Raw genomic sequence first — 72,089 nt, 5'->3', positions numbered from 1 at the left:
TTTTTGTGTATGAATTCTTTTTTTGTTGTTGGTTTATAACAATTTGTAATGAAGGTAAATAGCGAGAATTCTACTTCTGCTGTGCTGACTGATTTGATAGTGAAGCCTTACCATCAAGGACGCCAACAGTGATTTATATTGGCAAATGTTAAAGTATTTCTAAATGAGTAAAACTTTACATAGGTGTACCTATGGGAGTCACTCTTCTACATGGTGGAGTGCACAGTGGCGGCTGGTCATAATATGGGTGACAGGGCTAAAAACAATAACACCTACCATTAGTTCCCACATTGCAGCATCACGTCTGAGCAACTGAACAATGAAATTAACTGTCTGGGAAGCTACTGGTCGCACTTCAATGTTCAAATGTTTATGTGGACCCTCCCTCACAGAAAAGTCACTTATATTTCACATGGAACGTGTGCAAAAGCCATGTGTTTACAAGTAATCACAAATCTTTTCACAAGTGAACACAATTTTACAAGTAATCCTGGGTTTTTTCTCATGTAAACATGTTTTCATGTGTCCACATATTATGTTAATACACTTTTGTTCAGGTGATAACACTTTTTAACATATGAAATGTATAAATATCATGTTTTTAAGGGATTAACTCACAGCTATTGCAAACTAACATAACTCTCACAATGTATTTCACAGCAGTGCTGCTCTTCTCCACCACAACATGAACAGAACATAACAATAGCATAGCTTAAACTTAAAGATGATCAGGCTTTTACTGTTGCTGCACCAAAGCTTTGGAAAAAAAAACAAAGACAGGCCTCCTCAGTGGCCTTTTTAAAATCCAAGTTTAGAACGCATGGTGAATGGCTTGTGCTGATTGAGAGCTAGGTGTGGTAGTGTAAATGTGTTTTTATGTATAAATGAGACAGGTTCAAGTGGAGAACCGATGGTGGGACAAATTTTGTCCATTATTTGTAAAGAATTAGGTTTTTAATGTGCTATATAAATAAAACTTGTGTATGTACTTACTTACATATTACTTACTTACTGATGGTATGGTATAATGTTTATATATCATGGTATTGTGTTTGGGATAATGTTTCACAAATAACAAAAAGCTTAAAGGGGAATTCCACCAATATTTCTTTTTATTCCACCAAAATCAATCATAACAAAGAGTGTACCATCACAAAGAGTGGTTTGATGTGAAATGCTCTGTGCTACAGAAACCCAGTCAGAATTGATCACAGTGGAGGTGATAGGAACCAGACATCTGAAGAGGTTTTTTTTTTTTTTACATTTTTAAAAAATTAATTCACAGGGAAGTGATACATGCAGGATGCTGTAAAACAGAACCCAAGAAACCTTTTCCCATTATGAGCATAACATATAAAAACTGTGAAAAGACATGAAGGTTTTGGACAGTGAATAAAATGGCCATATTTGCCATATTATTATAGGACATAGGACATATTATAGGATATAGGACACAGGAATCACTTTGGTTCCTATCAACAGCACTATAAGGAAGTCTGAGTCAGTAACTTCCTCTACAATGAACCATTTCACACTGTCTCACTCTAAATCACTTTGTTTAGATTGTAAATTATGCAGACATTCTAGTATTTCTCCTATTAAACCAAACTTATTTTTCGTGGTTTAACAATAGTTTATTATTCTGGGATGTCCCTTCACTTTCAGCAAGAGTCCTATTTCTTACATTTTATTTGTTATTTATATAAAGTAAATCTATATTTTTTGTGTGAAATTGTAAAAACAGAATTGAACAATATATAGATCAATTTTTGGTGCATACTTGTAGTCATGCATGCTGCATGACTCCTATAAGGGCACTAATAGAAACTAGCATTACTGCATTGATAAAAATCAGATAAATACTGGCAAATTAAAACTTTCCTGCATTAAGCACTGCCATGAGACACTCACAATTTGACTGCACCTGACTTACAGTGTAAACAATATTAAAAAGCTTATATTCAGTGGTGTTGGGCATGTCTCAGCAAGTCAGTTTTTTAGAACTCTACCTATCCAGTTCATCTGAATTGCTTGTCAGAAGAAAAAGTGAAGCCCTACTTTCAAGAATGCCAACAGTGCTTTAATCATACTTACAAATGTCAAAGTATTTATATATTAGTCATAAATTAATGTGCTACTAGTGCTGACAGCAGACTGGGTGTAGCAGGCTTAAAAAATAGTAGCCCAAATGTCTCCTCCTCTTTGTACATACCTGCTTGCAGGTGCTGAGTGATGGGGGTCCTGCAGCTCAGAACTCCAGCCCAAGCTTCTCAGAGTCGCCCTGCCTTTGGGGAGTGGTCCGCACTTGCAAAATCAGAAACAGACTGTGTGAAACTACAGCCTGTAATAGATACAAATCAGCCCCATTCTTATACAATTCATATTTTTCCTATTATATTTTGGCGGCTCACTATTATTTTTTTTTCTTCTGTCCAAAGCAATCAACTTGTAGTCGTTTGTTCACAGCAAATAAAATGAAGTGAATGCCAAAAATCTAATCTTATAAAGCCTATAGGCTTAGCCCTAGTAGCCTATTTTTACCAGCCGCCCATGGGAGTGCCCTGACCATTCTTAGGAAATTTAGGCTTGTGCTAATAAACAATAGGAACATTTTTTAAAGGCCTTTACAAAGGCTACTCTCCAAAAGTGTTTTGCTTGTTTGTTTATTTTTTTTACTCCCTCAGAGTTCCTAAATCAGACAAAGACAGGGAAAGAGAAGAGCTAAAGAGCTTGGAACATTCTTTTTCATACCACCATGTGTGCCATCTATAGTGTATGACAATGCCAAGCAAAGGAAAGTTACGAAATACAAATAAGGCTATTAGCAGGGACGACATTTGCAGTTGCTCTCTAGACAAATAGGCACTGCCCAGAAACACAAACGTAATATTGTAGCACTAACATACTTACACTTTGTCACATTAGTCACACGTGTGACAGCCCCCTGGGCCGTCTGGTCTGAGAGTGTTGCAGGTGAAGGCCTTCCAGATTTCCACTGTAGATAGCTGGAGCCCTTTTTCTTTGTCTCTCTCTTCCGCAGGTAGACATCACATATCACCTTAGGGCAAATGCTGTCAGGTACCTAGTGGTTGGCTCACTTCAGTAGTGCTACCTTTGTGGTTTGCAAACCTTTTTTAAAATGCTTAATGGGAAAACAAAGTTTTTGCTGGAACTTCCACTCATTTCTCTCCCTAAATCAGGGGTGTCAAACTCAACCAGTAAAAGGGCCATATTAAAAAATCTCATCAAATCTGTGGGCCAGTTTTTATTTCATTTTTAATTAATGTTGTGCTATAACCTGAACTGACCACTGTTTATTTAAAATATGCAAACACTTCAACAGTAAAATACAGACTTGTGGTAGACATTGAAATATCACATGGACACTTGAAATACTCAAAATTTAAATGTCTCCAGGAGCTTAGCCTTGTAAACCTACCTATTTGCTTGAAATAGACACCTGGCATCCTTGCTTTGCTGCAAGTTCATTAAGATTTGGGCTCAATTTCCAAGCTGCTGAGCTGACGTTAAGTGTTTATATTGGTTAAACTGCAGCTGAAATGCATTTTGGTGATATGACTGGTGTGGAATTGTGCAGAATTGTGTAGAATTGAGGTGTAATTGCTGTCCCATAGACTGTTGTTGGGGTAGGAGAGTTGGAGCACATTATGTTGCAGTGCATGCTGGGGACTGTAGTGCAGCGCATTGTGAAACGGGCTAATATTAACAGAAAATTAAAATACTTTTGCAAGCCGGATAGGATTGTGTGGCAGGCTTGATCTGACCCACGGGCCTTGTGTTTGACTCATGGGCCCTAAATTATTTGATATAAACTGGCTGAAAACCGGTCCATAACACACAACCATAACTACTCAAAATACATGCCAACACATTTCAAACAAGTCTCTGCATGAGCACTCCAACATCTGGTGGCAATACAGTACTTTACACCATAGCGATTAAACAAATAAATGCTGTAAAAATTCTTGCTGTTTATCTGAAGTGACCCTTTGCTATGGATACATAACACGATCTCTCAGCAGCCTATTGGCGCTTAAAGAATAGGAAGATAGATGCTAAATCTTATAGACTTTGTCAAAATATCAAGCCTCATCAAACAGCGATCAATGTAGTGGAGATGAAAGCAAATTAGCAGCACTGTTCCTTTACTATAGGATAGGTGAACATATGATTATGTATTTTAAGCATAACTGTGTGCATTCCCATTAGAAATTTTTAAATAATGTACTTCCAGTGTTAACTAAGGTAGCTAGCTGATTAGGCTAACCCAGGCTGTCACCATATTCCATTTCATTCTGAAGCTCACTGGCTTTTTGTGCTTACATTGTTGGTTTAATCCATCTCTCTCATTTTCCTAGAGCAGGGGTTGCCATTTTGTCAAGTTTCAACAAAAATCAAACGACCTTGGGAGCCACAACGTTTCATATAAGTAACGTTTTACCATTTTGGCTGTAAATATGTCTCAGTATGTGCTAATGTCCTAGTATAGGCTAAAAAAGAAAATATAAATGAAAATGCAGACTTACTTTGCACTGCTTTAATCTTTAGCTCAGCTTGTCTAGCATCTCCAACAGGAAACTTTTCTGTAGAATCGTTTCTTGTAAAATGTCTCTCAACGTTTGACTTTTTACGAAGCTTAGGTCAGTTTCTTTAACAGCTTCTTGTTCAAATTTTCCCATTGCACCTTAAATGGTGCCTGAGACGCCAGAATGTGGCTAACAATGTAGTCAACTGTTGCACCATTTAAGGTGGAACATAAAATTTTGAACAAGAAGCTGGCGAGCGGGAAGCTGACTTCAGCTTCGTGACTTTTTATTGTTTGACAGTTTCTTGTTGCAGATTAAACATATCAGGATGCCAGCTAGAGTGCCTATAAATGCAAATAATTTGTCTCTAATTCCATTCGCCTCAAAATGACTGATAAATCTTCCTCTTTGCCTTTTCGTTGGCTACTAACTAGGCAAGATCGTTGTGTATGTTGCTAGCTATGTGACCAGCAGTCTATGCGCCAACCTTCAGGGTTAAATGTTAAAGCAGTTATACATATAACTCCAGTGTTTAAGACCATTTATTGTTAAGAAGCTTTATTTTACTGCAAAAAAAGATTATTTTATTTTTACCGCCACAATAAAAGAGCTGCATGTTGCCAAGCCCTGTCCTAGAGGAACAGAAGGGGCAGACACTGGATGGATGTATTCAACAGTAGGCTGTCCATCCACAAACAGCTGCAATGGGCATTGCCTGTTAGAATGCATCTGTTTTTCAACTTATGGCTTCCTTTGTGTTAATTATTTAGCTTATTGGTTTCTGCTACATATGACACTAAATCCAGTTTGTTAACAAAGGAAGACCTGATAGCCTTGTTAGTTAGCTAGCTAATGTATGCTGGCCTTACACCAAACGACTTTTCAAGCGATTTCACTGTCTCGCGTCATCTCGATCGTTTAGTGTGAGGTGGTCAAGATGGCGGTCTTAAGTCTTTTTCTCGTCTTGACGCTGCGACAAAATCAACCGTGTTTAATATTGTCGTAAGTTTTAAGTCTTCGCCCATGCAAATAGTGACGTGCCGGGTGCGCGCGTGAGTGCTTGCGGGCGAGCGCGCGCGAGAGAGAGCGTGAACATGTACGTGTGACTGCCTGGAATCTCTGTAAAAATGGCAAATCTGCTCCACTTTAATACAATAATCAAATTAACTTAAAATGTAAACTGACTGCTTTATTATTTCAGGTTCACTGAGCTTAACAGTGATTTAAGAAAATGTGCAGACGACTTTAAAGATGGCATTATACAGTGGTTTCTTATTTTGTTTGTTTGTTTTTTATGGTTTAGTTCATGACACCCAATCAACAATGCTGAATGTTTTGTTGATGTGTAAATAAAAATTAACTGCACATTTTACAGGTTAATTAAAAAGATTCAGGGCGATGATCTGTCAGAGTATACAGTTCTACAGTGAACTGCTCTGAGCCCCAGGCGCATGATGGGGAATTATCTCAAAAATCTACTTGCAGTCTTATAAATAGTGACACTGCAAGATTCCTAGTCTTTGCAAAATCATAGTCTGTGACTAAAAAACAGGATGCTATCTGTAGATATGAGAGGGTGTCTGACTTTAGTCATTCAAAAGTCTTCTAGTGTATGGTTAGCATTAGCTACACACCACCTGTGCACTGACCTTTTTTTCTCAGGTTAAATAGTAATGCAGTGTCCCACACTGTTTAATCCACATTCTACACTTCTTCTCCTGCCTTCCTTTTAGAAAATGAGTAAAACTCCACTCCTTCTCCAAACTTTTGAGATATGGGGTATTTGATTCCAAAGTTCCCCCCACACACAAAGCTTCAGCATAGTTCTGAGTGACTGAGCACACAAGCCTAGTTCCAGTTGCCAAGCCGTAATTGGTCAACCAATGTTTAGGACAGGCTTTAGTAAAGGGTGGGAGGCGGGATAAGAGGCAGTCTGGACAGTGACTGACAGATTCCTTCGCCATTCACAGCTTGGCAAATGCTGTTCTCTGCGATCAAGTTCCTCATAGGTGACAGAATAATTTGGTACATTTTGCCACCCTTGCTAAAGTGCCACTCTAGGCATTTGCCTATAGTTTGCCTGTTTGGACACGCCGGCCCTGCTTGCTAAGTAATTTCTTTGTTGGTCTGTTATGTTTCCTGTAGACTTTATGACATTTATGACAAATCTTTAACCAAGGTGTGTCCCTATAACTCGTTCCTCATATGGAAACCGGATGGCTGTCTGATGCCATCTTCATGAATGGGTGTCACTTAAAGGTGTTTAGTTCCTTCTCCAAACGTTACACAATTTTATCATTCAACATACCCAATAATTAATAATAAATATTTTAGCTTCTTACAAAGACAACAAACCTTTTCCCCCACGGGGCATCATACCTAGCATTTTCGGGTAGAGGGACAGAGGTGCTGAAAGAGAAGCTGTATTCTTCAGATTTAGGCAACAAAACAGAAGAGGGTGAAGAAGTAATTGTCAGTCAGAGAGAATAGTGAGATGACACAGATGAGCGTGACAGTGAAGATGGCATTTACAGATAGTACTGTGCACCACTGAAGCCATACCCACCAGACCTGCTTACCATACTCGCCGGACCGGTTTTTCTGAGCCGTTACAGGCGACGGCTGCTTTCTGCGGAGCTGATTGAAGCAGTCACACTTCAGCACATTCTGTCAGGAAATCTAGCAAGACTTGTAGGGCTGGGCCCTCTAGTGCAGAGACTAAATGCACTGCTTTATCCCGGTATTAAAAAGCAAAAGCATCACTCACTCTTCCTTTTCTTTCTAAATCCTACCACCACACCCATCTTCAGGCACTTTTAGAATAAAGGTCCCTATTTAACCCACCAAAACCAGACTAAACATTTATTGTTTTTTATTTAACTGCATACATGATGTGTCAACAGGACACATAGTTATTTTGTAATTATTAATTGTTTGAAATTTCAAACTAGTCTTTGGGTTTTGATCCCCACCTTTTCACTATGGGTCTTGAAATACTCTGTAGCCTCTGTAAATTAATAATTATCAAAAATGTTGATGTTTTTATTTAACATGGTCTTCCTTAATCAATCATTGTGGGTTTGGTATTTCTGACTTAAACTGCTATAACTTAAAAGTAACTGGTCTGATAAAGAGGCTCTTTCACCTCTGCCCCCGCTCATTGCAGAGCTGGTGCAGGCCGAATGGTCCCAGCTGTCTGCACCAGATCACATGTGGATCGTTTTGGATCTTCCTATAAAACAGGAGACATCAGGTACAGCTAGGAAAACAGTGTGAGGATCCTGAAGTTTGTGTTTTCATACACTTTTTGTTTTTTTATGGTTGAAGCCAGATCATCTTTAATTGAAAGTTTCATAGTCAGCTGACAACTTTAATTTACATTGTGATGTTGTTATGATCCAAAGCAGATAGCTAGTATAGGTAATGTTTAGTTACTAGCAAGCTCTAGCACAGCTAACTAAATTGTATGATGACCTAGCTTATTTAGATGGAGGAATTTTTATTTTCCTGTATGTCTCTATATGATGCTTCTGTGTGAGCCATCACTGTATGCCACTGCAAACCAGCAAATCAGAGCAGAGCTCATCAAATTATTCATGACCCCACCAAAAAAGGGAAAACAATTTGTTTCATTCTAGGGCCAAATCATAGGCTTGTATAAAACCACATATGGTCATTTTTTACCTCGACCAAAGTCACTTACCTTCTATGCATCAGAGAACAATTTAAAACGCTGAATAAACGTTTTCCTTGGCACCTTTAAAATCTTAGATCTGAAGGTTACCAAAGGGAAAGAAATCTCCTCTTAGTCCTATGTACGTCTTCTAGACATGGACCCCTGTTTGAAATCAGAGCGAGTTTAAAAAAAGATCATTTTTATTCAACAGCAATGGCCCAACATGCATCATTTTCCAGAAATGAAAAACACTTAGATTTTCACTGCTCAAACGTAGGTGACCCCAGCAGGGCTGCCAGAACCATGGGGGCAATCCCCATTTCAGCAGCAGAACCAATCAGAATCTCCATTTCAATTGCAGAACCAATCAGAATCTCCATTTCAGTGGCAGAACCAATCACAATCCTCATTTCAGTGGCAGAACCAATCACAATCCCCATTTCAGCAGCAGAACCAATCAGAATCTCTGTTTCAGCTGTGGAAACAATCAGAATCTCAGTTTCTGTGGCAGAACCAATCAAAAGTCTCCAAGTCTCCAACCCATCAAAATCTCCAATGCTTTTAGACCTACTTTGGTTGGTGCGGACCTGTCAAACTTTTTCTTTAGTTTAGTGTTTTAGTTTGTGAACACTCCACCGCCCCGCTGAAAAAAACATAGAAATCATTATTTCTGAAATTATTATTTCGGTTCCAGATGGTTTTGTAATATGTTTTGGCTTTTTTAATGGATTGATATCACAATGTCAAGATCCTAGTGGTCTAACAGGTGCATACTACAAAGCTTACTTTGTTAAATAAATATATGAATCTCTCTTAAATTGCAAACAGTTGGTTCTCATAGTTGACATGATGGATGCAGATGAAACGGGCAGACGCAAAGACCTGACTGACGTAGATAAGGCCAAATCGTTATAGCCAGATGACTGGGTCAGAGTATCTTCAAAATGGAAAGGCTTACGGGGAGCTCCCAGTCAGCAGTCGTGAATACTTACCAACAGTGATCCGAGGAGGGATAAACCACAATCCAGCATCACCGTGTTGGGCGCCCAAGGCTCATGGATGCATGAGGCCAACAAAGGCTATCTTGTCTGAAAGTCACAGAAATGTTTATTGACGGCTATGGAAGGAATCTTTCAACACCGTGCATCTCACCCTGCTGCATATGGAGCTGTGTTGCCACAGACCGGTCAGAGTGCCAACCATGCCAACCCCTGTCCACTGTCAAAAGAAACTACAATTAGCATGTTAGCTTCAGAACTGGATCTTGGAGAAATGAAAGAAAGACACCTGATCCAGTGAGTCTCGTTTTCTTCTACATCAGGATAACGCGCCCTGCCCCACTGCACACTTGTTCAGGAATGGTTTGAGGAACATGATGAAGACTTAATGTTGTTGCTCTGGCCTCTAAATTCCCCAGAATGCCTCGGCTGGTCAGAGACATTTTGACAACAAGCAGAGACCAACAGCATATTATGCAGGTAGTCATAATGTTCTGTCTTATCAGTGTTATCAGTATTTTGGTAAATAGTGATTTTTTTTATTTTATAATAATTTTAACAGCCTAACAAATCAATTACAGGTGTTTACAATTGCTAATTGCTCATTCATTGTTATTTTTTCAAAACTGTCCATGTGCCTGTTGTTTGCCTGAAAAACTTATTATAAATATAATTACTTTCCATAAGATTATGTTTATTCAACTGTATTTGCTGTAAACAGTATACTTTTCAATACATAATAAAAAAGTCACATGAACGTTTCTGTGTGCTTTTAATTTTAGTGTGTGTCAGTGGTGACAGATCATTGAAATGTTGACACTTAACAATTCCTTCGATAATTGGTAGACGGCCTCTAACACTGCTTGACTCGGGAACAGAAACAGTGAGTGATAAGTGGCTGCCTTGTGTCTTAATCGTTGTCAAATATAATCAGAAGAAGAAGTGTAGTTTAGTAGATGTGGTTGTAGATTTTTGTCTTCTTTCATTTCACCTGCATTGAACTGCAACTACACCGATTAATCTGCGTTTTGCTAACTGGTGAGGAAGAGCAGAATTCCGAATTCCTAGCCAGAACAATCAGAATTAGCCCATACATGGCCTTCATTCACTCAGCTGTTATTAAATTATTACTTATTTTTATGTCCTTCTTTATAATTCAGAAACTATATTTATATGATTAAAATATAAATATACATATATAAAATGAAAAAAACTTACAAGTTTATTTTATGGTCTTTTATTGAAACTGCAACTTTTATTAAAACTGAATTAAAATCTGCAATCTCCTTTTTCATAAATCATGTTTTTTATTGTGAGTCCCAGGTAATTTCAATCAAACTGCAGTTCGGTTGTTTTAAGTAAAAATAACTCAACAAAATACAGATAACGTTTGTGTTTGTGTTGCAGTGAATTGCTGCAGATTTATCAGGTTCTGCTCGAGAACAGCACTGGCATTGGACCGTTTCTGCTCAAAAACGTGAACATGCAAATGCCTTGACAACGGACAATTTTGTAGCAAAATGTATTTAGGGTTCAGAATGTGCTGTGTGTTGAGAATAACTTACCATGGTCAGCTTGATTTTTTAAAAGATGGCCTTTATCGTTTTTTTGCAAATTAACTCTTTATATAAAGCCATGTTATTAGGTATTTACATGTATTTAAAGCACATAGTCATTTGCATAATGCCAGTTCCTGACAAGGTATAAAAACAAACGTGGCCATCTCTCTATCTCTAGGGCCAGCTTCCTGGACAGGCATTAAGCCTACTCCTGTACTACATTTTCCTTAAAATGAAGAATTTCTGTTTCCAGACTGCTGTGTGTGTTGCGAAGACTAGGCTTTATCCCTGTCCAGATACCTGACCCCTAGAGTCAGCTCCATCATTATTGCCACTTCCGGAAAAATGGGGAAAAAATGTTTTTCTGGTTAATTAGCTTAATATCACACTGAAAATGAGAGAAATCTAACCCTTGAAGTAAAGTTAGTCTAAGAAAACTAAAATACAATGAAGGTATTTCAACATTCTGGGACATTTAACCATCATTTAACCATCATATACTTAACTTAATTGGGTTCCAATTTCATTTTTGATGACCAAATCATTCAGACAAATCATTCATATATGGGGTGGAAAAATCTTTTAAGGATTACTTACAGTTCCACAATGTTTTGTAGTGGAAGCAGAACTTTGAAGCAACGTCGTTTGAAAACTGAACAGAGAGGAAGCCATAATTAACAATGAATGCACTTATACCATCATAAGCACTCATGAATAAACTTGCGATGTGCAACACTATTGTTATCTGATTTACGATCTGCTTCTTCTTATCATTATTTTTCTGTGTTTTTTTTTGTACAGTTTTCGTACAATTTTTGTTAAATTCTAAATTTTTTCCTATTGGAATGAATGGGGTAAAAAATTCAACATCCATCTACTGTACTTCTGCTCGACCAAAAGATACCATTTTGCATATGCTATCTCAGGGCAGGCCCTCGAGTACGAATTCAATGTCATTCTGACCAGCACTCATCTGTTTGTCATTTTTTTCTCATCACTCGTTTCTCCCATAGAGTCCCATTCATTTTTGCCCGCTCACAAGCCCAACTATTTCTTTGCCCGATGATTCTTCACCCACTAAACTGCATGTACTCACTCATGGCAGGTCGTCAAACTCTACTGCACAGCCATACTGACCTGCAATCCTCTCTGTGTCATTTTTTGATCCTTTGTTCCTCCCTTAGAGTCCCACTCTTTTTCACCCCCAACAAAGCCCTAACTTGGCAACCCCCTAAAAACTACCCAGTAAACAATCCATACATCATAGCAACTGCCTAGCAACACCTTAGCAACTGCACAATCACTCTGCATTTTCTTCAGAAAATGAACTATTCTAGTTTCGTTTAATTTCTTCACATATGGCATGGAAAAATCTGTGAACTGAATACTTACAGTTCCATGACATTTTATGGTGGAAACAGAACCTGGAACCAACCTGGGCTTGACCTGAACAGAGAGCAAGCCATGGTTCACAGTGAATGTATTTCAACACCACAGGAGACTTTACTATCATATACAGCACTCATCAAAGCTGGGAATTTCATTTTATTTCATTTCTAAATGCATGGCGTCAAAAACTCTTCAAACAAACAAATCAAACACAAGGGTTAACTGTTTTCGGTCTATAAACAGAGATCACTTTTGCCAAAAACATTATTTCAATTCCTACTTAATGTTCTTTCCAAAGACATGATGGTCTTCTTACCTCAGTTTTCAAAAGTGTCTTGGAGAGTTCTGCTGCCAGGCTTCTCACGAGCACACTAAAGAGTACCTGCACCCTATGACCTGTTTTTTCATTAACAGCTGACATGCATTGCACTGTAATAATAAAATATGCTAGCCTTTCTTAAAATTTAAACACATCTTTCCAGACTGTAAAAATAATAATAAAAAAAATTATCAAGGCCACTTTGGCATCTGCAGTGCCCCTCTTTTTTAATTTATACAAAGAATTTTATAAATGTACAACCGACGTCAGAGCAACATGCTGTCAGACAACACCACACCACCAGAATATATTGAATATGTTTATTATGGGGGCAGCACGGTGGCACAGTGGGTAACACTGTCGCCTCACAGCAAGAAGGGCCTGGGTTCGATTCCCGGCCGGGTGACCAGGGTCATTTCTGTGTGGAGTTTGCCTGTTCTCCCCGTGTCTGCGTGGGTTTCCTCCGGGTACTCCGGTTTCCTCCCACAGTCCAAAGACATGCAGTCTGGCTGATGGGACAAGCTAAATTGCCCCTAGGTGTGACTGTGTATGTCTGTCTGTCTGTCTGCACTGTGATGGACTGGCGACCTGTCCAGGGTGTATCCTGCCTTCTGCCCAATGACAGCTGGGATAGGCTCCAGCACCCCACCGCGACCCAGAAGGATAAGCGGTTTAGAAGATGTATGTATGTATGTTTATTATGACATTTTTTATCAAGTATATTTATACCACCCAAATTAAGAGCTTTGTACAGTGTTCACAAGAAGTCTGGCATAGCTTGATATCAAATATACTGTATTAATAAAACTTAGACAATGTTTAGAGAAATCCACTTTATATGTTTCAAATTCAATACATCTAAGCCATCAGGACTTTGTTTTACTGAAAGTGTATCCTGCAGAGCAGATCATTAGAAACTAGCTGTCACGGTTTTTGGGAATTTCCTACCATTCTGACGCCTCTCCTGCTCACTGCTGATCATTTTCTGGTGCTAACTCTTTGGCAGCTTGAGCCTCAAAATGATTAGGCTAAACAGAAAAACCTTCCCTCATCGAAGATAGGAATGGTGGTGAAGAAAAATCGTCAACCTCGTAAGACCTCTCAGCTACAAAAGTGCTATTTGATTTTGTCACTCTCCAGATTTTCTGGTAGCTAACATCAGCTAGCTATAAAAACACAGCAGCCCAGCCCACCCAGATTCCCTCCCAGCCCCACTTCCAAACCCGAACATCACTGCAGTGCTCCGCCTAACTGCAGTGCTCCCTCCCATGTTTGAGCATTTTTCAAAGTTGAGCTAGGGGTGGAGTGAGCTGAAAGTAGGGGGTGTAGTCACTCTTTAAAGACGCCTCACTTGGCCCAGACAAAAAAAAAAAACAGCACTCATTCCTGAAATGGAACTTGGCCGATGCTCGATTTTCCGGAACATCTTCAATCACGCTCGGCCCGTACTCGGCCCATATAGGTTGCACCAAGACCGACTGAATGCCGAGTCCCAGAGTCTAAAATGGAGCTGGCCCAAGTCCACCATGTTGGCTGGGAAATGTGACCATAACAGAACACTTGCTTTCCTACAATGAGCGCGTATATAGAGCATATAGAGAGCTGAATTTTAGCTCAGTAATCAGATTTCTCAGTGCATGCATACTCTTACTCAGATTACTTTCGGATTTCTTGGTCTGCGCATGTGTGAAAACAGACTGGAAATAAGCCAGCATTGTTGCTGTGTGGTGGCAGCAAAACCCCTTTGGAGCGATGCTAAAACCAACTACTTTTTTAACGAAATAAAAACTTTAAATATCCTTCATCTTCTAGATGATGTATGTTCATATTTTCAGGTCAAGTTCGTGCTGCGATATTAAAAAAAATGCAGCGTGAAGTTTGAGTTTTACATTATGTTTACGTCACTTACGTCTTCTGTGAGTTTGTTGATTGGTTGCAAAGCAGAAATCCGATTACTGCCTGACTCATGTAGACCCGGGTATCAGGTTACAATCAAGATACTGGTACACCCTTTTTTAGTCTCTCAGTGATCCAAAGTCATTTCTCTCTTAGTCTTGGTCTCTCACTTTCTGTCTCTCTGTTCAGTTGTCAATAAATGTTGACAGAAATTGAACTTGCAGTCCTGGTGGTGATTTTGTCTCCTTAGAATTAAAGGTGCTATCTGCGTTCTGAACGGTGTTGAGTTATTGAGATTCAAAGATTTTGTGTATTTCAAACAGCAAAACTGATACGTGGAACTCTTTCATACATGAAAATGACCCGAAAATCACCCTAAATGTATTCTAAATGTACATTAGCAAAAATCAATCAAATTTGTAAATGAGTTGTTTTGGAACAGGTCAAATGTAGATTCTTCTAATCCTAAGAACTCATATTCTGCTTGGAATTATAAGGTTCTGTCAGGGAAATCATGAAAAGAAACAATGATTTCCAAGGAACACAAACAGTTTACTTGTCATTTATTTCAAATCATAGAATTAGTGCTGTAATAGAGTGTTTACATGTATCAGAAAAATAAATGTAATACTTTCTATGACATTTCTATGACACTTATTTTTATTATTTATTTTTCATGACATTTATTTCTTGTTTTATGACAAATCATCTTTCTCTTATTCAAAAAAGCATTACATATTAAGTGTAAAGGTCAGTGCTAAATATTTTGTCCAGTGCAGAGTTCAGTTTTAGGTAGGAACCATTAGTTTAAGTTTCCTTTAGGTTAGACAGCAATCAGCTACTGTACTGAACTGTCCCAGCAAGTAAGTGTAGCAGGTCAGTATAAAGGCAGTATAAGGTTTTGTTTTATATCAAAAATGTGACTCTAATGCATCAAAATGTCTTATTTTTGGAGAAAAAAGAAAAAAAAGATGAATGATTAAATGAAATTGATGTTTAAGTTGTAATTAAGACTCCATCAATTCAAATGTTCACTATTTTATTTCCTTTAAGACGTAACATTTATCAAATTTAACACAATACTTTTCAAAGAACTGCAATATGACAGGCAGAGCTTCAGCAACATGTTTTCATGTTCATAGTTTTATAACCTTTCCCACAGTCACAGAGCATTGCGGCGACATGACAAAGCAGCAGAACCTGATTAGTCCTCTTTTATTTATTCGGAGTGCTGAATGGCACTCAAATAGAAGATAAGATAAGAGATAAAATAATCCTTTATTAGTCCCACAATGGGGAAATTCTCAGTGTTACAGCAGCGAAGGGAGAGCAAGGCACTCAAGAAAAAGAAAAGAAGTAACAAGAAGAGAATTAACAAGCAAGTAATTAACCTTGTTAATTACTTAACAAGGTTTTTACAGTTTCTTACTTGTTACTTTATAGGCAATATTTATAGTACTAGTAATACAATATATATAATAAAGTAAAAAAATAAGCTACAAAAATAAACTCTATCCTTCACAAAAATTAATAATATAAAGGATTATAAATAAATAAAAGCTAAGATATTTACACTGTAAGGATATTTTGCCTAAATTTCACATGAGGTATTGATTTATATTACACATGGGATGGTGAGGAGTTAACAATATAAACATTAAGAATAGAAAAGCAAAAAATCTTTATACTGCAGAGATATTTTAAAAATACTGCACATGGAGTGTTGATTATATTGCATACAGGAAATGTTGATGAATTCCACAATTCCACAGTTCAACCTTATAGAACTAAATTAGAAATGTCAAAGAATGAGAATGTGTGAATAACTCAGTTATGACAAAAATGTCAGACAGATATAATTCCAATGGGACGATTTTAGTGAAATCAGCTTCCTGTGTTAAGATGTATGCTGTATTGACCGTTGGCCTTGTCCCTTGCGTACAGGGATTTCTCCAGATTCTCTGAATCTTTTGATGATATTATGTACGGTAAATGGTGGGATATCCAAAGTCTTTGCAATTTTACATAGAGGAACATTTTTCTTAAATTGTTCCATAATTTTTAGACACAGTTTTGCAGATTGGTGAACCTCTGCCCATCTTTGCTTCTGAGAGACTCTGCCTCTCTAAAATACTTTTTTATACCCAGTCATGAGAATTAGTTGCAAATTGCTTCTCCAACTGTTTTTTTTTATTAGCACCACTTACTTTTCCAGCCTTTTGTTGCCCCTGTTCCAACTTTTTTGAGATGCGTTGCTGCCATCAAGTTCTAAATGAGTTTATGTTTTTCATGAAATGGTAAAATGTCTCACTTTCAACATCTGATATGTGTTCTATGTTCTATTGTGAATAAAATATGGGCTCATGAGATTTGCAAATTATTGCACTATGTTTTTATTTACATTTTACATGGCATCCCAACTTTTTTGGAATTGGCGTTGTACTTATTACTGTGCTGTAGCAAGTTTGATCTGAAGTAATTTATTTATTTTTTTTTATAAATCTAAAAACTGACATTTTCTGCTTATTTCAAACCTTTTGCACAATTATCAGAGCCTACTTACTTCTACACTGGAACTTAAAAATTTCTTCTCAGGTAAAATTATCTTGCTGCATGGACAGACTAGGATGAAGTCATTTACTGTTCAAATACAGTGTTTATTTCTTGTATTTTAGCTAATTGTTTTTGCAGTGCAGGCATTCTTTAATGTGGATGTCAATCACATTCTTCAGGAGTGGTTTGATTAACATGATAAGTTTGAGATGTTGTCCTGGCCTACAAGTTTCCCTGATATCAGTCTAGTCTAGCAACTGTGGAATGCTGTAACAACCAGTCAGACAAATGGTGGCTCCACCTTTCAGCTTACATAGGCAAAAGCCACCAGGCAGGATATCCATGTGGAGTCCATGCCTCGACAGGTTGGAGCTGTTTTGGAGGCACAAGGAGGAACAACAGCGTATGAGGCAAGTGGCCTTCGTGTTTGGGTTCAATGGATGTACATGGACTTTTTTTAACTTTGTAAATGAAAGTCAACAAATGAGTCAGCATCAAGGCTAGTTACAAAGTACTTGTCCATGGGCATCTGTAATGAGAGAGCTTAGTACTACTGACCTAACCAGTTTGAAAACTGAGGAGAATATGTTTTGCCTGGTCCTAAAACTGTTTTCAAATAAATACTACTATTCAAAGATTTGGCATCACTGTTTTCAATAAAATAAAACTTTTTTTCTTTACTACTTTAAAACTTCATAGATTAGTACTGAGTAGGATAAAAATATTTTAGATGTGTCCAGATTGAGCTACAATTTCTTAATGGATAAACCTGTAAAATGTTAAGAATAAAGTTATAATTAAATAACAAAAAGGACAATCATACCAGTATGAAGTGGTTGATTGGATTGGTTGAAGGTGGCCATCAAATCTCAATGCAGATGACATTATGATATAAAAAGTCCTAACTGTTGACAAAAAAACTTGAAACATTCAATTTTAAAAATGCTTAAAAAAAACATTTTTTAAACTCAGCTCATAGCATTTCAGTGTACAAGGGTAGCTATGGCAGCAGATTCATCCAGTGATGAGATTTTATCTGCCTCCTTTTGTACACGCCTACAACCACACATGTTGTCCAGCAGGCTTTGCATGTCTCTTGCGTGCATTGACTGTGCCCACAGTCGAGAGACTTTCCAAATGACAGTGCTGAGAAGGTGACAGCAGTATTCCTGTGCTGAGGACAACTCAGAAAAAAACATGAAGTATTTTTTATCAGAGCTTTCAGAGATTTTCAGCTTCAGAAAGTTGAAAAATTATGTACTGTTTCTGGCTTTGAGTGTGCTGATCCTCGTCGTCTATTTGGCTTTCTTTGGCAATCATATGGAGCGAAATGACTTCGTAAACAATGGTGAGTACTTCCTTTTTATTCATTTGTGACTGTGTGAACTTCATATTCATGATAACTGTGCACTGTTCTGTGCAGGTACATTTTTCATTCATCGGCATACAAACAATGTACATGTACCCTCAAAGGTACAACAGTGCTTTTAAGGTCTGGTTGTGTATCTTAAATAAGTTTTACCAGGTGAAAATTACACATTTATACCTTTTCATAACCAGATGTTTAAAACAGAATGATAAAATAAAAAGCCTGGAGATGAGACGGGGTGTGTGGAGTCAATACAACTTAGAAAATATCATTTCAGTGGATTATGGTACAGTTATGTTCCCCGACCAAAGGTACTGAGATGTACCCTTGAGGGTACCACCCCAGTGACAAGGGGGATACTGCCCCAGTGACAGTTTTACACTCTTTTTTCTGAGGGTGTGGGTGTTATGATATCTCACTGTATCCCCCTGTACGACATTTCAAGTCTGAGTTTTGGTGAAATGATTGAATTCAAAGAGGCTGAAGCCCAAGTTAGCATTTTCCGCCTTGTGAGGAAGTTAGACGCTCATGGATATAAACCAATTTTGAGGTTTTAATGAAAAAAGGGAGACCCAAACTAGTCGGGCGAAGGTCGCAACCAAGAGAGAGTGAATAAAAAAAAAAAGGAAACCAGAAAAGACAAAACAGTACAAAAGGTTTAGGAGAACAGAGGAAGTTAGGAAGTTAGGACAAACAAACAACATATATAGGGCTAGACCAGGTGAGGGGAATCAGTAATCGGTAAAGCAGATCTAGGGTAGTCTGATGCCTGAGGGTCCCTGAGAGTCATGTGATCCTTCTCTGAATTCTAAGAATTGAAGTTCAGAGAGTCTAAGAAGCAGCAGCGTTAGAGGGAGGCATGACAGCTGGTATGGCAAGTACCGGTTCATATACATATATACACAACACTGTTTCCCCAAAAAGTTGGGATGCTGTGCAAAATGTCAATGAAAGCAGACGGCAATGATGTGCAAATAATTTAATCCCATGTTTAATTGAAAACAGTACAACATGTCAAATGTTGAAACTGATTTTCTTTTATTTATTTATGTACACTCTTAAAGATGTGCAATTCCATAAAAGATCCACTTTTGATTCCCCAAAGAACCTTTTTCTACGTTGACCTACTGTAGAAGTTTAAAAACCTCCCCATAATGCAGAAGTTTTAGGAAGAACACCTAAGTTGGTCTAGAAACTTTTGGTGAAGTATGTGAAAGTTTTTTTAAACCTTTAAAAGGTTCTTCTTCTGTTCAAATATGGTTCCATGGTTCTTTAGGCAACCACAAGTGGGGTGTACACTCTCAGAAAAAGGTATGAAACTGTCACTGGGACAGTACCCCTCTTGTCACTGGGGCGGTATCTTTAAGTGTACATTTTAGTACCTTTAGTCAGGGAACATAGTTGTACCACAATAACACATGGTAACTTGCTTTTGCCACTGCATTTTACTAAAGCACACAACTGACTCTGCTTGTCATTTACATACATTTGTTAATGTTAACAGGGGAGACAGTATTAAAACCAACAACGGTGAGATTTTATCATTAGTGCAGTGTCACAGTCATGGGGACTGCACTCAAGATTTCACCAGGAAGTGCACTGTAAAATTTGCATAAGGACAGAAGTTGATTTCAGGTGTCTTTGAGGTTTCAGTAAGGATCTAGATTGATGGTCTCCTACAAAAGCAAGAGGTGTAAAACTAATGTAATTATGGTGTGTAAATATTTGAAAAATAATCAGTTTAATAACATTTTTGTTTATTAATTTGTTAAACTTACTTATGCAAAGATCTAGTTATTATAATCTGTTTATTAAGTCTTTTCTTCTAATTTATAGATACAATTATCTTGGGAAAAACATACTCATGTTAAAAGTTCAGATGCATTTTACATTGTTTAGTTATTTTCACTGTGATAGCGTTTTGTGTTGAGGTTTACCAGTTCAGCTGTGAAAGCTAACAGAATGGCAAATAGGAATTAAACTGTTAGAGTCCTCAGACGGGTGGTTATAGCCTTATCGAAGCCATTTATGTATTACTTTACAAAGCAGTCTATTTAATTCAACCTTTAAGAGTTTAAAAGTTTTTAATTTAAGAGTGAGCTGAACTTGATAAAGTGGAGTACTTCCTGCTCAGTGTCAATCTTTTAGAATTATAGGGCTGTTTAAAAGGCAAGGTTTAAAAGGAGTGGCAGGTGTGGCCAATTCCCTACCAAAAAATATAATTGCCCACCCCAGACGCAACCCAACATCAAATTATGGCAGTCATGGTAGGATTTGCAGGTTGCCAGGGCAGGTTTGGCAAGTGTTTTAGTGTGGAGGAAATGGTAGAATGGTGGTTGTATATGTGTGTATGTATATATATATGTCAACTTTACAGGAGAAGGAAAAAATATACTTTACTTTTAATGTAAGTCAATAGAACCAGATTTTTTTTCAAGTAATTCTGGGCCATTTATTTTGGTTGATTCATCATGAAATTTCACCACAATATAAAGGGCAACAGACATTTTGAAATTATGTCAAAAATTGAAAAACAACAAAAATTGAGATATAAGGTTTTGTTCCAACAGCAGCTATATATATATATATATATATATATATATATATATATATATATATATATATATATATATATATATTGGTCTAGCTGTCATCAGATGGCTACATAATCACAATATGAAGCCAATTCATTACAGTCGGCATTTTAAAATCTACTTAGCTGTAATCAGTCAAACGTAAGCTAGTGACATTCCATTTAATCACACAATCCTGCACAACTTGAATGATGCAGGTGCTAAACTGAGATTTGCATACATCTGAAGAAATGGGTAGTTCCACCCTGACTGGCATGCACCACTATCTAGTCCAATGATTCAATGCTGATTTTCAAATTTGCTGTTTTAATATGTCACAATTCAAAATCACTGATGCTGAAAAAGACTAACAGAATATTTAGACAATAGTGGGGAGTTTCTTTCAATTTAATATTTCAGGAAGTCACCAGGGCCCTGCTCACATTTGGTATTAACATTTGTCTTGAGTGATCTGATTGTAAGTGGGCAGCTGATTGTGTAGACTGTGTAGATGTGTAGCCAATTACATGTGGCAGTTCTGTGTGTCTCAAATGCATCTCCAATGACTGGATTTTGTAACTGGAGGAAAAGTACCACCCACGCTTAGTCTCTCGCTGCATTTGTTGTCAGACAAAAATGTACCATTTTTCGTAAAAATGCAAGGGCTGTTACAAACATTTAGACCTTATGTACTGCTACCGCGACTTGTAAACAAATGGTAGAGGAGACGAAAGATGAAGCTACACAGCTACTTTAAGGTGGTCCTTTTACACTGTTGAGGGCGCATCGAGACTCTTTAGCCTTCACACTATTAATGTTATGTGATCATATGCGTCCCTGACCACCTCCGAAGGTGGTTTGGGTGATCGTATCACAAGACGTCTCTGAGATACAGTATACCCTATTTACGCAGATCACCCAGCATCCATGTTAAGGCCAAGAGATTTAAGATTTAAATGTTGAAGTTTTAAAATGTTGAATATACTCATAGTTACATACTTTTGCTTTTTAGCTGTTTTTTGTTTTGTTTGATGTTGATTGTTACTCATATAACCTGACAATAAAACACTTGTGCATGACGTCTGCATGACAGTCTACCACGACAGTGGTCAAATTTACCCACACTGTGCCATCAGCTTTACTATAGAGAATGCTTTACTGCAGTCATTACTTCGATTAAACTACTTTCCTTCAATTATTTGTTCTATAGGTTGTAGTGTCATAGATTTACATGAATTAGATCATCCTCATCCTGATATCAAGCCTAATACTAAAGTCATTAAACTTAAAAAGAGAAAGCTCAACAGAGAACTGAGAGCCAGCGTTTACATCACAGGTTCTTACCTCTAGTCTTGCTGTGCCCCTTCACTTCAAAGGACTAGAGTTAAGAACCAAACATCTAGACGATTGTCCAGATATTGGTCTAAACCGAATTAGACGAATTAAATGACAGACATACTAACAGACGAGAAAAACGTGTGAGGATAAAAACTGCTTTGAGGAGGAATAATAAAGAAAAAAGGGTACAAATGAGAACATATAGTTTGGTATAAATGAAAAAAAGTTATGGCATATTTTATTTAGAATTACTCCATATTAACAATGTATGTTATTATGAAGTAGTAATTGTAACACGACAGAATGACGCAGACGCTGTCAGGTCACAGGCAGCGGTCAAATCCAGAAAGGGCAAAACACACAAACAGAAACATTACCAGGCAAAGAATCCAAAAGGGATCAGGCAAAAGGCAGATCAGCAAACAGGGCAAAACAGGAACAGTCATAAGTAACAGTAGCTCTATGGAAAGTAGCAACACCTCACAGTGAAACTGCCTACAAGCCCAGGCTTTACGCTAAACTAATCAGAGAGGAACAGGTGATACAGAACAATACTCTGAGGAACTGGAGCGCTGGTTGGAGCGCGGGAGTGAGACTGGAGTCACGTGATCTCCCAAGGGTTTCTGGGAGATGGAGTCCAACAAGAGTTCAGAGCCAAAGAGGGTCGTGACAGTAATAACGATACATTCAGCTTGGATATAAATATTACAAACTAGATGCTAATAATAGTTTAGATGCTTTTTTATCATATATAGAATATTGTAAAGTTGATATGATAAATAACATACTGATAATGATCTTATATTAAGTTATCTTCCTTGATCTCCAGTTTTAAAATACAATGGATTGTTGCTGTTGATTTTATTATAACATAATTTTATACAGCTTTCTCAGTCATGTTGCAATTATCTACAGCTCGGTTCATCATTCTGGACACATTCAACATCTCTTTATTTTTAATTACAGTTTAAATACAAGTGTTCTACCAATTATTTGAAACCTGTAAAAATGCACAGGATGTATATTAGAGAATATTAGAAAAAAAAAGTATACATTTATCTGCAGCCAGATTGGTTTCATATTACTGACATATTCTTCTCAAACTTTTGAATGGTGGTGTATAGAGATGAAACGGTTACCGGTTTGGTAAACCGCGGTAAAATTAATGACGGTTAGTAGTACCGTTTGAACTTTAAAGTATCGTTAAAACCGCGGTCGATTACCGCGGTGTGAAAAACTCGAGATTCGGAGATATTTCAGCCTTCTAAGAAGACCAAGTCTGACGTTCGGTCATATTTTGGGTTTTATAAGGATGCAGAAGGAAAGTTAATTGAAGATGACCACCCTGTCTGCAGAACAGGCCGAAAGAAAAATGCGGGGAATGGGGGCAACACATCAAACCTTACGAGTCATTTTGCGACCCCCACCCGCTACTTTTTAGAGAATGCAAGGTTAACTTTAATGTAGAAGTCTGTGGGGACTTCGAAATAGAAGAAATGTCATGGTTTGTGTGGTTTAACTTACGCTTATGGTTTGTTAATCATATAAAATGAAGCTTTTAGCGTCAAAAAAAAGAAAAAAAGAAAAACAATCGGTGAATCAACTGTGAATCGAAACAAAAGCTTTTAACACATTTCTGTGGAGCAGAGTCTCCAAAATGAGCTCTGAGTTAACAGTCACACGAGCTCCTGAACGAGGCGCTGCAGAGGTTCAATCTGCACAGCTCCCCTTTCTCGCCTCGCTTGCAGTGTTTACTGTCTGAGAATAACACCGTCTCAAATCACTCAATGTCCCCTACATAGTGCGCTACTGTTCAAACAAGCACGATCATCATTAACAAGCAGCTGAGTTTTAAATAGGGAATTTGTAGCCTGTTGTTAATGTTGATTATAGATGACTTAGTCGAACGTTTCCTGCACTCTTTGGGTGAAGGATTTGCTATTTCATGATCCACGAAGTGCACTACATAGGGAAGATAGTGTGCTTTGAGACGGGACCTTGCGCGAGTAAACGCTGTGTTTCGGAGATTAAACTTTAGGAGTGTTTCTGTCACAGCACAGATGCGCATTCATTTTAAGTTATGTTTTAGTTTTTAAATGCTTTTAGAGAAGCAGCTCCACAGGTGAAGACACGCTGTATGAGTTCTACACTGTCTACAGCTCACAGCGCGGTCACGCAGTTCCTCTGTGATTTTGGCTGTTTTTCCTGGTGCACTGTATTGATCAGGGGTTCAGCGCCACAACGGCACAATAATGCTGCAGTTGCAGTTCGGACAGAAATCCCCCGAGTGCAGCACTTCTTAGAAGTAGTAATTTTCCATTAAGACCCACCTCAGAGTTGGTCGAGATTTAATTCTCTATGCAGGGAAATCCTTAGTTATTGTAATTAATAATAATATTAATAATAATAATAATAATAATAATAATAATAAGAAGAAGAAGAAGAAGAAGAAGAATAACAGTAATAATAATAATAATAACTGTAATAATAATACATTTGCTGTTTTTTTGTTTACAGAGTATTACAAGTATTGTAAGTAATACAAAAGTAATACTAAAAATGTATTGACCTCATTTTTTAATGTTTATGCAAACAAAAAGTGCATATTGCTGCCAATTCTATTTGTGTTAATATAAAAGTTGGTGAAACGAGTTTGTTTGTGTCAGTATTTAGTTTTTTATTTATTTTACTTTTCAAAACATTTGAACAATATCGCGATAATACCGATAATCGTGATAATTTTGGTCATGATAATCGTGATATGAAATTTTAATATCGTTTCATCTCTAGTGGTGTAATAGGAGCACATTAATACTCACTTTTAAAATAGGTTAGTTATATAGTAGATATGTAGGTAACTCAAAATATGTTCAACTTAACAGGGCATGCAAATTTGTTAACACGGGTGGATTAAAAAACACAAAATATGTTGTTCTTCTATTAGTTCCTCCTTCTATAAGGTGACCATGTCAGAGATAAATTTTTTTTTTTGTGACAGCAGTGACACAGTGATACATATTCATGTGCTGCATGGGCCATGTTGATAGCATTATTTTAACACATAAGTAAATAAGTAAATAAGTAAATAAATAAATAAATAAATAACGTAAAGCACCCTGGCTTGGAAGCGTCCAAATAAATCTAATGGCAATTTAATTTCCAAAAAAATATTTTAAGTGAGGTTAACTAACAAATCTTACACAGTAGGCTTTCTGTTTACCTAGTGGCACTTCTTTATTCCAAAAAGACTCTGAGTGAACTAAAAATGGCACAGGTACTGCAAATACAGAAAGAATGAAAAGCATTAAACAGAGCTTTAAACGGTACTGTAAACATACATTTGAATATAATTTGAATACAATTACAATAAAAACCCTCAGTCTTCCCCAAATACTAGGTCTACAGTTGATGTAGAATTGGTTTCGATGATTTTCTAAGTGAAAATAAGTTAACACATCCTCTACAGAGAACACACTATGACATTTTTCTGTAAATTTCAGTGCACAATTTCTCATTTTTTGTTGAGTTTAACATATTTGACTTTCGCATAAGCCACATTCTATGTTTCATTTCTTTTCTAAATATGATAAATTCAGCCAATAAACTGGAATTGTGCATAAAAGTGTTTTACAGAGGATGTGTTAACCTATTTTCATTTAGAAAACCAACAAAACCACGTGCACAACTTTTGCATTTGACTGTATAAAAACAATGATTTAACTGCAATTTATCTTTCTGAAGAATCAGGTCAGCCCCAGCTTTACCACCTGTGTCAGCTCCCAGCCTGTTCCTCCTAAGGAATCACTTAGCCTTTCGGAAACAAATGTATCCCAACAAGCTTCGTTGATTGACACAAGCCTCGCTACCGGCTTCTTAAACACTTGCCCACCGCATACCTCTTCCTAATTTCCTAGTCCAGTGTCCCACTGAAGTAAATCCTCCCTGTTGTGACAAATGTGCATAGTCTACACTTTGTCATGTGGAAAGAGTGTCTCACCAAGGATCAGTCCATTATGTTCCTCGACTCTCTTATAAATCTTTCTACAGCTCATTGCAAACATCACAGGAATGTTGATGAACAGCTCTAGGCAAGCCACAGACAGAGTACAGCTTTAGAAGAGCTAAAATAACTTGTAGACGCTCAACTTCTACAGTCACACATGCCTAAGAATCAGAAAGAGAACAATTCTAGGCAAATAAAAGCAAAGGAACTTTAATGGTCCATTGGTGTGCACAAGGACTGTCTGCGTTTGGATAACATAATGAAGCTTTGAAGTGAGCTGCTTTGTTTGCAGTTTGCTTGCCCAAATCCACATTGCTGGGGAAAGTTAGCAGTTAGCAAAGCTACACTTCCCCTACAACATCCATCTAATGTGTTCTCTTGTGTTTCAGGGCTCAAAGAAAGTCACCAGCAACACCAGTTTTTCGACGATGAGGTGACATCTACCGACTTACAGGTGAGGCCTTGGTGACCCCTGAACCAGTTCTGTTCTGATTTTATTCTATTCTAGCTCCCAGCGCACCTGAGTCAGGTAAATAGTGTCCTACGGGCCTTGATTATCTGACTCAGGTGTGCCTGCAATGAGAGGACTGGGAAACTGTAACTTTTCCCTACTTTTCCTAAAGTTTGTCATGGCATTTTGATGGATAATATTCCTCTTCTTCTCTCCGTCTCTGTCATTCAGTTCATTAAGCAGGATTTTAAAGAAGGAGATAAAGAGAGTCTGCCGCCTTGGAGACCAGAGGTGCTAAAATACATATGCATGCAAATATGTGAATATGCAAACATACTTTCAAAGCAAATATTTTTTTAACATACTCTATTATGTGACCAGTATCGAGGAAGAGTGAACATGCATGTGTTCGAAGACTGGTGTGCAACTTCCATATTACAGCTGAGGAAGAATGTGCTGTACCCTCTGTATCCACATGTTAGTGATCACACCCACAAATTCCACAGATTTATCCACGATAGCTTTTTGAATTATATATATTGATGATTAGAGATTATAAACAAATTATATTTTCATATAAATGGATCATTCCATGCCTATTCACCTAAAAACAGTTCATTTAATTAATGCAACCATGCAAAAGCTATGCCCCAGCTAGTTTGCTCCAGCAGGTTCCGCATTGCATCTTAAACCGAGTTTAACTGCTTACTGAATAACTGTAATATTAACAGGATATAATTACAACACCAAGAATAATATTTCACATTAAATATTAATATACCCAGTTAATATTTAAGCTCAGTTCTGTCTAGTCTAGTATTCCAGACGTGTAACAAGATTACATGTCTGGGAGCAATTTGTTAAGCTTTTGGTGGTAGACTGCATCACAATCCAAGGCCTCTCTGAAACACCCCCAAATTCCTCTAGTCCAGGCTCCTTTAACGTCTGGAGTACAATTGATAACACATAAAGTGTTGGCATGGAATGATCCATACGCTTTATGCTGTACATGTTCACCAAAGCAGATGCGTGTCATATTCTCAGGTCCGGACCACAATAAAGAAGCTTGCAATATATCCCAAATGGACAAACTATGGAGTGAGGATCTTTGGCTATATTCACCCAAACATCAGTGGTGGGTACTACATTGGAAAATCCTTTGGAGCATCATGTTCTATTACCCAGGCCTGGTTCTAAGCTAGGACATTTTGTGTTGTAGAACTTTTGTTTTTCTACTTTTTTCTAGTTTTACAGTGCATATTACAATAACTGTGCTGATCCACAACCTGTTTCTGTGACCAATTACAAATAAAAAAAACCCTGATGTTATATAAATGAAGACACATGATGACCATTTACTTTTAAAGCATCTGCAGAGTGGCATTGTTGTTTTCCCTTCTGCTTCTGTTTTCCCAGGCGAGTACAGTTTTGCGATTTCCTCTGATAAGAACTCTGAGTTCTGGCTAAGTCCAAATGAATTAACCCAAGGCCTCAGACTTCAGGCATATGTTGGAAAAGTAAGTGTTACTGCCCTAACTACAGTTCTGTGCAAACATCAGAGACCACCTGTCGTTCATTTAATTTCCATTAAGAACAGATATTAAGTCATTCATTTGTTATGAATATTATTTGTTGTCAGTGCAAAAGAAACTCAGCTCAGTTTGCGTAGTGCCTAGTGCTGACATGGTGGTGGCTTGTTAGTGTATGAATGGATCAGACACAGCAGAGCTGCTGGAGAATTTATACACTGTATCCACTCACTGTCCACTCTATTAGACACTCCTACCTTTTTTGTCCACCTTGAAAATGTAAATTCAGAGACAGTAGCTCATCTGTTGCTGCACAGTTTGTGTTGGTCATCCTCTAGTCCTTCATCAGTGGTCACAGGACGCTATTTGGCTAGATATTTTTGGTTGGTGGACTATTCTTAGTCCAGCTGTGACAATGAGATGTTTAAAACTCTAGCAGCACTGCTGTGTTTGGTCCACTCAGACCAGCACAACACACACTAACAAACCAAATAACACAAACAAAACAAATATTCCTCTAAGATACAGATATTCTAGTGAAATGAGCCACCAAGCAAACACAAATGTTTACATCCGTGTGGTCAGTGGAATTTGTACCCAGGTTTTAGTATTATACTTTATATGTAATTCAGAAAATGGCTAAAGTTAAGGTATAACTCATGCCTATTTCTAAGTTGTTCAAATTTTGTTGTTATACCAGACAGGAGTGGAATGGGCAGGTCCAGGAGAATATGACAAATTTGCATCACAGATATCTAAGCCTGTAAAGTAAGTGATATATTTATTTATTTCTTTTACCAGTAGTTTTTTGTTTTTTTTACTAACCACTTCATGGGACCCAGATCAAAATTGTCTAATACGCACCTAAATGAGGATCTAGTAAAAAGGTCCTCTACTTTGAATAATTTGTAGGGCTACATGGATTCATTACATCTCTTTGTTTTCAGGCTGTTGAAACACAAGAAGTATTTCTTTGAAGTCCTCCTCCAGCACAATGAAGGGATAGACCATGTGGAAGTAGCAGTATGTCTCCTTATTTTCACTTAGATATTAATAAAGCATTATTGCCCAAGCTATGGGACACAGTCATTTTTATTCCAGTCTTCAACAGAAGTCTGTTTTTTTCCTAAATGTACAGGCCCTTAACTAAAAATTTGCACTTTTTTTTCAAGTGGCGTCTGAACCAGAGAAACAGCATCTTTACTGTTATTACCTCCGAGTATCTGTCTCTCTATGTCAGTAAGTTTCAGGACTGGCAAAATGTTCCTCTTTACATACACTACACAACACAGCACAGCACAACACAGCACAACACAACACAACACAACACAACACAAACTTGTAAAGTAACATGCTTGTAAATTCCTCCCCTGTGGCCCAAACGAGCCTGTTTAAAGAAGTCTTGAAAGATTGACTTGTGACTGATTTAACACCTTTTTGATCAGGCGAATACATAGAAACACACCAATTGCCCTGGGCCTGTCTCTTTTCACACTGCAAAAAATCATATCTAGGCAAGTGAAATTATCATAAATCTAGTTAACATATATACAGTGTCCTCCACAAATATTGACACCCCTTGCAAACATGAGCAAAAGATGCTGTAAAAAACATTGTTTATGGCTTATCCTTTTGATCTTTAATTAAAAAATAATCATTCCTTTCAGGAAAAATATATACTTCATTAATTAAATAATATAACATTGTTTATATATATATATATATATATGTTTAATTTGTGTGTGTACCACAATTGTTGGCACCCCTTCATTTGATACTTTGTGCAGCCTCCCTTTGCAAAGATAACAGCTCTGAGTCTTCTCCTGTAATGCTTAATGAGACTGGAGAACACATGGCAAGTGATCTGAAACCATTTCTCCATACAGAACCTCTTCAGAACCTTCAGATTCTGAGGTCCACACTGTGGACTCTCCTCTTCAACTCACAGGTTTTCTATGGGTTATAGGTCAGGAGACTGGGATGGCCATGCCAAAACCTTGATTCTGCGGTCAGTGAACTATTTTTGGGATGATTTTGGATAATTATCCTGCTGGAAGATCCAAACTATGGCCTAAGCTTTCTGGCTGAGGCAGTAAGGTTTTGTTTTTATTTCTGCTGGTACTTGACGGAATCTGTGATACCTTGCATCCAAATAAATTGTCCAGGGACTCTGGAAGAAAAGCAGCCCCACAGTATCACAGATCCACCACCACACTTCACAGTGAGGATGAAATACTTTTCTGTATGGCTATTTTTGTGTCCAGGCCAAACCCACCTCTGGTGTTTGTTGCCAAAAACCTCTATGTTGGTCTCATCTCACCATAGAACACAATACAAGTAAAAAAATCCGTAAATAAGTTAAATAATCTTACAATATGCTTACAACAATCTCAAAATGAGAAATATTAGATACATAGACTAGATTTCTGAAAATTACACTTGCCAAGACAACATTTTTGGCAGGATCAATGGATGTTACCATGAATTCTCACAATCCTGACTTACACATTGTCATGTTTTTAAATGAATGGTTTCAGGATGTATGAGCAGAAGTGTTCATTAAGCTCCTTCTGCTATGAAGTGCTGAATTAAATGCTTTTTTTCACTTGTTCAGATGAAACCTCTGTCCTGGCGGGGGACACGGATTACATCCCCCAAACGGCAGCCAGTCATGAGATGCATCCTGACCTCATCTACACGCAGCGTGACCCTGTAGTGGACATGGTCAGAGAAGACCCACGGGACCACATCTTCAAAAGTAATTAGTTTATACATCTTACAAAATTACATGTAAAGACCTACTGATGACATCAGGAAAAATTATGAAAATATTGTAGCGTGTTCAAGAAAATTGAAGAAGAAAGTTTTGGCATGCTAGTTTTGGGCAGTGTGTTCTCCAGCCTTTATTGCTCTTGGCTAATTTGCTAGGGACCCATACTGTAGATGGTGAAGCTGGGAATTACCCCAGGGGTGTGTGTGTATGTGTGAGTGAGCAGAGAGAGGAGAGACATGAGCTGAGTCAGAGAGCAAGCTCTTAAAGAAAAAATCTGCTTATGTACGGCATGGCTGTGGCCGACAACAGCTGGTAAATAAAGCATCGTGACTTTTGCATATAGCAGTGAGCGCTACAAAATGTTCCTTGCACAATGTGTTCCAGATCTCTTTAAAGTTATCCCAAGCTCGAATTTGGGGTAATACCTTTTAGCATTAAATGCTGCTTATGCTGGTAAGGAGATAAATCAGTTGGTTGGTATAGTGTAGTGGGTATCACCTCTGCCTTCTACGCTGTAGACTTTAATCCCCTGCCTGGGCAAGCACCCTACACTATATCAATAAGAGTCCTTGGGCAAGACTCCAAACACTACCTTTGCCTACCTGGATAAGAGCATCTGCCAAATTCTGTAAATGTAAATTGTCTCTGTTGTGCAAAAATTGGTCTCTGTATTTGTCACTTTTTAAACATTTTTGCATATTTTAATACCTACCCACTATAGTGTGTTCAATTTTCCTAATGAATGGGCCAAAAGAAATGGTCTAAAATATTATTGTGAAAAAAAACTTTGTTCCATTACCTTCCATTATAAGTTTAGGATATTTCTTCCTTTTCCTGTGAAGTTACCATTTCGGACATATGAGGTTTTGGTCCATTAATGGCAATATGCAGTGAAACATTCACTATTTCAGTTATCAACATAATCATCAGCATGTTCCACTTCATCCCTTTCTTCTCTCTCCAGTACCACTGATGAATGATTCCTATTTGAAAGACGTCTTTCCTCAATGCAAATACAAGCCCATTAATGTATTTGATGGAGCACAAATGCAAAGATTTCATGGTATATACTATGTGAGTATTCCTTCACTTCCTGTTGCATGAATTTAGAGTTTATCCTATAATGACATTTACCATTAAATGGAAAACATTTTATAGTACCACAGTATGTCACTGAGACAGTTATGTTGTGTTTTGTGTATTCATTGTCAAGGTTCACTACTCTAGAGTGTACCCTAATGACCACACAAGACAGACTCATTCAGCCGTTGATGAGATGTGTTTCTACAACCAAGACAAAGTATTTAAAGACGGGTAGGCTTTCACACTAAGCTACTTCATATCTTACATCATAAATCCTCTTATAAAAACACTCCTTAAATTAGTTTATGCTCAAAGTATAGTGAATATTTGTAGCAATGTATTTACTGTTTTATTCTTCTATGTGACATGTTGTTTCATTGTTTACCTTTCAAGAGGCGGCTTTGTCCAGTTTCTGAAAACTGAGGACGCAGGTAAATGATCTTTCTTACATGACTGAGTATACAAAAACTACAGCGTTCTCGTTATTACTAGCTATTGTGTAACTGTACAATGACAAAAATGAGGTTTTGCTTTCATTCGCACTCCTGTAAGAATGACTTTGTCTTTCTATTATGTTTGATAAAGGTGAACATATTTTCTTCAAGTAGGATTTCCAGTTCTCTTTGTCAAAGTCACAGACAAAGGTCATATACACGGGCAGGCAGGGACAAAAAAAGAGGGGATGCTTGATCAAAAACTATAAAACACAAACCAGGAGTGAAGGGAAGGGATACCACAAAAACAAGAAACCAGAAAAATGGCTCAGAATTGCACAGAGATACCTGGAAGACTTTGCAAAGAGAGAGACCAAACACCCAGGTGTACTACTCAGAACTGAGTGGGTGGAGCCAGGGTGCACGTGGGCCATTCCCAGAAAAGAAACTTCCAAAAGCTGTGCCTAAAACCACATACCACTACACTATATGCACTACACTAATGGAAGCGCTGCTAAAGGTGATGTAGAGTTTTGACATACTACTAAGTGTGGTAGTATGAAGTTCTGGGTGCAGCCACAGTGACAGATGTATTCTTTGCTTAGGTTTCCTTTGTTGTTCCTGGAACAACGTTCCTTTACCAGTATGATAGAGAAAAAAATGTAAACATACATATAATGTCACCAGGTGACCACATTATAACCATTAAATTGCCAGAAGGCCTAGCTGCCTTTGCAGAACACAAGGGAGGCGTTCAAAATAATTCCTGCATAATAAAAAATTATGCATGTGAGAAGGTATGATATTTGCATACAGTGCACAGTTTCCTGTTTTACTTCTTTTTGCATCCCTCTTCTGTACTATTTTCAAGCTTAACTTGTTCTTCAAACGTCAACATCCAATATAAAGAACATGTTACCTGAATGTCATTGAAGAAGCTTTGAATACCTATGTTTAAGATACAGAGCTGCTACAAAATGATCATACAATATTATTAGCTTGGAACTAACATAACACTAAACATCCCATAGGATGCTACCTAAAATTAGCATTATCTTAGCATTAGGTTTCTGCATTAAACATTGCTGTGCTGTTTAACACTATGCATGGCCGGCACACCATTAATCATGTTATGACTATGTCTGGCTCTCTGCATAAACTAAACCAAAAAGTCAAACATGTATGGTCTCTACACTGTTTCGCAGCAGTCATTAGCCATGTCACAAAGCTAAGGATGTAGCTGAGAAAGACTGCATTTCTTGGCTATCACATCAGTGAAAGTTGTCCCGTTTTGATAATCTTTCAAATGCAGCCGAAAAATGCATACTTTGTTTCTGAGAATCTGAAGGGCTGTGGTAAACTGGTAAATCCTTCAAGACCTACAGCCACCCACCATCCATCACAGACAGTGTAAAACCATTTGAAAAATGTCTTAAAACAACTGAGAGTGACCAGATCCTCCTACTTATACTTGTCCTACTTGATGAAATCATGTTCACCCTTTCATAAGGTATTAGAACACATAGTTAGGGATTTCAGGCCATTACTCAACTTCAGATACTGTCCTTTGTCCTCATTTGGGACCATTTTCTTTATTTCACCCCTAGGGTTTCTGTAAGGACTAGTGATGCTGATTACAAACACTTGCTTTTTTTTCTGAACATACAACCATCACCCGTTTCTAATCATAAAATATCTTCTATTTGCAAACATAAATGTAATATCAGTTGAAAGTTTTGACTGCACTTTCGATAAATTGAGAAATTTTTAATATTAGAACATGCTTATTATGGGTTAAGTGTGTAATCAGTTAGCCCTTATAAAGTGCTCTTATTTGTCATTTTCAACTGTTTATAAATTCACTGTGGTGCCTAACACTAACTCTCAAATCAAGAGGAAAAGCCTGATCCAAACTGGGAGCGACTCGTCAATGTAAATCCCACGGACTTCAACTTAAATCAGCCCACTGCTGTCACCGGTACTTGCAAGAGGGCTGGAAATGCTGTACTGAGTGAAAAAGACGTGATGTCTGTAGTTGACACTGTCATGAACAAACTGCAGTTAACAGAGCACACCAGGTACATAGTTTTGTGTCCTTTCAGTTTACACCCTCTTTCACTTTCAAACTTCTTATGATGTGACACAGACCATTTAAACAGTTGAAACTGGTTCTCCTTGTGTGCAGTGAATTAGTCCTGAAGCATATAGTGAACGTGGAGAAGAGGGTGGATGGTGATGCAGGTGGTCGTTACCTGCTGGAGCTGGAGCTGGAGGACGGGCAAGGCCAGAACATGCTGCTGTCTCGTTATTTTTATGTAACCACAAATAAGGAGGACAGTCCAAAATCACCAGAGCCAGTTTCTCTCTGTAGCCCAGAAGACTTTTCCTGGAACCCAGCAGCCAGAGTCAATGTCATTCTGCCAGGTCAGATCTCTAGGATCTTGCACACATTTGGCATTTATTTGTTGTATTTCTGAACTCCATTAATAATTCTGTACTGTATGTTGGGGTTCCTGCATGGTGGTTATACTGGAACAGCCTTCAATCAGCTTTGTTTTTATAGTTGCTCACTGCAAATCAGATGGCTGGACAACACAGCATGATTTTTTTAAACATCTGTTTGAATTAGAAGTACAATAGTGTGAAAAAGTCAGAGGCTACCCTTTCATTTATTCAGTTCCCGGTCATTAAGTGCAAGTTATTCATTCAGGAAAAAAAAAAAACAAAAAAAAACCAGAAAACATATTTAACAGAAAGTTACACAGAGGCTTCAACAACTAAATCACATTACATTTTTCAGTATTGAGTGTCCACCCTTGGCCTTATGCAGCTTTCATTGTTTTTGGAAATCTGCAGGGATATTTTTCCACACTTTTAAAGTTCATTCTTAGAAGCTGGTTACATTTTCTGCTTCTAGATGTTGTTATATATCCCTAAACTTGCACTGATCCTCCACAATGCCTGACTGATGATTGCTGTATACAGTCGGCCTATACTGCTACCTCCAAAGACCTCACTTCGACTCCATAAAACTTTGCTCAACATCACAGATGTGCAATATTCTAGTGCACACGTGTCAGACTCCAGTCCTCGTGGGCCAAAACACAGCAGACTTCAGCACACAGCCTCATTTAACACACTTGATTCAGCTCATCAGCTAATTGACAAGGCCTTCATGAACTGAATACAGAGAGTTAGATGAGGCTAAATGCTAATCTCTAAATGCTAAAGGCCTGGAAGGTCCCCCGTTTGACATGCCTGTTCTAGTGCAAGTTCTCTAGTTCTGATGGTCCGCCAGGTCTGGCATGACTGTTAGGAAGCCCATTTTTCTATCTTTTAATCATTTTAGTTTGATATTTGATATTATATTTAGTTGTTGAGGCTTTGTGTAATTTTCTGGTAAATATATGTTTTCGACTTTTTTTCCTGACGCTGAAAAATAAATGACTTTAGAAATTTAAAGAAAGGGTAGTCTACAGTGTAGTACAGTAGCTTTGCACTTCTGTTTTAATACGGATACTGCAGCCAGTTTTTTAAGCTACTGTTTATTTGTTGTTTGTTCCATCCATCCATTTTCATATCTGTATGCCAACAGTGAAAAACCAGGGCAGATGGGTCATTCAGTTCATCAGACAAATGGAGAAAGTGTACAGAGTAACAAGAGATGAAAACTTCAATGTCATCATCATTGATTACAGCAGTGAAGATGTTGACATACATAAGGCACTGAAAAAGGCAGATCTACCAAGGTGCGACTTCTTTTTATTCTGTAAATATGTTCTATCTCTGAACATCTTTAATTAAAGTAATCAGTCAGATTTAGTTTTAAGAGGCATGTGGCATGTATGTGCTTATTTTCTAATTCTGCCACTATATACTTGCAGCTACCAGTACAAGAGGCTGGAAGGAACTTTCCTGAAAACAACAGCAGTTCAAACAGCAATTGAACTTGTTGAGGTACAGTACAGTATCATTTTTTTTCTCTAATATTGCAATAAATCTAACTTTGTCAAACAATGTTTTGTACTCTGATTCCATTTTAACTAACATTTTGTGTTAGATTGGTCTTTAACTAGTTGTACACCTTTCTTTTCTCCTCTTAGGACATGAACAGCATTTTGTTCACGTGTGACCTACATCTCAATTTTCCAGTATCAATAATTCACATGGTGCGTAAACACTGTGTACAAGGGAAAATGATTTTTGCCCCTGCTTTGATGAGACTGGACTGCGGAGTCTCAGCACATGATCCCTCAGGTACTGATCTAATACCTCATACGTTCAGTTAGGGACAGATGAATGACAAATTCTTTTTTTCACATGAAAACTAAAAGGAAGCTGATTGTTTTAGTTGCAAATAATGCATAATTTACACATATTAACATTTTGCACTCATCCTTAATCTACTGAAGAAAGAAACCATGGTGAAAATGAAACCAAATTTGCCATTCACAAGACTGCGCTCTATTTTTTTATGTTTCAGATTGTTAGTTAAAACTAAAGGTTAAAGTTTTCAAAAGTTTGATTTTATTTCCAGTCAAACTGTAAAATGTTACAGAGCATCAAACGAGAATAAAATGTTTACTGCCTGATCAGATCAGATCAGATAAGTCTGTGGCTGTAGAATGTGGTGGTAGGGAAAATCAGGGTAAACACCTGATATCTTCAGGAAAACGCTGCAGATCTCAGTTCTGTCTAGGGGTGCGGGAAAAAATCGATTCTTAGATGCATCGCGATGCAGACGTGAACAATTCTGAATCGATTCACAAATGTCAAAAATCGATTTTCTAAATATTTAATTAATAACGTAATGTTGACAGAACGCAAAAGGTGGAACTGGAAGTGGGTAAGTGCAGTGCCCGGACAGTCTCTGGCGGCACATAACAAAAACACAACTGGATGAGCGAGAAATCCGACCGGCTCCCTCTGTATTAAAAGCCAGGTTAGATCAGGAGTCACAAAACAAATGACAAGAAGAGCCATTTTGACCTTTCAACAAAGTCAAACCACCTTGAGAGCCACAACATTTACTGTCCAGTATGTCTCAGTGTGTGTTAATGTCCTAGTATAGACTAAACAATATAAACGAAAACGCAGATTTACTTCGCTCTGCTTTAAGCTTTAACTATAGCCGCTTTCCTCCCATCTCCGCCAGAAACCTTTTCCTCAAAAATAGTTGAATGTCTCTCAGTGTTCCGCTGTTTTACGAGGCTGAAGTCGCTTCTCATTCTCCAGCTTCTTGATGAACTTTCCCGTTCCACCTTAAATTCTGACTGAGGCGCCGAATGTAAAAGCGGCACCATTTAAGGTGGAACGGGAAAATTAGAAAGAGAAGCGACTTCATCTTCGCAACTTTTTACTTAGTGTTTGACAGTCTCTCGTTGCAGATTTAACATACCAGGAAACCAAGTGCGCTGCTTATAAATGCGAATAAGTCCATTCGTCTCCAAATGTTCGTCTTTTTTTCTCTTTTCCTTTTTCGTTCGCTACTAGCCAGGTGAAACCTCGTTGCTACGTGACCTGCAGTCTTTCACGCCCCCCTCTCCCCCGTCACGAGACCAAAACTGAAGTTATGAAATCACTAAAGAATATATAATGTGCTTATAATGGACATCCATTACCACTGGATCTTATTTCACCCTAACAGCGCATTTAAATATAGCGCATATAAATATAGATATGCAAGTATAAATATAATATACATATATACAGAGTGAGTGGAGAGAGTGCAAATGTAGGTAGTACGTACCGTGAGAGCAGCATGTGTAAAATGATAAGCATGTAGAGTAAAAACATTACAGTGATTGACTGTGCAAATATGAATAGTGCTGTAATAGACTGTGCAAATACATTGCAATAACACAAAATTTACAGTAACAGTGCAGTGAGTTCAAAGATGCAGTTGAAGTGGCATTGTGGAGGTCACAGCCTCAAGGAAGAAGCTCTTCCTGAGCTTGCTGGTCCGGGAGCGGAGGCTCCTGTAACGCCTGCATGATGGGAGGAGGGTAAAAAGTCCATGGTTAGGATAAGAAACGTCCTTGATAATATTCCTCACCCTACCAGCGCAGCGCTTGGTTACTGCTCAACCCTGGAAACTGATTAAGCTGGCCAATGTGACTATCTAAGACTGCTAACATTTTTTAGTTTGAATGTTATTATGACGTCATTTCTACTGATTCTTTCTCCCACAGCTATTCTCATCTTCAAATAAATAATAGAAATAAGTTTATAACACCCAGTGGTGGCCCCTACCTGTTTGTGGCAGTAGGGTAGCAGGCGACAACCAATAAGCAGGGTGGTTAAATGGAGAGTAAACGTCATTTCTTTAGTTAGGACAATGGGCCTCATTTACTATGTGTAGACTTTTTCTTAGGAGCTTTTTCAAGGACAACTTTAAGTTTTTCTTGAAATTGTTCTTGAGGAAGGTCCTAAGAAAAAGTCTACATCAGATTCATGACGAGTTCTTAAACTGGAGAACTGTTTACACTTTTGTGCTCTTGAGTGTGTATAGATTCTGTTCTTATCTAAGACCAAATCCCAGATATGGAAACATTGCTGAATGACAGAATCTTTGTGAAAACTGCGTTCTAAGAAATTTCTTAAGAATTGTTGGTGAATGAGACCCAATGTTCTTGACTGAAGAAATTACATTCTAGGAACAACAATGGTTCCAGGAACAACAAAAGGATGTGGCTCCATTTCCTTTTGTTGTTCCAGGAACACTGTTTCTTTGAACCGTCACAGCCAAATGAATGTCATTGGTATGCACTGACTACACCTTCCTGAGGCTTTTGACAATGCTTCATTTTGAAACTTTTTTAGGTTTTTTTTATTTAGTTTTTATTTTCATGTTTTAGTTGATGCATTTGTTTTTAATTGTTTAATTTACTTTTAAGGTTCTATTACTTAACCAATTTGGTTGTTTTATTATTCAACTTATTATCATTACTAATACCTAGTTTCTTAGATTTTTTTATTCTTATTGTTTTGCTCGACTATATTGTAAATTAGGCCTTTATCTCAACGAATTTCTGAGTTTAAACATGGGATGCATAAAAGAATGAATGAATTTTGATTTTACGTTTCAGTATAGAGTGCATTTAAAGTTTTAATTTTAGTTTAGTATACCAAAAACAGTTTTAGTTTGTTTTTTGTTTAGGTTTTACTATTATTGGGAATATTTAGTCAGAAATCGAGGTATAAATTGCATGGAAATTTGGATCTGCCATTTTCTTATGATGAGTTTTGCTATGCCTAATTAGCATAAAAATAGACTGTGCTTAGCTATGCTAAGACATGCACTGAAAATACAAAAACATTTTTTTCCGTAATACTATTTAGTTCTCGTTCCTGTTTCAAGGGACATTTATGTGGTTCAGTGGTTCTGAAACCTGTGATTTTTATTTTTTAATCACAGTTTATAAGTATATTTTTTCATTCATTGTTTAGTTTTTATCAATAATAACCCTGTTCTGCACTGAAAGTCATAAAATAGAACAAAACTGTTTATTAGCTGACAATATTGAAACATTTACTATACTTTGATGCAGTAAGCTATTTAAAGTCAATGTGAATTGGAAATCATAGCACATGTTCCTTCTGTACCATGAGGGAGTCTCTAAGCTAGCTGAGTGTATTTGCTTGATCATAGGTAAGGGTGGTAGCAGTGGGAGGTGAAACATGACAGTACTTTAATTACAATTCAGAAGTCATTTTTTTAAGGCAGGACCAAGTCGCTCAAGAGTTTTGTTTTTAAGTTGATGTAGAATGATGTATAGTTCTTACCCTGCTGAAAAATCCCATTAAGACCAGCTTGTGTCGGTAGCTGGTTTCAGATTATCTAAGATGGTCTTTTATGGTCATGGTAATGGTCAAGTTAGAAAGCTGGTCATCCAGTTGAACTTCGTGAAAGGAGAGTAGACAGAGCCAATTCTGGCTCACATCTGTGGGTGTTGGTTGACTTCCTGACACACATTTAGCATGTGGGCCACAACTGGGCCAGATGCTGGACAGCTGTTTATGATTTTGGCTCATATCCTAGTTTAAGGGGCCAATTCTGGCATGAATGTTGTGACCCAACAATGTGGATGAAGAAAGAGGGCCACAGCACAATTAAGTTGCTGCAGATTCGTGCTTGGTTGATTTACACCTCAGTACTTTTGGCCCAAGTCTGACATGTCATTAATCTCCCAGCCAGATAACAGACAGTTTTGGGACGATTTTGGCTAACACGCGAGTGTTAGTTGACTTCCCTATAGATATTAGGCATGTGGGCCATAACTGGGCCAGATGCTGGACAGCTGTGTATAGTTTTTACTCTACATTAAGAGCCAAATCTGGCATTAATGGCGTGCCCCAGCAATGTGAGTGAAGGAAGAGGGCCACACCTTTATGCTGCGGCAGATCAGCGCTCGGTTGATTTACGCCTCAGTACCTTTGGCCTAAGTCTGGCATGTTATAAACAGTCCATTACTGAAGTTACACAAAACAGCCGACACTCATCGTTTAAGGGTTAAAACCCTCATTTAACAAATTTTTCCGCTCAAGTTCATCATTTTAAATGGACAAGCCAGCAGCTTGGTTTTGAAGAGAAGACAAATGGAAGAAGGCTTTAAAAAGGTAAGTAATATTTACATACATTAACCTAATTTGTGATTTGTAAGATTAGTTCAGTGAGATTAACTATTTAAAATTATTAAGGTTGCAGTATGGAAAATAAAGTTATAACTATAGCTAATAATACCACTATAGCTAGCATAACACTTGAAAAGCACATGCTAGCTAGGTTAATGAAACGGCTTTCTGCTCAAGGTTTAGTTGTTATCCTTAATTGCTAATTCGTTATTGCTAATGTTAACTTATCCCTTTTAAATAGTCAGAGTAGTAAGCTAGCTAACATTATCTTACCTTAAGCCTGTTAGCTCGGAGCTAAAGTGCTAACCGTAGCTAACGTGCTAGGTCAGAGCTAAAGCGCTAACCGGAGCTAAGGTGCTAGGTCAGAGCTAAAGTGCTAACCGGAGCTAACGCGCTAGCTCGGAGCTAAAGTGCTAACCGCGAGCTAACGTTAGCTAACTGCTCAGAGCATTTAAAAGGAATAACGCTAGGCTAGCCCGTGCTTTTCAAGTGTTATGTCATAATGATGCGTGTTAGTTTGTGGTTAGCACTTTAGCTCAGAGCTAGCACGTTTGTAACAGTAGTTGCATGTCCACTCATCTGTACACACATCACCCTTCTGTGTAAATCAGTAGAACTAGGAAACAGTTTAAATACGGGTGCTGTGGTTGTTAAACTGAGGCAATCTCTCCTGGTTCATATGAGGGTTCATTGTAGGAAGTGCTTTACATTAGTTCGACTTGTAAGTAGCTGAATTTTGAGTATCGGTTTCTAAATGTTTGTTAGAACAAAACTTTTCTTGTTGTTTACAGATCTTGCAGTTGTGGAGTTCTTGCCTCTTTATTCAGTTTCTAAAGTAAAACTCATCTATTTCAGACGAGCTGTTACTGGAGTTCTGTGACTGCCTACAGCTACAACTTCCAAAGTGACAGAGCACATTCAGTCTGCAGAGGGGAACTGACAGAAATGCTCATTGTGGTGTTATTCCAGATTGGCAGGTAAAGGGGGTTGTTGTACACTTTGACACTAAAACTGTCTGGAAATCTGTTAAAGAGGTAAGTCAGTTCTTTCCTCAGGCATCAGGAAGTGGACGGGTTTTGGCTTTTGTAGAATTTTAGGAATGTTTGTATGTGGTACGTTTTTACTTTAAAACAAGTATTTTGAAAACTTATGTTACTGATGATATATTACTATAGATTATGTAATTAACAAAAAAAAACACATTACTTTTACTATATTACCTAAATTAAGCCTGTGCTAATCTTTCAGTAAACAATATTGTTTGTTTTAACATGTGTATTTACTAGCCATTGTCTAAGGTTAATCTACAACAGACCAAAACATTTCTGTTTTGTGTATTAATATTTTTTGTGATTTGAAAACATGTATAATTGTGATGCACAATAAACAATCTGACTACTTTCTAAATATCTTTTTGCTTTTGTTAAAAGGATTCTGCACTGGTGAAAATGAATGTATGCAAAACAAAGTATTATGATTATAATATACCCACCTAAGCTCATGATGTTAAAAGTTGAAGTTAAAAGTCTCTGTATAACTTTATAGGTTACTACCACTATATGTGGGTTTAGAAACCCACCTCTTGCCAAAGTGGGATCCAGTGTACAACCCAAAAAGGGTTGTTCAACATATTGTAGGATGACAGCAGTTTATCCAGTTTTGTATCTGTTTACTTTTTACATACTAATTATTGCAAACAGAATCAGAAAACGTAACTTTTCATCAAGTTAAACGACAAAACAGTGTCTCATACACAGTTGGTTTGATCTCATGCGTGTATGTATTTTATAAAGGCCAGGGATGGTCGAGTAGCGCTACTTTTTGTAGCTAACTACAGATTTTTGTAGCTAATAGCTGTAGCTGCTACAGTTTTCTGAAATGTAGCTCCAAATTTTTGGGTAGCTATAGCAAAAATTTGTGCTACAATTTCGCTACGGGCTTCAGACAATCCGTGCAAAATGTGAGCCATAGAACGCGGTCATTAACTGGGGTGGTGTTAACGACCGCGTTCTATAGTAAGTATGATAAGTTTCACAATTTTTTCACTGTTCTAACTATGGTGATGTTTGAGTTCAGAATACTACCACTATTTAAGGTGGAGCGGGAAAATTTGAACAAGAAGCTGGTGAATAGAAAGTCAACGTCAGCCTCGTCCTTTTGTGAACCTAAATATAAGATAACCTGTATGTTTTGGTGCTGCCTGTTTTACAGTGAAATATTAGTGTGTCTGCCAAAGTTGAAGCTCCTCAAAGTTGTCCATCTTTGTTTCATGGCACGCCACTTTTTTACTGACCAATGAGAGGCTTTGCAGCATAGTGTCTTCGTCCACGGAGTTAGCTCAGCTGCCATGTGCGTGACAGGGCAAACGAAGCCCCCGTGCGACGTCTGCGGTTGTTTGTTTTCTCCGCAATTACATCATATTGTTTGCTGAAGCCAGGCAAACGTTGTCTCCGCAAGAAGTCTGATGAGGCCTTGAGCCGTGGACAGTCAGAGCAAATGGTCATGCGCAAATCACCCCTTGCTAGTTGGCTTAGCTCAGCGGTCGGCAACGCAAATGTTAAGAAGAGCCGTTTTGTCCTTTCAATGAAAACACCTTGGGAGCAACAACATTTAAGGTCTGTTTTACCATCTTGGCTGTAAATATGTCTCAGTATGTGCTAATATACTAGTATATAATAACTAGTAGATAAAAAATATACATGAAAACTCAGACTTACTCTACTCTGCTTTAAGCTTTAGGTCAGCTGTAGCTGCTTGTCTCACACCTCAGTTAGGAAACGTTTCCGCGAGTTTCTTGTATAATGACTCTCAATGTTCGACTTTTGAGGCTGAAGTCGCTTCTCATTCACCAGCTTCTTGTTAAAATTGTCCCGTTCCACCTTAAATGGTGCCTGAGGTGCCAGATTGTACTGCTGCGCCATGTTTCTTTCTGGCACATGATTAAATGCAGTGTCTTGTTCACACTATCAGTTGGGCTTGTTTGGTGTGTAAGGTGGAGATTCACAAACACTCTGAGAATCGTGCTCTAAAAGAAGCTAAAAAGTAGTGCACTACTTTGCAAAAAGTAGCTAAAAAGTAGCCACTACTTTTTCTGGAAAAGTAGCTAAATTGTAGCTAGCTACACATTTTGGGAAAGTAGCTACAAAGTAGCTAACTACTAATTTTTCAGTAGCTATCCCAACTCTGATAAAGGCGCACCGAATGGGTTGACACCTATCAGGGACATACACAACTGTTTTCATTCCACAGACCGCTTAAGTATAATTTTTCAGACATTTTTGTCTTCTCTGATGTAAAACGAAATGTCTGAAAAAGTGTATTCTAAACCTACTTAAACAGTGCTTGATGGAAGATGTCATATTTAGCATGTATTTCAGTGGCCTCTCCTATTCACTCAAGAATTTTTCACCCACTATGGTTTAAAACTCAAGTGCAAACATGTAAAAATGTATTTTTAAAATGTATTTATGAACTTTGACTCAAGACAGATATATAACAAAGATTTTTTATTTATTTATTTACTGTTTTTTTTATTTATTTAACCAAAATTCACATGGAGTTTTCATTCTGAAATGGCTTTTGACGTGTTGATTATAAAGAGGAAAGATTACTAATATTTTGCAAGCTCTGCAGTAAATGAGTGTTGCATCCTCAGGGCCTCATCTGGGCCAGGAACCAAAGTGGGCACTCAGCCATAACTGTGTGCCAAAAATGGGCCACAGCCGTTAACATTACACACCTTATACCCCAGATAGAAAAAGGATAGTAGGCCACTGTTGGCCTGGTGACAGCAAAGCTGGCAGCACACTGGCTTTGTACTCAATGGTAAAATGTGCATTTAAAATTTGTTTGAGGAGATTAAAAACTTATTAGACTTTGTAGGCAGGACACTAATCTGAATAGTCTGAAGGTGGACCAGTAGTGGCAAACAATCAATAGTTTGCTGACCATCAAGCCAGCAGACTGATTTATGTGTAGTGCCCCCACCAGGTACTTAACTGAACAACAAGGGCCTAAAGGTGTTTAACATTTAACCCTGAACTAGTAGCATGGGAGGTACAGGGTGGGTCCTACAAATATAGAAATCCAACTGGCTTATTTGCTAGGGTGATATCTCCCTGGAGGTTCAGAAATGTAGCTAGTCACTTAAAGCTACTCAAATCTCCCATGCACAGATACTTTACTTTTATTCTACTTCCTCTCATAGCATCCAATCACACTCCAACTTTCCAAAATGGGATACGAGAATACACTGCATGCTGCGAAACTGCTTATAGTGATTAGGGCAATTCTGTTTAACACCTGCACCCTACACGAGCATTACCTCCTAATACAGGTGTTGGATATGCACTTATAACCTTCCATGAACTGCATAAATACATGAAAATTTGCTGGGACAATAAAACCACAATTTATATATGTGTGAAACACAATTTTCATTTCCTTTTGATCTGGTATTTGAATTATTAGTTAGTCTTTCACTTAAACTAGAAATCATTTTTTGTAGTTAGGGGACTTTGACTTAAATTTAACCAACAGCCTTCCCCACAGGTTTAAACAATGGTTTAACAGGGCACTTAGTTTGTTTCAGAAAGAAAAAAAAGACATTATAAAACCCAAGTCTGAAAGTTTAGGGAGCTGCCCTCTGTTGGCGCGCGTTGGAGCTCAGAGAGAAAAACACACTCGGTCCGAGGTTACATACAGGTCAGCCGGCAGAATGAGCATCAAAATGGCGCTTTCTAATGGGAGACAAACCAAAGAAAAAGGCACAAAAGCACTTAGTTCCGACCAGGATGGTATCAGCATGTCCACTTTAACAGCACTGGTCCAGCGTCCGTCAGTCCCAGTAGTCTCTCCGTCCTCCGGCCGAGTTGCTATGGCTACTGGTTAGCAGAGAGCACGATTCAGTTCAGATCCAGCCATCACAGACATACACGGCATCAGCCCTTCTCTTCTCTTCTGGTTCAAAATTATCGCACAAAGGCTCTTTTTCACAGGCTTTTCATCTCCCAAGTTTAGTTCTCCCCTCTGCCCACCTTCTCTCTTCTCCTCCCCAAAAAAGCAGTCTCTCTCCTGCAAACTTTTTAGCCCCCCGCCCCCTTTCACCGGAAACACCAGAACTGAAAAACTCCCATTTAAGCAAAAACTTGTATTAGGCTCAATATCTTTTCAAAAAATACCATCAAATAAATGTTCAAATACAACTGTACATAATGCAAAATTACAAACATTTTATCACCCCCTGTTTATTTATTCATTTTACTCATGATAGAACGTGAACTTAATACTGCATTTTTCTCATTTATATGACAAGAACACAATTTTAACACAAAGCTCTGTTTTTTTTTTACTCCTATCTGTCCTTCCACCTAGAGTTATAAATGTTAAAGGGCTACACATGCATGCTATCTGGGTGTAGTCAAATGGTTCTTAAGGCTGGTTGACCAGCATATGGATTTTTCTTTGACTTACTAACATTAGCTAGACTAGGTAGCATGCTAGGTAGGTTAACTTGATAAGCATCAGTTTCGGGTTGATCCTGGAAATATTTGTTATAATTATTACTTGCACTTACAATTAACATGGCAGTGATGGTCCTGAAGCAGCATATACAGAGTTGGTATGGTGATGATGGTCCTGGGTCAGCTAACTCACTGGCATAACTAACATTCTCCCTAGCCAGCTATATAATGTTAGCTGAAACTACCAAGAGTCTTTATTTAAATGAATGATTAAAGACATGCGGCTTCAATATTTTCAATGAATCAGGGATAATTTCTATCATTTCTAGGAACTGCAGTGAGCTTTAGAGCACTCTCTTTCTGCAAAATGACATTTTTTTTTCATAAATACTAAGCTCACGCTAGCTAGCTATGTATACAATCTACTAATAGTGCTCCTTTGGTCGACTGCAGCTGAATATGATTATAGTTTTAATATTTTCAACAATCTGCTAAAGCAAATCTGCTTAGTTTTGTGAGTTAAAATGCAGAAGCCGACTGGTGCGTTCTGGGAGTAATTTAAAGTGGCTCAGTGAGGAGTAGCAGGCACACACAGTTACATGAAATGGCTCATATGGATTAAAATAAATGTTATTACAGGAACCACAAAGGGATGTTGATCTAGGAAAATGTCTTACTTAAAAAAATCAGGTTGACCTTTGAAGCAGGAAAGCTGGTGTGATGACACATCATCACAAAATTTGAGGAGCACCTGTACTGCACACAGTTTGTCAGTTTGTCTGTAAACATCACTTATGGCAAGCCTTCAAGAATTCTGTTTAAACTTCACCTTTGTTATCTATGACAGGTTTCTGGGAAATTGATGGTTATGGTCTCATAGGAATCTATAAGTCAGATATGGACCGAATTGGTGGTATGAATACTAAAGACTTCAAAGACAAGTGGGGAGGAGAGGACTGGGAGTTGCTTGACAGGTAAGATGAGACAAGCCTATCAGAGAAACTTTAAGGATCGCTCGTTTATTGTGCCATGCGTATTTATGTATCGATTGATTGATGTTGTAAATGTTAAATAGAGCTCATCATATTTAATTAATACCATAGTAATTGTGGCATGTGCAAAAGTTGTAAAGTCTAAGAACTTAATTAAATCATTAGGACTTAAGTGACTTGTTAGGAGGGTCAAAAATAGTTGTTAAGAATTGTAAGCTAAATTCTCTGACTCTTTAAACCTTGTAATTGTGCTTGTTTATCTGAAAATAGAGCTAGTTGAAGCAGCAGGGGAGGCTGCAAAAAACTATCATCCTTCCCCTTGAAAGACTTGCTTGGAGAATAAAAAGATAAAGACATTTCGGGCGTGTTCTTAGATTACGCCAAAGCTGCTTTCAGAAATGTGCTACAGTGTTGAAATGGAATAGCTAATAATGAGTGGCACTGTCTCATTGTACTTTTGTGCTACTCTGAGTATTAATGTTGATAATTATTGACTGCAGCTATTATTACTGTTGTTTCCTATCGAAATTGTTGATTTCTATTTCTATTTACAACTGTCTTCACAATGCATTGCACATCATACCGTCATACTCTGTACACTCTTTGGTTGCTATAATAAAAAGGACTGGAAAGAGAGAAAAAAGAAATGGCAGTTAAGGGGAACTGTGAAAGTCAAAGCAAGATCTGGAAAAAAAACAAGAAAACTCTCAGGTAGAACTGCATGCAGGTCAGAAAGGTATCTGCAAAAAGATTTAGTTGACACAAGAGTGGTGGGCCAACATCATCCAACCTTATCTACGACCTCATCACAAAAGTCAACAGGGGTGGATCTAATACACTTTGTGGTTGTGCGGCAGGCAGTGGCATAGGTAACTTTGCATGAGTAGATGGAATAATTGGTTTCACAAAATCTTGGGAGTAAATGTGACAGTCAAGACACCGAAATTGAAAAGAGGCTGGCTTCTAGAAAAAGACAGTGATCTTAAACATACCTAAAAATCCACCCTGAAACCTAGAAACGATGCTGTTGAAATGACCCACATAGTCCCTTACTGAAAATCAGTAGGTTGATCCAAAGAATGTCACAGAACAGGAAGTGAAAAAGTTGGGGGAAATTCCTAAAACAAGAAGGGGAAAACCCTAGCTAGTTACGAAAACCCGTACAAGCTGTCTCAATTAGGATGACTTAGTAGGACGTCCAAACTTTTGCACACGCCATAATCACAGTTTTATTTATTTTTTGTATTTTGTATTTAAATTAATCAAATAGAAAGAAACTGTGCATTAACATTTGCAGTTTTTTTTAATCAGTGCGCTTCAAAAATTGTGGGGTACACCATTAAAGATCCCCCTCACAATAAATAAATAAATAATATCAAATGAAAACAAAACAATCAATGTCAATGCCTCATCTGTCTGTTAGAATCCTAGAGAACAAGCTGGAGGTGGAGCGACTAAATCTGAGGAATTTTTTACACCACCACCATTCAAAGCGGGGAATGTGGAACAACTAGTTGAATGATGGACGTTGCTTACGCTTCCTGCTCAAGGAAGTCGTCTTATGAATTATGGACAGTGCTTTTCTTTTATTTATTCTTTCTTCCTCCCTACTTTTTCTACTTTTCCTTGTCTTCTGTGAAAATGTAAGTTTTATAAATGCCTTTTTTACCCCACCACCTCCCCCTTCACAGGATGATTTTTTTTTTTTATTTTAACTATAAGGCATAGTTCACAAAATTATTAACGCTCTCCTGTATAGAGAGAGGATATATATGATACAGAAGGAAAAAAAAACAAATGATAAAAATAAAAAATAAAAATAATATAAACAAAACCACACAGAAGAATCAACAGGAATGTTTAGTAAATAAGCTCTTCAGAAAACACAAGTACATGTACAAAAATTCAAATATGATGTTATTGATCAATCATTTGGTATGTGTGTAGGTATGCGTGTGCATTTTAATGATGAAAAGAAGGAGGGGGGGTTATTTGTAACTTACAGAGTGTGTGGTATGGTTTTTAGGATCAAGTTTAGTTGTATTTAATTATTGTAATACTGATTCTGATAAATGGTTATAAGAAGTGTCCAGGTTAAGTCGAACTGGGAGGTTTTGTTTTTGAGGGACACAGGTAGTTTTTCCATTAATATGTGAGCCAGTAGCAAGTTTTTACAGTGTATAAGGCTAATGAAATGTTTTGATTTCCAGTTCATGGGGACGGCCTTCTTGGCAATGATTGCTTCATAGATTGCTCTAATCTTTACATCAGTTAAACTGATTACTGATGTGTCTCCAAGCAGAAGAGTGTTGGAGAGGGGATATGAGCATTTAACGAGAGTGATGGGGGATTAATAACACTTACCAGAAGTGTCTGATAGCTAAGCAGTGCTGGATGGCATGGATGTAGCTATCTGCAGTGTGTTAGTGCTGGTGGTCCTGAGAGAATCATTCTTACATATCTGAATTCAGAAATCGGCCTTGTGAGTAATCGATAGGCGTTCTTCCGATTGTCTAGTTGGTAATGTCATAGTTAGATAGATAGACCATTAAGTCCTCTACTGTGTTTTCAGGATTATCAGTTGTATTTTCTGGGATACCTGAGAATATGATGTTTCTCATATTTCATGCTTGAAGTTCAAGTATTGTCTTTTTTTTTTTCTTTTGTATTGGATGATAGTTGTTGTGTTGGTTGTTGTAGTGTTTAATTTGCATTAGTTAGTGATGTGATTTGCTCCTGGCTGTACTGTGGGCTTTGACGGAGCATTTTAAATTATTTATGGAGGACTTCTATTAGTGAGATTCTTGCATCAAGACCAAACAGTTTACAGAATGTAATTCATGCCTGTACGTAACAAGGATGTGACCTGATCTTCTGAGACACCAGGTGAGCTAGGTGGACATGGTCTCTGCAGTAAGGGAGTTGGGTTTTTCATGCCTTTGTTCTTTCTTTCATTTTTGTCTTTATCGATGCTGACATTGCGATGGTAGAATTGGTCAATGAAATCTTCGAGTGCTTCCAGCACATGTATGAATTGGCTGATCGAAGAGGTACGATAAAGATTAGTTATTCCAATGTTTGCTTTGGTTATAGTTGAGGTGCTGGAGGCCACTAGCTAAAATTGCTTGCACTCTGTCTCACGAGAGTGTGCTAGTGCATCATTCCCAGGAAGGGACCCAAGTACACACTTGTGTTTGATGAGTACTGATGCAACATACTTTTTTATCCCTGCTGTATAACATGTTCAGCCCTACCAATAGTCTTCAGCTATTAATAGACTTCAGTGCATATGTCAACTGACATATGAATTCATATGCTCAAAGTCTGATGGTCATTCTGCTCTGAATTTCATGTGTGTAAATTTCTAGCAGGAAAAGTGAAACATTACAGCCAAGAATGTTATATATTTGCAAATATGTGCCTAAACATATTAATACTTGTAACATTACATTTGTAATAAAAAAATATTCAGAGAAAAAAATCACTGTGGTCACTGAGTATCAGGGTTCAGCATTAACAGTTGCCTGATTGCCTGGGGCAAGAAAGACAATATGTTGGGACAGCAGATTTAAAGAGCACTTGCCTGGTTGGGCAGGCTGACGTTCAGTCATAGAACAGTTTTGATAGTGAACAGCATACTTGATACTGCCTTCGTTAGCTTTCATATGCACTTTCCACCAGGTTGCCAAATTTTAATTTTTTATTTTTATTCTTATTATTTTTTAGGATACCAGGATACAATGCTGAATTAAAGTTTTCTATTTTCACCTGTCTCAGTGGAAACGCAGATTTACATGTTTATTTTCTGTCAGTAATAATGTTTAGGGTTGGTTAAACAAAACATCGTAATATATATACTACATCTGCATTCCAGGACAATAAGGGTCAATCAGGAACAATAAAGGTTAAGTAAGTGTGTTGAAAGAAAAACACATTGTAACAATAGTGAATATGTTACAGCAATACCCATTTGCATCTCATCCCATGTATTGTTTGAACTGCCTCCTCCAGACATAATATTTCTGAGCAATAAGGCATAGAATTCAAATGTAATACAAATGATCAAATATAACAAATGTAATGACACAAAGTCAAAAACATCTAGTCATCTCTTGTTTCAGGGAAGTCTACACATTTAAGCTTGAGTTAGTTTGAGTTGACTACTAATAACAGAAAAATGAGATTCATGTCTTGTAAGCACTTATTGCAATTATTATCTAGTCCTACAGCCACTTCCCTGAAGATACTGGACTAGTCATTATAATGCCAACCACTGAATAACAAAATGCCACAAATTACCATGGAATCCTGATTGTGATAATATTACATCTCAACCAAAAATATGTCATCAATAAATCAGTTGATTTCAAGTTAACTCATATGGGTTGTGTAACACCATGTAGTGATGAATCTGTCCAGAGACAAAAATCCTAATAGTTGCAAGTCAGGCTGTGTTGGGGATTATATTCATATGTTTTGGCAAAGCCCTTATATTATGTCTTTTTGCAACTGTGTAATACGTTTATCTATTTATTTATCGTCTCATTGTTATGACACATTGTGTGATATGTGGTGTTTTTCTTTATTCTCTCCCCTTTATTTTTTGTTACATTGTATTTTTGTGCATGTCTCTGTGTTTGTGTATGTGTTATATTGTGAAAAAAATAATAGAGTTATTAACAAAAAGAAAAAAACTAGGTTTTATATGTATACAACCATCATGCAACTCCTCCTTATTTCGCACCTACCAGGTTGAGAACCACTGGAGGTTGGTTGTGTTCTGATGGGGAAAAAAATAGGGTCGTTTTGATTAAATAGTAGACAATGAGGCACAAATGGCAATTATAAAATGGATCAAAACTGTCACTCCAAGCAAGCTCCTGTACAGTTGTGAGCCCTAATGAAGAGAAGACATGTTGGGGTTGCATATCCAAAGTCTATACACAGCACATTTTGTATAGCAGTCAACAGTGGATGGATGTGCATTGGTGCATGGTTGCCTTGAAACATTTGAGAGTGCAGATCTCTTATACACTAATCTTAAGCAGTAAGGTAAAGAAGACAAGGGAAGTGAGGATAATCCACCAGCTGAATGCTGACTGTGCCAATGATGACCCACTCTGACAGAATCTAGCACTTCTCAGTTCTTCAGAGAGAAAGAAGGATGTAGTCTTCTAAATGTTTTAAGAAATATGGTGTTGTTCTTCTTTCAGTTCATATTTCACTTTTAAATTATTTGATAAGGACAACAGGTAATATTTTCTGTAAAGAAAATCAAATTTGAAATTGAGCATATATTTCCAAAAAAGTTTAAGTTTGTAAGGTCAAAATATTTTTGTACCATTTTAATAGAGGTCAGAAGAAATTTACTAATCACTTCTGTTTTTATCAGCTTTCACATAATGTCCCAACTTCACTGGAATTGGGTTAAATAATCAACATTATTTGTTTGACATACCAAAAATACACTGAGCTACAAAGTAAGTTGTCATAACATGCAATGTCATTTCATCCCACAAACCATTATGACAAAAACCGATGTCAGCAAAATCCTATGTCACTTGGCATAGATGTTATGTCAACTTAACAAAAGCAACCTTCATGACAACTGTAGCTTATTGGAAGAAGGCTTTATGGTTGTTTATCGCTGCTGTCAGAACAAAAACTTGTGTCTCCAAAGTGACAACTTTACAGAAGAAATATAAAAAAACACATACTTTACTTTTAATGTAAGTCAGTGGAACCAGACATTATTCCAAGTAACTTTAGGCCTTTTCTTTTGGTCCATTTATCATGAAATTTACATACAATATAAAGAGCATCAGGCATTTTCAAATTATGTGAAAAACTAAAAAGCGAAAAAATTGGAATGAGTTTTTTTTTCCAACAGCAACATTATATCAAAAGTCATGAAAGGATTATGGAATTGACATGTAGCCTTATGAACATAGTCTACAGTAAAGTATTACTGAACTGTGTTTAAAGAGCTCATGGAATCTTAAATGGGGTCATTTTGGTGGTCTGCCTAGTATCAGAGCAAAGCCAAATCAAAATAAATGAGTAATTAAAACAGGGTACACTTCATGCCTACTTTTAATTCTGAAGTTAAACATAAAGAGTAAAAGAAAATATTTTGAAAGCTTCACTGTTTAACCAATCCAGCTAAATGTTACTTCAGTGTTTAAGTTAAACAAGCCATGCACATGGAGTTCTCAGAAACTAATGCTGGAAGTAAAGTATTTTATGACCCTTCAGAATTTGACAATTCTTACTACACTTTGCAAAATAAGATTAAAGTCAGCATGAATCTTTTTCAGTTTGGTGATTTCTTTGCTCTAACTCACCAAAAAAAGCATGTAAGTAACTGATAAGATTGAATCAGGTGTGCGTGAGTAGGTGTTGGGTGTGTTAAATCATGCGTTTAGTTCCTCTCTCTGTCTCTTGTCTCAAAGAGAAATGTTCTGAGTGAAAATGGCAGAACCTGTCTAGGGTGTTTCCTAGCTTCCACCCAATGACCCCTGGGATAGCCTCCAGTAACCCCTGCAACACATGATAAGCAGCTTAGAAAATGTGGGGGTGTGTGTGTGTGTGTGTGTGTGTGTGTGTGTGTGTGTGTGTGTGTGTGTGTGTGTGAAAATGGCAGACTCCACATCTTCTTCTGAACAGATGCTACAATAAGCATATATGTTTGTTCCATGTTAGTGATATGTTTTCATGTGTTTCTTATTACAGATGAGGAAGAATGTGCTGTACTCTCTATATCCGCATATATAGACTGGAAAAACAAACCAGCCTTGTTTTCCCCATCAGCTTCTAAATAACATATGTTACAAATTACATTAAAGGGGATTTTCCAAAATTTCCACATAATTACATTGTCAAAATATAACCAAATTCATTCAGAGAGGTTTGATGTGAAATGTTTAATTCTCAAGCAGCTTATGGAGTCTGGTTCTAACTACAAGAGCACATAGTGTATGACCTCAATTCTATGATATAGAGCTTATCTTTACTTTCATTTGGTATTCACAGTCTCACATCTGCTGATCCACAAACAGTTTTTCATGACTTTAACTTATTATAAAACATGATTAATTTAAAACGTTTGTGGACTTTGCTGGGTGGCATTGTTGACTCTTAAACAGTAAAGTAGTGTCAGCACGGACAGGGGGAGGCCATGATTCCACCCTGACAAGTGCTCTTTCGTAAACATCAGGGCAGAAAGACACATACAAAGCACGAAATCGCAAGGAAGGTCACCACCAGCCACAGGCTTTACCCTGATAGTACCTCCCCCAGCACACACACACAAAACACACATGCCGCTACACAGAGTAACACAAATAACACATATATACACCCTGTACCAGGGGTTGGCAACCCAAAGAGCTATTTTGTCCTTGCAGCAAAAATCAACCCACCTTGGGAGCCACAATACTTTATGTCCATTTTACCATCTTGGCTGTGACAATGTTTCTCGTTGCAGATTAAACGTATCAGGAAACGAGCTGGAGTGCTTATAAAGCAAATGAGTCCATTTGTCTCAAAATTATTACAAAATCTTCATCTTTGCCCGTGTTGCTATGTGACCAGCGGTCTGCATGCCAACCTTCAGGGTTAAAGTTTGGTAATTAGCAGTTATACATTAACTCCAGCATTTCAGACCATTTTCTTTTACTGCAAAGGTGGATTATTTTAATTTACCTAAAAATCTTATTCTGCTGTTGAGCCGCATCAGGGCAGTAAAAGAGCCACATGTTGACAGCCTCTGCTCTATACTACTAGACAACATTAACAACAAGAAGTGCCTTTTTCTGGAGGGCGTGGCACCTACCATGATCCTCCAAGCCTCACGAGCTTCTAGAGGCCAATGCCAGCCAGTAGCAGGTTGCTGCAGTATGTTTTTGCAATCACCTCTGATAAGAACTCTGAGTTTGAATGTTAAATGTTAAAGTATGTCAGTCAACTTAAGTCTTTTCTAAACATCATCAAAGTGTCCTATACAACAAGGTAAAGCGTCATTGAACCGCATAGCTAAAATGATATGTAACAGAACAGCTCTCATGAGGCGTAACGTGGATCCTGTCACACCAGTTTGCAGTCAAAGGTCATGACATCTTCAAATGCAGTTGATTTGTATATGTATATTGTTAGAACAAACAAAGGAGTGTTTTTGCAAGGAAATATGTACAACCCCATTTCCAAAAAAGTTGGCACGCTGTGAAAAAGACTATATATAAACAGTATATTTCCTTGAAAATGCTTCAAACACAACGTTTCTAATGTTAATTGACTTGTCTAAATTGTTTTGATGCCAGCAACACGTTCCAAAAAAAATGGGATGGGGCAACAAAAGGCTGGTATAGCTGGTTAATTGGCAGCAGGTCAATAACTCAGAGAGTCTTTCAGAAGTGAAGATGAGGAGGGGTTCACCACTCTGTGCAAGACTGCATCAAATAGTGCAACAATTCAAGAATAACGTTTCTCAACATAAAATAGCAAAGAACTTTTGCTTTTCATCATCTATGGTACATAATAACATTGAAAGGCACCTAACTTCTGTGAAGGCACCATTAATGCTGAACGATATATACATGTTTTGGCAACGTGTTGCCATCCAGACAACGTCTTTTTCAAGGATGGCCTTGATTATTTCAGCAAGACAATGCCAAACCACATTCCCCATGTATTACAACAGCGTGGCTCCGTATTAAAAGGGTCCGAGCACTAAACTGACCTGCCTGCAGTCCAGACCTGTCACCCACTGATAACATTTGGCACATGATAAAATGAAAAATACGAGACCCTGAGCTGTTGAACAGCTGAAATCCTATATCAAACAAGAATGAGAAAACATTTCACTTTCAAAAGTACAGCAGTCAGTCTCCTCAGTCCTCAAATGCTTACAGAGAGTTGCTAAAAGAAGAGGAGATGAAACCCAGTGGTAAACATGCCCCCGTCCCAACTTTTTTGGAACGTGTTGTTGGCATCAAATTCAAAATGGGCAAATATTTTTCAAAAAACAATAAAATTTCTCAGTTTCAACATTTGATTTGTTGTCTTTGTAGTATTTTCAATGAAATATAGGGTTTAAATGATTTGCACATCATTGCATTTTGTTTTTATTTACATTTTGCACATAGTCCTAACTTTTTTGGAAATGGGGTAAACCATAAATCAAACAAATAAATAAATAAAGGCAAATCAGTCTGCATGATGTTATCGGTCATGTCACATATATGCTGCTTGCTGACAGAAGACCTGTCATTTCAAATCAGAAAGTGCAGGTGAACAGCCTCTTCTAAGACCTGCCTGCCCTGTTAAAAAATGGTAAGTGTCTGAAGCAACATATTTTGGACCTTTTAATGCTTGATATTTTGTTTGTGGATTTTATAATTTTATTTGAAACTTTTGGCACAAAATTAACTCCATATAATTTGAGCTGATCACAGTTTTTTCCACAGTCGCACAATTGTTTGTTCACATCGCCACAAACAGAATGTTTTCATATGTTTTCATCAGTTGGGTAGAGGCAAATGCTTATCAGAAATCAGAGAAGCCTTTATTGAGAACCTTCGAGACCAGCAGTGAGTAATGTTTTCAGTTGGGAGATATTAAGTATGGACAGCTAGGAAGCAAGACAGCTCATCAGCCAATGTGGCCACTTTAGACTTGAGTTTTAATAGTTGCATACAATGAACAAAAATACAATTAAATGATTGATCACTTAATTGTAACTTAATTGTCAGCTACATTTTTAGGAGTTTGACAGGCCTAATAGCATCACACCAAGCACCCTTTTGTCACTATCATTTTTTTTAGGGTACTTGGAGAAACTGTTGTGCTATTGTTTCTGATAACGTCATCGTGTAGGACAAAAATGTGAAAAAGTTGAGAACCTCAAGGCTCCTTAAACCGGCTGGACAACAAGTTCAAGGGAAGAGACATAATACAGTACTTACGCAGTGACAGTTTTTAGTAAGCAAACAAAAATGAAAACATAATTGTACCATAATCCATTGAAATTATATTTTCTAAATTGTACTGATTCCACACATCCTGTCTCGTCTTCTTTGTTGTTCTGTTTTAAAACATTAGGTTATGAAAAGGTACAAATAAGTACTTTTCTACTGGGAAAAAACATATTTAAGATGCACAATTGGATCTTAAAACCACTCTTGTGTCTTTGAGGGTACATTTACATTGTTTGTACCTTGATGAAGTTTCTAACATTGCACGTGCATCAGTACTGCAAAAGAGAGGGCAGACGAACCCCAGCCAACCCACAAATTCTGTTGCTTTAGCCTCACTTCACTGAAACAGTTGAGGAATGGCAGAGGTGATATGAAACACAATTATTATAACACACAGACCAAGAGGGCACAGTCTGAGGGCAAAGGGGCAGGGGCTCAAGCCCCCTCTGAGGTCTGTACATGTACCTGATGTCATGTACCTGAGGTCAGTGATCATAATAAAAAGGGGAGAACACACTGATTAGTTGCACACTGTTTAATGTGATATAAGCTACACAGCCTTAAGACTTTCATTCAGTGTACACGTAACCAAGGGCGTTGCCTGGACTGAGCTTCTGGGCCTATAGCCTCAAATATTTCTTAACCAGCCCTGAAGCTCATTACGTTAACATTTCTCTTGAATCATTCTAGCTCCTTTACACAGCATTCTTATCAGTCATGGTTTCATTCAGGGTTGCATTCCCCAACCCTTCAAGCTCAGAGAGAGAGAGAGAGAGAGAGAGAGAGAGAGAGAGAGATCAGAAAAGAGAATGAGAGACTGCAAGAGAGAGAGAGTAAAAGGGAGCAAATGTCTGAGTGCCTAAAATCTCTGTGAAGAAGACAGACCTACAACACTGTAAGACAATAATCATTTCAACTTTACTGAACGTGTAATAGTAAGTAAATAGTAAGAATCACTCACTAAAGAGTTCCTGTCTGGATTTGGTGAATGCAAGGAGAGCATTATCTGCCTAACTGCATTGTGCCAACTATAAAGGAGGAATAATGCTAAGGGGTTGTTTTTCAGGGGTTGGTCTAGATCCCTTAGTTCCAGTGAAGGGAAATCTTAAGGCTTCAGCAAACCAAGACATTTTGAACAATTATATGCTTCCAAAATTGTGGGAACAGTTTGGGGAAGGCCCTTTTCCTTCCAACATGACTGCCTCAGTGCACAAAGCAAGGTCCATAAAGGCATGGCTGGGTGAGTTTGGTGTGGAAGAACTCAACTGGCCCACACAGAGCCCTGATCTCAACCCCATCAAACACCTTTGGGATGAACTAGAACAGAGATTGCGAGCCAGGCCCTCTCGTCCAACATCAGTGTCTGACCTCACAAATGCTCTTCTGGATGAATGGATAAAAATCCTCCCAGACACACTCCTAAATCTTGTAGAAAGCTTCGCAGAAGAGTGGAAGCTGTTATAGCTGCAAAGTGGGGGGATCAACTCCATATTAGGGGTTTAGAATGGGATGTCAAAAAAAAATCCTTTGGGGGTAATGTGTAGGTGTCCCAATACTTTTGTCCATATTGTGTAGGTGTGTGCATTTCAATGCAGAAACTACTAGTAGCTACACACTTGCTAATAGGGGTGAAAAAAATCATATTACAATATTTTGGGTTCAAAAAACTATCAATCCACAGCGAACCAAGTTGATATTGATTATTTAATTATGTATTAATGCTTTTTTAGACTAGTCATCTACCAAATTGCATTTCTATCTTAATCCACAAGATGGCACTATTTCTTTCAGGAGAGGCCAAGGTTTCTGTCAGGGCAGTTATTTCTGGGAATGATCAGATAGTGCTCGCTGACATATTTATTGATTGAGAAAAAAAATAAGATAGAAATAAATTGCAGCACGTTGCATTACTTTGCATATTACAAAGTTTTAAATATCACAACAGACTTCAATCATGTCTCAAGTATTGTGATAATGTTGTATCGGGGGCCTGCAGCAATTCCCACTTGGGGTACTCATTAAAGTAAACAAAACTTATTTATTTAATAAATGTATTATGAATAATTACTTATTATAAAGAAGTAAGCTAAATTCTAGATTTTAAGCTGGTTTTAAACGGTTATGGCAGGACTGTCAGTGCCATTTATGAATGTTAGGCTGCAAATATTTTAATAGATACACGCTTAAAAATAAAGGTTCCTATGTAGTTCTTGCTTTGGACATCTGGCTTTAATTAGAATTGAACCTTTCCAGTACATGGTGACTTTTTAAGCTTTAAAAAAAAGCAGCTCTATAAGGAAGCATCAATTGACAGTGTCACAAGGAAACTTCTATGGCTTTTAAAGAACCTTTTTCTCCACCCTTATTTTTAAGAGAGAATCCACTAATTAACCAGGCCAAGCAAGTACTGGAGGCTCTAATGCTTCCTTCCTTTCTTTCTTTTCTCCTCTCTGTGCCATTTTGTGCAGAATCTCTCCTCGCTGCCCTCCAGACAGTCTTAGTCAGGGTGATATGCAGTTTACTGGCCTCCACCAGCAGCATCAAACATCTTCTTCCTGCCTTCCATACCAGACATGGCCTCCACATTCTTACGCCAGTCTCCTACTTCAGAAGTCAGGACCTGATAACAAGGAAAAGTACAAATTGGTAGGTCAGTGTTGAGACTGTGGTACTGGAGTGGCCAGTAGAGATAAATGAACCCGGAGACAGAAAGCAGGAACAGTAGCTCGGACTGATTGTTATCAGTATGAAAAGACGTCTTAGGCTTTGGGTCAACAGTTAAATCTGTTTGTTCCTTAAACAAAAGGTGTGGTTAAAGTATGTTTTATTTCCTGATGAACCACGTTTACAAAGAAAACGAGTTTGCAAGTGTAAAGAACCTTTAAAACTTTCATATAATGTAAACAATTTAACAAGGGTGGCTTCTGATTCAAATTTTCCTTTCCACCTTAAATGGTGGGAACCAGAATGGAACTACTGCACCATTAATGGTGGAACAGAAACTTCTGATAAGAAGCTTTCAAAATAAGAAGCCAGCTTCTGCTTCGTGCCAATTTAAGGGACCTTCCTAGAATCTTTACATTACATGGAGGTTCTTTAAACTTTAAAAAGGTTTTTTACACTCACGCATATCATTTACACAAAGGGTTATCTATTCATCAAGTTGTTCTTTAGGAAACTGCAAGTTGTTCTTCTATGGCATCATGCAAAGAGCCCTTTTTGGCACCTTTATTTTTAAGAGTGTGAATTTTTGGTTTATGTTCACAATTTCTCGAGGTCATCAGCCATTGCAAGAAATCAACCACCAACACACTTGATTCAACTTGACTGACCACCAGGTACTAGATAATAACTACAATACTGTAGTTATTAATACTGGGTTTCCTTGAGGGGAGGGTTGGAAATGGTTAAATGAACATATTAACATATATTAATTATTATTTTATTATTATTTTATTTTAGTTATTCTAATGTCAAATTTTTCTGAAAAAAGGCTTACTGCCCAAATTCCTTTTTCAAATATATAATATATATTTTCTATATAATATATATTTTCCCTAAAACCTTTGCACAGTACCATCTGTTTCTGTATTAAAGTCCACCACTGGCCAGAGAATCACCTCTTGGAAAGTAAACTCTTTAAAAATCAAATTATGCATTGGCGCATTCTGCAGGACAAAAGCTGTAATGATGCAATACGTAATAACTGGAGGTTTATTCAAATAGTTTGCCATTCTCAAGACCTTAAAAGCTAAAAAGTATATGTTGTGAACCCTTTATACCTTCTCTTGTTTGATGTCCTCCTTCTTGACTGACTTGAGGTTAGCTCGGAGGTCCATGGAGCCCTTGTGTTTGGAGCCCAGCAGAGCTCGCATCATCTCATCAGCAGACACGCGCACCTTCCGCAGAGCTGGCTTCTTAAATTTACCTCCCAGATCCTGAACTTTCAGCTTCAGCTCATGAATCTGGAATGAGAGAGAGAGATGACTACAGAGGGCAGTGTGTGAAATGATTCTACTGTATAACTCCAGCTCTCTACCATTGAATAATAATATGGTGATGAATATGATAATCTTCATAATAATAATGTGCCTTTCAAAATAAAAGTTGCAGTTCAAAGGGAAGGAAAAAAAGAAGAAAAGGAGTTAGACAGTAAAGAAACCACTAAAAACAAGATAAAAAAATTTAACAGTTAAAAAGATTGAACAGTTAAAAAGAGATAACACTAAAGACTAAGACACTAAACGTTATCAGGGGTACTTTTGGTCAATGTTTGTAATGTTTGTGGTGGACTGATTTTCTGAGTGAAAATAAGCTCTCTGTAGAGCAGTAACACACTTCTGCACATTTTAATGCACAGTTACTGTTTATGTGATGAATGTAACATCTTGGAGGGGGGGTGTAAAATGTAGCCTATGCAAAACTTATGGAGCACTTAACGTTTTATGGTTTGTTTTTTACAATATGTAAAATTCAGCAAACAAACAGAAATTGCGTACTAAAATTTGCAGAAGAAAAGGTATATTTATGTTTGTTCTCTGTAGAGGATGTGTCAACATATTTTCACCTAGAAAATCAACAAAATGTGTAATTGTGACCAGGTGTGTTCAAACTTTTGCATATATCTTTAGACTGCATTTTGTAGCATTACATTATCACCATTATCATCATCATCATCATCATCATCATCATCATCATCTTCATCACTTTTATTTATATAGCGCCTTTTCCATGCTAAAGGACATAAAACAGTAAATACATTATTTTTATTACTGAACTAATATAAAATTACTTACTTCAAAACAAAAAGAATTTAATAAGTTATACAGTTACACAGCGTGCAAGGGCCACATTTAATAATAATAATAATAATAATAATAATAATAATAATAATACACACACAGACAGAACCCAGAGGAAACCCATGCAGATACAGGTAGAACATGCAAACTCCACACAGAAAGCACCCTGGTTATTATTATTATTATTATTATTATTGTTGTTATTATTATTATTACTGTGTTATTATTATTATATTATTGTTGTTGTTGTTGTTATTATTATTGTTATTATTATTATTATTGTCTCTGTAGAGAGTGTGTTAACTTATTTTCACTTAGAAAATCAGCAAAACATTTCATTTGAGTAGGGGTGTTCAAACTTTTGCATAGGACTGTATATAGTATAAACGTATGCTTGTTCTCTTATTGGGTGAGAATTCAAAAACAGAGTTACTAAGCAGAGGTTATGAGGTCAGAGAGAAAGCAAGCTAGAAGAGAGAGGTTTCGATTTAGTCTAAAAGTCTTGCATGTGATGTAATTCATACTCACATCTTTGTTGTTCTTGTGCACCTTAGACTCACAATCGTACCGCTCTTCATCCACAATATTGATCTTTGCGTGGAGCTGCTTGCACAGATTCTGAAAGGAATGAGCAAAGCAGCAAGCATGCCATGAAGAGAGCATACCACATTATGAAAAACACTGCAGCATTTGTACTTTCTACAGTCAAATTATATCTGAGACACTGTCCATGAGCTGCTAGAGCTGTTTTTTATGACTGAGAATGACAGATTGGCATTAAAGAGCCCATATCATGACAAAACATGGAAAAAATAGTTTGATGTACTTTGTTAATGTTGTTAATCATTTCAAACATACTATTCATGCTCCAGTCTATACGGTCCATATGTGGAAACTAAGCTGCAAAAACAGCCTGCCTTGAATTCATTGTTTTTGTGATGTCACAGCACCCAACACATTTACATATATCCACCTATTTGGCTTTAATAAGTTGACAGTTAAGCCCCGCCCATTCACATTGAAGTTATAAGGAGTGTTTCAGCCTGGACTGCTTTTTTAAACGAAGCATGATACAGGCCATTCAGAACAGAGCTCATTTACATATTTCAGTCTTAAAGGCACAGTAACAGTAACAATCTATATAACAAATAGTTGGAAAATGGTCATGAAAAATAGGATTATAATATTTTGGTACATCAGATCACACAAATGTCAAACTAAAATACAAGAAAAATGTAGGACATGGGTCCTTTTTTTTCAACAATTTTTTTGTTTATTGTCTTATATTTATACCTGTAACTCATCCAGTGAAAGCCCAGAGAGCTGTAGAGCAGGCATTTTCTCTCCCAGGTAACGGACTTTCTCCTCATCTCTATCCTGCTTCTCCTTCTCCAGTTCCTCCATGGCTCTGTTGAGGAGCAGCATCTGATTGGACAAGAGGAATGTAATCATTAATAGAGCAGTCTTTAATCTTTAAAAAAATTGCAACAATGTCATTTACATTCATTTAAGAAACACATTTATAGGGGCTTAATTAAGTTATTTGTTTTTAGCCCAAATTAGAGATTTGGTTTATTCACTATTACCTAACCCCTTGAAATCCCAGGCTTTTCTAGAAGTTTATAGAAGTGTGTAATAAAACTTTGTCAGCAGGGCCTGGCCATTTGAGGATTATTCAGCAAGATTTGTATTACTACATAAAAAGATTGAAGATTGAAGAGTTTGATTTATCCACATTTGGTTGCTAAAATGAAATGTTCCATAATGAAATATGTTACTAAAATGAAATATTCTACGCTTGTATGTTTTGGCTACTAAAAACCCATTAAATAGTCCTTAGTTTAGAATATGGCATGTAAACTGTGCAATTAAAGAATTGTTTAGTAATTCTTAGCCTCTAATTAGTGAAGACTAAAACTGCACTTTAGAATATGGAACACATCTTGAAGTATTAATGACTTATGATGAAACTCTTATGAGTTCTAATGTAGTAACAGCAGAGGAACTTGTCACTACCTAGAACCCATAAGAAACCAATGTCTCCAGTTACAAACTAATTAAACTTTAGTGATAGAAATCTATTAAGAAATTTAGATGATCACTTCATGCTGCATAATTTGTAGAACAAGGTTTGTTATGTACTATTAAAGCACAATTATTGATGGATAATTATGTACTAATACAGGTCATACTGAGTACAGCTTACTGCACAGCGAATTACTATTTAGAATTGTCTAATTTGGGCTTTATTCAATAAAGAAAAAGACCTTAAGATCCTAAATATACATTAATAAATAAAGCAGTACCACTGCGGAAAGCGCAAACACTGTCTAATGTTTTATTTTATTTTATTTTAATCATTCATGTACTTATTTATTGGCATTGAAAATGTGTATCATTAATATATACATAACTAAAGGTTTAGAGTTTAGGCCTACACTTCAATTACCCTCATATTTATCTTAACTACTTAATAGTTACTAAAATACAACAGAGGTGGGTGGTTTAGGTCCAGAAAGTAAAAATTCTCACCAGGATTTTCTTTAAACTGTTGGGCAGCAGAGGTATCCACACTGTTGGAGCAATATCACAAGGAGAATTTTTATTTTCTGGACCTAAATTACCCTCCTCTGGTTACCAACTACTTCATAATACTCATTAAGTAATATGTTCTAAGACTAATGATGGAAAAAACAGGGGTAGGGCTCAAGAGGTCACATTTTGTACGCACAGGAAGTAAAATGTTCCTTTTCTTATAGTCACAATCAAGAAATTGTAAAATAGTTTTGATGGCCATAACTAACTACAAGGACACTGGGTTCAGGACCTCAGTGGAATCAGAAGAGTTTTTTTTCATGTACCTTCATTCATGAGATTTAGCTGCAGGCCTACCCAAACAAAAGGGGATAGAATATTTATTAAGCTGCATTTTTCAAAACAATGAAATTTGATTTGTTTTCTGTGAGTGTTGACACTGTATTATGGCAAATCAAAGTCATTGCACTGTCTGGCAAGCTCCACCTTATTTTTCTCAGCCCTCCAGTCGCTGCTTAGCAACTGTTGCTATCCACCATTGCCCTAAGCCTTCAGTCTACCTTCAGCATACCTAGCATGAGGACAAAGAGGTCCTTAGTAGTTTTAGAAACATTATATGAGATTAGTGTAGAAACAGAGATGAGACTACCCAATCAGCAGTCACAGACTACAAGCTCCATAGTTGTCTTATATTAGCGATTAGGAGAGAGATTATTGGTGTAGGATGTTACCTACTCATTAAATACTGCAACAAGCATGAGAAAGATAACTGTTAACTATAGCATATTGATAGCACAGTATCATTTACCATATTTCAGTCAACAGGAACATTAGACTGTATTATGTCTGCGTAACTGTATGAATACTGTATGTCCTTCCCTGTTACCTGGGGTTTGGTAGAGACAGACTTCTATAATGTATTTTTAATGTATGCTTATTCAGTAATCATTGAGGACTGAGATGCAAGAGAGAAAAAGAGTCATACAGGGAGAAAAGAAGAGGTAGATGAAATAAAATCTGGAGTCAAGTTAGTTCATGGAACAATAGCAGTTGTTTATGGAAGAATGGAGGGATGGGAAAGGGACAAAAGAAAGAAAAAGGTACAAGATTGATGGTTTAAAAAATGCAATTATTTGGTAAAAAAAAAATAGAAATTGGCAGTTGGTGTAATAAACATATTAAGTAGTTATGGGTCACTCTTCTGTGGAAGCCCACTTCAGCCACTGTTAAAAAAGGGCCACATACTATATCAAAATAATAGGTTTTGATAAAGTTTCTCATAATTATGGCTTACTATCTCATAATTATGATTTGGTGTCACATAATAATGGGAAAGTTTTCCACAATTTTGACCTTAGGTCTCACAATAATGACTTACAATCTTGTAATAATGAGAACAATTTCCTGTAATTATGAGATGCTAAGTCATATTTATAGTCAAAATTATGACATAGAATCTCATTATAGGACACCAAGTCATAAGTACAAGATACTTATTAGGAGATTGTAAGTATAATGTATATAATGTATATTTTTATAGTACTTTCATACTTTTCTACAAAATGGACCTCACTAAAATCTTGATCCTAGTAATGGCTCAGGGTATATTCTTGAAAAGTATTCTCTTTAATTGCATGAAAATGTAAGCAAAATAATTTAGAGCTTTTGCTAAAAATAAGGATAAGTTATCCTGAGTTTTGTCTTGATTATCAAGAGGTCAGCACACCCCCCTGCTCCCAGTCACCTTCCTTCTCATCTCTTAATCCCTTAAATGGCCAGGGCCCACAACGTTTTATCACACACTTAGATAACCTAGAAATAGCTCAGCCTGTTTGCACTGATGTCCCTGTAGTTACAGAATATTAACCCTTAGTATGTAATGACAGCTACCACCATGCTGATTCTGCTTAAAGAAATTGAAAATTCTATTAATAATTGACAAATTCTATGTAAATGTTCTGTAATGACGGAAACAAACCTTAAGCGAGAGTTTTCGAGACGCAGAAATCTTGCATTTTGGCTGTGAAGATTAAAATGCACATTAGACACGTGCAAACATCTGATATTCATTGGCAAATGTTCTATAACCTGCCAACTTGTTGTAAAAGTCCAGTATGTTGAGCATGAATAAAATCATTCCTATAAATACCTTGTCAAATGCTTTCGGGTTCCCTTTTGGGCGTCCCTGTAATTACAATGCCATGACGAAAGGAAGATCCCACATGAACAATTACTGCAGAATACTGTCCAAATATGCGTTAAATCTACTGAATTTCACTTTTATAAACAAAACAGATGAAAAATAACACTTTATGCAGTCATCCTGTATCCAAAACAAACTGCATATAGATGCTCACCTGACTGCCGTAGTCAAATGATGAAGTGTGTATAAGAAAAGAGATATTCATCATTGAGTAAAGTAGTTATTCGATGTAGCATAATAAAAAAATAGCATCAGTTTCAACAATGCAGGCCCTTACTGTGGAACTAACAGAAAAGAGAGATACTTACATTGACATTGTGACAACCTTTATCACATAAGAAAAGAGAAAAAGTCTGTCATTTCAAAGGAAAACTGCATTCCAAAGTTCTATAGCCAAGCTTAAAATGGAAGAATCAGAATTCACAATCAGGGCTTACCTGGCTGCTGTCTGGTAGATGAGCACTGACTGAGGCCACAACAACAGGCTGCTGAGACAATGGCAGCTTTTATGTCCTGGCTGCTGTCAGCCAGCAGATATAGCCTAGTGTCTGTCCTCAGGAATGACCTGGCAGGCCTCCAGGGATGAAATATCACCCAGCGTGGAGCTCTGACAATACATTCAGTACATAAGAATACTCCATGAGCATCAGGCGGAGGGATTGTGTGGAGATCATAGGGATTAGGGGGCCCCAGAAGTATGTAGTATTTATTTTATTTTATTTTATGTATTCATATATATAAGTGTTTTATATATGTGTACATTTCATTTAATGCATATAGTTATTTGTTAATTCTTTGTCTCTATCCAGCCCATAATTATTAATGTTTTAGTAAAACATGTAAATATGTAAACTTTAGCAACCCCCCTTTTATGTATGTATGTGTGTATATCTATCTATCTGTCTATCCATATATATATATATATATATATATATAATATATATATATATATATATATATATATAGATGTAGGTGTCTTGTTCTTCTGGTCATATAGCGGTCATTTACAGTTGGCCTTATGTGAAGTATCTTCTTCTAAGTCAGGATGAAAGTGAGTTCCACATGTTGAGCTGTTTAGAATCAAGAGTAATTAACCCCTTGAACCTTTGACCTATCATTCAGCTATAAATATTAAGACTTATTGTTCATTAACTACAGTAACTACTATAAAACTGACATGTATGTTATATAGACATAAGCATGTTTAAAGGCGGAAGGGCGGAGTGTATCCTGCCTTCCGCCCAATGACAGCTGGGATAGGCTCCAGCACCCCACCGTGACCCAGAAGGATAAGCGGTTTAGATGATGTATGTATGTATGTATGTATGTTTAAAGGGTTGTAAATGCCAAACATACACCTTTTTCATCTACGCTTGCAGCTTAAACACTATCTGTGTGTTTAATCAACCCAGTTTTACTCATAACTGAAGTAAATGAATGCATTAACATTGACAGTCCAAGTAATAATTATGCATGCTATAAAAGAACAAAAGGACAGACTGTCATAAAAGGGTAATAGGTGACCTTAAAGGGGCCCCAGCATTCATTCAGTAAATTATCAGGTCAAGAGTAATGCCATGCTAAGCATGCCTCTTAGCCACATTCCAAATGCTACACCTCATCAGGAGGTTTCACCCAGAAGTAGCTGATACAGAGGTCAAATTTTCTAAAAAGCAGTCATTAAGCCAAGGTTTTGAAATGCCTCGGGGTCAAAGAGCCTCATTTGTGTGTTATGGAACAATGTTAACTGCAGACTATTTTAAGTTATATCTTTATCATTTTGCTTACATTTATTGTCCTTGCATGAGTCACTGTGGAAGGCATTAGAATCAAACACCATGAGATAATTGCAGACAAAACATCACAATACACAGAGTCAAAGGCAGTACATAGGCCCTTATATGCAAATGCTGTATTCTGAAAAGAACATATAGCCCACATGGAACATGATTGGCAGGATAATCCAAGTACTCATGTGTCACATCTTTGAATCTCCCCCAGTGCACACACACACACACACATACACAAACTCCTAGGGGACAGTAGAGGGTGCACACAATATTCTTGTTGTTATACAAGTGTTCATCCTGAGCAGGTGGCTCTGCTATTTATTCAGAAACATGATGCTAGTGCAGTTGCTGGGGCCTTGCGCATCACACACTTTTTTGCGGCCGTTATCTTTCTCAGAAAGCCACTGATGGCTCTCCTTTTCAACACTTATGAGGTATGACACCACAAGTCCAAGACTGACCACTGCAGCATACCCATATAGGGCTTGGGAATCGAAGTCATGTCGCACTGCATTATGGGCTCATTCCACCATATTGGCAGGGTTCTTTCTTTGTGTACATCTTTGTGTACACACACTGCAAGATTTTAAAGAGATTCTTTTTTATTGTGTTTTTCAGGCATGTCATGCTTAAACAGTGAATCAAATTAAACGAGAGCAATGCCAAATAACAATTATAATGATAAAATTATACCGATTATATACTATACTGGAGTAATGATTTGGCAACACTAGCTTCACCTCATCTTTCATTCATAGCCTTTTACTCCATGGTGTGTGGCTTGTGTGCCTATTCTTTTGAGTAATTTTGAATGTTTGCACCACTTGAAGCCCATGTACAGTTTGCAGATGGATATGCTCAGCCACAGATTTATCACAGCTAACTTAATGCTGTAATTTACTCAGCTACTGCAGATTTGACTCAGTTACTGCTGTATTTCACTCAGCCAGAGAGGGTTCGTATGACTTTAGATTTAAATCAGTAACTACCATGTTTCATTCAGTTTTTGGTATTTTTCTCATAGCCATTGGCATATTCTGTAGGTAGCCATTTAGCAAACACTGGTTGCCTGACTAGTTAGCAAACTAATGGCACTATATTGTACTGCATAATATCATCTCCCACAATTGTACATAGTACATCATATATGTCATAAATTTACACTGTAAGGGCAGTCAATCTAAAGTCTTTAAGAGATCTACACAAATGATAACCGTCAGGCACCTCAGCTGACATTACTAGCCTAGTCACAGCATAAGACAAAAAGTAAAACAGTTTAGGTTTATCCCTAAGAAGTGGTAGTATTAATGCATACTTCACCACAAAGCTGAGATTTGCTTCTTATTCATCAGCTTCTAATTCAAGAGTTCCGTTCTACCTTAAATAGTGCAGCACCTGCATTCTGGCACCTGTAAAGCATTTGTAAAGAGCTTTGTTAGCTTATTATGAACAGGATGAATCTAATTATAAATTAAAGTTTAATTCCATTAAATGGATGCAATTAGATCTATAAAATGAACTTAAGCTTGATGTTTATCCACACTCTCACTGCATTGCTTCCCATTAAACTTCCTTATGCTACTAGATCTGCTAATAGTTGAATGAACCTTATTTTCTTTCTGCTTTCCTTGATTTTGTTCTGGTCTTTGATCTGGTAGTCTTGCAAACTTTTTCTGTCCATGGACTTAGCCAAAATCAAAGAAAAGCAGGTATGAATTTAAGATTCATTCAATTATGGCACACAATGGCAGCTCACCCATAATACACTGCATCATGACATCACATTCCCAAGCCCTATTGATAGTGTTACAGGCTGGCTAGCTGCTTACGCTAATGCTATAGACAAGGCGCTACATGCACTATTACTTTTCTCTGCAATGCTGTATCGATGACCAATACAAGCATAACTTAGTCCAGAGCTTGGTTTAATGTTTATCTGTTAAGCGTCCTTCAGATTAATGGCATTGTCTGCCACATTTGTCATTGCCTATGTTTCTCTCTCCGCTAGCATAACAAACAAGTGGAAACAGTTGCTCTTGCCAGAGGTTTATGCGCCAGGATAACCTTGATTTGTAGCCCTCCTCAATCCCCCCCTCCTCCTCTCCCGGTTCCTTTCAAAGGATTCCTCGGATGGTGGACACTGTCCACAAGCTTCCATTTCACATGCTAATTATATACCTCTGCATGAGCGCTCTGCCTGCTAGCATTGGGTAAATATGGCTGACAAGCCCCTGGACATGGGTTGCTTTAATTCTTACCCAGCAGTGGAGAATTAGGGGGCTTTCTCCTGCACCAAGAGAGCTAAATCCCTCTTCAAACTTCCGCTCACAACCAGACTACAGTGCTAGTCCCAGTGGAATCTTGTGCTCACACAACCTTTCACATTTCATCAACGCCTGACCTCACAGATCACGACAACTATCCAAGTCTATGAAAGGTATTTCTGGACCTGATTCTACAACTGAACAGTAACGGTTGATAATGCTTAATGACTTAACAGCTCAAAAACCATTTTTGAATTATTTGGTGCTGCAACAACCATTTATTAACTAGACTATTCATATAACAAAGTTGAAAGCCTTATTGTTGGCTTTAATGAGAACATAGTTACACTGAAGGGCTTCTTAAAATCTGCTCTGTTATAAACTTAAGCAAGTTTGCATAATTACATTGTTAAAATATAAACAAAATCATTTGGAGTGGTTTGATATGCAAAGCTCAATTTTAGAGAAAGTTACTAAGTCAAAATTGTTCACAGTGGCGGTGATAGGAACCAGATGTCTGAAGCATTTAATACCTATATAAGCTATATCACAGAAAGTTATTACATGGGGTGGTTATGAATATGTTGATAGCTGAGACATTGTTTTGTGATAGTTTTGAGAAGTGTACATACAGGGTATTGCATGAAAAGAGAAAATGTATTTTTTAGATGTAGCACTATTTTACCAATATCAACATTACCTATAAAACCTTGGATAGTAAATAAAATGGCCATATTTGCATTGTAGACATTGTGACCCCTAATCCTATCACTAGTATTGTAAAGAAATCAGTTAGAGAAATAGTGAAATATCATTACCATCGTTACGAATAAAAACTCAGAAGACGTGTACATTTTGGATAGTAAATAAAGTGGCTGTATTCACGCTATAGACATTGCAACCCCTGGTTTCCATCAACACCACTGTAAAGAAATCTGAATGG

General features: G+C 37.4%; 2 protein-coding genes across 2 annotated transcripts; one reads left to right on the top strand and one right to left on the bottom strand.

Moving 5' to 3' along the window:
* The first annotated feature begins 18,020 nt into the window (after nt 1-18,020).
* Nucleotides 18,021-49,362, top strand: b4galnt3a (beta-1,4-N-acetyl-galactosaminyl transferase 3a). Its single transcript, XM_036577323.1, has 20 exons — nt 18,021-18,285; nt 26,610-26,674; nt 26,903-26,962; nt 27,053-27,148; nt 27,716-27,806; nt 28,088-28,188; nt 28,901-28,968; nt 29,148-29,223; nt 29,373-29,439; nt 30,815-30,958; nt 31,938-32,047; nt 32,187-32,287; nt 32,450-32,487; nt 34,385-34,568; nt 34,676-34,914; nt 36,086-36,239; nt 36,375-36,447; nt 36,594-36,747; nt 47,434-47,560; nt 49,002-49,362. The coding sequence occupies exons 1-20, from the start codon at nt 18,135-18,137 to the stop codon at nt 49,090-49,092; spliced, it is 2,190 nt and encodes a 729-aa protein (XP_036433216.1). The 5' UTR covers nt 18,021-18,134; the 3' UTR covers nt 49,093-49,362.
* A 10,397-nt stretch (nt 49,363-59,759) lies between these two features.
* tnni1d (troponin I, skeletal, slow d) lies at nt 59,760-67,643 on the bottom strand. The gene is made up of 9 exons (XM_036577322.1): nt 67,530-67,643; nt 67,401-67,417; nt 67,247-67,250; nt 67,039-67,074; nt 66,868-66,909; nt 63,648-63,779; nt 62,883-62,972; nt 61,335-61,517; nt 59,760-60,172 (listed from the first exon to the last, which is right to left on the bottom strand). The coding sequence occupies exons 2-9, from the start codon at nt 67,406-67,408 to the stop codon at nt 60,071-60,073; spliced, it is 597 nt and encodes a 198-aa protein (XP_036433215.1). The 5' UTR covers nt 67,409-67,417; nt 67,530-67,643; the 3' UTR covers nt 59,760-60,070.
* Nucleotides 67,644-72,089: the final 4,446 nt, after the last annotated feature.

Source organism: Colossoma macropomum, unplaced genomic scaffold (genome assembly GCF_904425465.1).
Source record: "Colossoma macropomum unplaced genomic scaffold, Colossoma_macropomum, whole genome shotgun sequence".
Taxonomy (NCBI): Eukaryota; Metazoa; Chordata; class Actinopteri; order Characiformes; family Serrasalmidae; genus Colossoma; species Colossoma macropomum.
This window is presented reverse-complemented; position numbering and strand designations above follow the sequence as displayed.

Bases quoted from the DNA above. Each gene is read 5' to 3' on its own strand.
- b4galnt3a (XM_036577323.1), top strand. From the start codon at position 18,135: ATGAAGTATTTTTTATCAGAGCTTTCAGAGATTTTCAGCTTCAGAAAG. The intron at 34,915-36,085 runs GTCAGATCTCTA...GTATGCCAACAG, and splicing joins AGTCAATGTCATTCTGCCAG to TGAAAAACCAGGGCAGATGG. The intron at 36,448-36,593 runs GTACAGTACAGT...TTCTCCTCTTAG, and splicing joins CAGCAATTGAACTTGTTGAG to GACATGAACAGCATTTTGTT.
- tnni1d (XM_036577322.1), bottom strand. The intron at 66,910-67,038 runs GTATTTATAGGA...TAATCTTCACAG, and splicing joins ACCCGAAAGCATTTGACAAG to CCAAAATGCAAGATTTCTGC. The intron at 61,518-62,882 runs GTGAGTATGAAT...CTCTCATTCCAG, and splicing joins TGCACAAGAACAACAAAGAT to ATTCATGAGCTGAAGCTGAA.